This window comes from Haliotis rubra, unplaced genomic scaffold (genome assembly GCF_003918875.1).
Source record: "Haliotis rubra isolate DU_JTF1 unplaced genomic scaffold, ASM391887v1 Scf10, whole genome shotgun sequence".
NCBI lineage: Eukaryota > Metazoa > Mollusca > Gastropoda > Lepetellida > Haliotidae > Haliotis > Haliotis rubra.
In genome coordinates this window covers 2047182-2107035 of record NW_025764892.1, presented here as the reverse complement: position 1 = coordinate 2107035, position 59854 = coordinate 2047182, and the positions used below count along the sequence as shown (strand labels likewise).

General features: G+C 40.6%; 1 protein-coding gene and 1 long non-coding RNA gene across 4 annotated transcripts; both read right to left on the bottom strand.

The window, feature by feature from the left end:
• Nucleotides 1-4163: 4163 nt before the first annotated feature.
• LOC124257401 lies at nt 4164-5810 on the bottom strand. Its single transcript, XR_006893269.1, has 2 exons — nt 4708-5810; nt 4164-4676 (listed from the first exon to the last, which is right to left on the bottom strand). It is a non-coding gene; the product is annotated as an uncharacterized LOC124257401 (long non-coding RNA).
• A 5630-nt stretch (nt 5811-11440) lies between these two features.
• Nucleotides 11441-59610, bottom strand: LOC124257183 (TBC1 domain family member 2B-like). 3 transcript variants are annotated; one of them, XM_046691235.1, is made up of 20 exons: nt 59195-59610; nt 55826-55967; nt 52725-52935; nt 50074-50369; nt 48624-48751; nt 45051-45182; nt 43250-43267; nt 39044-39257; nt 37584-37690; nt 36017-36102; nt 23868-23979; nt 21873-21993; nt 19531-19676; nt 18018-18126; nt 17210-17341; nt 14512-14649; nt 13668-13844; nt 12904-13038; nt 12109-12186; nt 11441-11927 (listed from the first exon to the last, which is right to left on the bottom strand). In XM_046691235.1, the coding sequence occupies exons 1-20, from the start codon at nt 59593-59595 to the stop codon at nt 11820-11822; spliced, it is 2991 nt and encodes a 996-aa protein (XP_046547191.1). In that variant the 5' UTR covers nt 59596-59610; the 3' UTR covers nt 11441-11819. The 3 variants fall into 3 exon arrangements, with proteins under 3 accessions (XP_046547191.1, XP_046547256.1, XP_046547333.1); XM_046691300.1 differs by lacking the exon at nt 43250-43267 and adding an exon at nt 42659-42670; XM_046691377.1 differs by lacking the exon at nt 43250-43267 and having other exon boundaries at nt 11442-11927.
• Between the last annotated feature and the right edge of the window lie 244 nt (nt 59611-59854).

The window sequence follows — 59854 nt, the reverse complement described above, 5'->3', positions numbered from 1 at the left end:
ATAAAACTGTTCTGTAAAGAACGAATAAAGACCATACATACAGTTGTTGGAGTCTCAGACATTCTTCACAAATAGAAGTAATTCAGCTATGAACTCGGAACACGTGTGAATGCTTGAGTGACAGCAGAAGGAATGATGATACGGGCCTAGGTGCTTACCTGGTTGGCTGCGCATGCGTAGCAGGGAGGTAACTCCACGTGGTAGGGGCCGTATAATAGATAAAAAAGATGTTTATTTATTGTACAATATTTTTATTAAAACATTGATACAACTGTCACATGACATTTTCAGCCGCAGAAAATGCATATATGTACCCCAAGGACGATCTCTATGAAAAAGAATTAAAAAATAAACGAGACTTATCTGTAAGGTGAAGTTTGATATAAATTCCACTGACCTATGGAGTACTAGGGGAATTAAAGCAATAATATGATTCCTTGAAGCCAAGGGCCGGAGCGGAGGGCACTTACTCAGTCAGTGGAATTTATATCAAACTTCACCTTACAGGTAAGTCTCATTTAAATTTTAAATTCCACTTCCCTATTCCGGACTTTCGGGAATATTTAGAGCAGGAATCATATTATCCTCTCAAAAGAAAAGTTGTAATCTCACAGAATGCATTTATTCATACTATAAACCTGTATAGCAGAAAACACAACATATCAATACCAGTGTACAGTTACATTTCAAACTCAACTCAAGTATTAGTCAAACATGACTTTAAGATGGCTTTACCACATCTACCTGAACATATCAATACTAGTGTACATGTCAAACCAAACTGGGGGCAGTGGGGAAGCCTAGTGGTTAAAGCGTTCGCTCATCACGCTGAAGACCATGGGTTCGATTCCCCACATGGGTACAATATGTGAAGCCCATTTCTGGTGTCCCCCGCCATGATATTGCTGGAATATTGCCAATAGTGGCGTAAAACAAAACTCACTCACTCAAACCAAACCGAGTTTTAGTCAACACTTGACACGAAGATGGCATCACCAAAACTACCAGTTTGAGAAACAGGCTTGCAATAAAATGTAGCAAACACACAATTACTTTTCCAGCCTGCAGTTTGCAGAATAGTCTTAAGGCACTCTCTGTCTACATGCACTGCTTGTAGAAGCTGATCTTATGCTATGTGGTGCAGTCATATCAATACCAGCAGTTCTCATGACAGTCTTCACCCATGGGGATATCGTGTCTTTTGATGCTCTTCTGTGTGGCTTCCTTTGTCTTTCTTGAATACTGATTCGTAGTGTTCACAATGCAGTTGGAAGAGACTTTTTTCGTTCTTGAAAAAATGTAGCAAATGTACTCATTTTCTTCATGTTCACACATTTCAATTACTAATTTTTCAAAAAGGCTAGTAACTTCCCTGTCTACCTGTTCCCACTCATCCCCTTAAAAAGATGGGTGTAGGGACAAATATGTGTGTGGTAGGGACGTGAAGTCAATGTTAGCACCTTTAACACATGATAATGTCCAAGGGTCTGAAGTGATAGCCTGCCAATTCTTACAATGTAAGCCAGTCTTCCCTGCCTTATAGTTGTCAGGAGTGTTCAAGGTCAACACATTTAACTCCTTCCCAACAATATGGCTCTCCTGTTCATATTCACTGAAAAAAACACTCTGTCTGTAAGGGGCCTGTGTAGGGGTTGATCTTCCCTGTTCGGAGGTCCCAAGAGGATCCTCTTCCTTTCACTGGGTCGACTTTCTTGTGACCCCTGAAAGAACTATCATAGGGCTTATATCTGTTGCCAAAACCACCTCGAAAGGGCTACTTAAACCCACCTTTGTGTGCTGCTTTGTCACCATGTAACTTCCTGCTTAATTCTTCCAACTCACTAATGTCTTTAATGTTCTTTGAGAGGTCGTCCCCAAAGAGCTTTGTCGTGGTAGCTTTTCCACTGGCACACAACCTCCTGTATGGGCCTTGTAAGTCTGGTTTGAAGTTTTCACGCCGTTTCACATTCATGTCTGGGTAAACTCCCATAAGCAAGCGAAGGGATTCTTTAGTTATGGCCAAAAGCTCTTTTGGATCACCTTGTTTTGACATAACTGCGTTCATCAAAGTGTTCATAAATCCTCACAAGGGGAATGGCAGTTTTCACAAGCAAACCTTGTGTCTGTTGTAGTTTCAGATCATGACCTCTTGTGTGAGGCTTTGCCTAATTCCAAATTTCCTCATTGACACGAGGAACTACCAAGAGTTCTTTATTTCTCGGCCACTTATATTTGTCCATCAAAGAGTTCAATTTTTCCATGTTAGGGGTCTTTGCTAAGCCGTCATTGATGTATTTTGCTAGCCCACAGAGTATCTCGGCCTGTTTCATCTTCCTCATAAAAAAACTCATGTCAGCCATTAGATTGTCATTGTTGACATAGTCGTCATTAGCATGTTGCTCTGTGTCCTTAGGATCACTTGCATTCATGCAATTAGTCACAAGTAAGTCAATATCATCATCATCTTTGGTTTCACTGTTAACAGAGGCCATATTCTATAATATGGTATCTGCTGTCAAGTTCCTGTGATCTATCATGGGCGCCGCCATCTTAGAGACATTCGGAAGTGCTCGGCTGATTCCGTGAATCTCCACCTGAAGCCAGTCGACTGCTGATCAGATCCAGCACTGACCCAATATTCTCCATGGTCTGTGACTGCTCTGCCTGGCCCTCTGCAAGCCACTGTAGTGCTTATCTCCAGCTTTAGGTTGCTCAATCTTTTTTCTGTTTCCTCCTTTGGAAGAAACTATAGACTTTCCTCCTATGGAGGTCGTGTCTGTATGAGTGGGAATCTCCTTGAGATTGTCCGCATAGTCAAAAAGTCTGACTTTGCCAACTTCAAGTTCATTGACCTGTTCTTTGGTGACACTAGGTGCCAGCGCCATTTTGGCTGACCACAACTCTTGGCCATCTCGGTCAAAACAAAAACTGGGATAACAAGCTCACCTCAGAATCATGGTATAAACATCACCAATGTCGAAAAGTCACTCCAATCACAACACCTTTCAACCTCCGTTTCTCAAAAGGACTCCGAAAACTTGCAATGAGAACACAAACAAATTAACAGAGCTAATGAAAAAACTTATTAGACTTATTAACAACTCAAGCATAATGATGACACAGTGCATGCACACATCTCACGGAATTCCGAAAGTACGGAAATAAGGAAGTGGAATTATATATTTTGTTTGAAATGCAACATGTCTGGGGGTTTCTTGTATCCAAAGCAGTGGCTGCAATTCTTCTATTCATCACAGTTTATTGAACTGATAGTATATGTTGTTTGGATGGAAAATAAATTTGAGATATCACAAGCTGGATATAGCTTTTGTTCTGTAGCATTTCCAGATGACTCTTGGAACCAGCCAGGATATATGTAAAGGATAAAACACGACTGAGGTTTTGGTAGCAAATTTAAACCCTTGGAATCGGGAAAATCCCTCGGGCTGGAGGTTTACATTTGCTACCAAAACCGAGGAGGAGTGTCTTATCCGACACAAATATGTATTATGTTCAATTTGGTCAAATGTTTTGTGTACCTGTACTGAGCAGAACAATATTGATGGAACAGCCCCCAAATGATGGAACAACCGGTGTCAACTGGGATGCCACTGGAAGCCAACACCTTGCCTCGCACGCACAACCCGTGTCCTGCATGTGCGCTGCCCGAAGTACCCGTCTTGTGAGGAACACATGATTCATACTGACAAACAAATCTCATTCTTTGCAGCAATCCTTTGTAGCCTTGTGGATAAAACCGCCAAGCTAGTGAGTGAAGGGTTGCGGGTTCAAAACCAGTTATCGCCACTATTAACTGGAAGTTTTCAATAATGTGATATTTTACGATCAGTGATAGCAAGACAAAGTTGTATCAATCATAACCTAGGTTATGAAATGGTCGAAATGTAACCTGATATGAGGTTTTGAAACGTGTACTTCAAAACCTAGGTTTAGAAATGATCAGAGCAAAGTCACAGCAGAGGTGTACCTGATTCTGGAAGGATCCTACTTTACTACACACAAAATCGGAGATAGGTTTATAAACTGTAATTGTGACCACCCTGACGTCTGCAGGTGTGTGACCTGTTCTGTTTCAGTTCTACAAGCATAACATGGGAGACACCTAATGGCATTCAATGCATAACCAATGACACAGGACACACTTAAGTGTAAAGTCTTTATTGCACTCATTATAGGAAGTCTGCATTTACAGACAATTGTATCATCTAGATTCAGTCGAAACAATGTTAATTACCATGCTCTACTGAAACTTCCACAATAGAATCTGAAATTGAAAGTTCAGAGCACATTTGATCAATATCACTATAACATACTTTGGCATACATGCTACTTGGGATACCTGAAAAAACACACACTTTAGAATGAAATCAGAAATGAATACTTATGACATGGACCTTTTTATTACCATGGTCAAAATATTCAACATGAATGAAAAACAACTGCTTATATCCCATTACTATTGCAATAGACAAAGTTCATACACTGAGTATTTCCATCTATCTTTTAGTGACAGTCTGAAGTCACAACTATGAAGTAAACTTGTATATCAATATCAATAGAAAGAGTTGAGCAGTGTATTCTATACAGATAGATTGGTGAACACAATTCCATTCTTCGTTCTTCAGTGACCACAACAAATCCATTAACACAGGAACCTAATAAAACACAGAATTTACATGCAGGAACTTAATAAAACACACAAAGAACACAATATTTTCTCCATAATCTAGATAGTTCCATCTGCCTGGGACATTTTCCATGACTAACAATTGTCAAACAAGCTAACAAAATCCACTGAAACAAACATGATTTGCTGATGCCTTGGTAACTCTGAAACTGGTGGCTGTTTGTATTTCTTGTTTCATAAGATGAATATGACACTGAGTGATCTAAAATCTTCATAATTTAATGAGAAAAGGCAATATTGTTTGAACATACCTTTTTGTATTTTCTTAATGATTAAAACTAAATACATGGTAAGACAATAGATATATATTTAGGATAAGAATTTCCCTGTCAAGCTTATATCTTGGCACCACTTCTATACTAGTATTTAATTGTTTTGTAACATCAAACTTCCACTGCTCAGCATTATATTTTGTCACTATTTGCTCAAATAAAATGTTCACAGCAGTTACCCTGGCCATAGCTTCAATCTCATACTGTGCTTTTTTATGGAACACTTAACTAGAGTTTACCCATCATACTTGCAGGAATACAAATATAATAAACATCTATTTAAAAAATAGACTCAAAACAACACAAACTGCTAATTTTGAGCACACAAACATAAAAATATATAGGTACCGGTACGTGTATTTCACACAAAGAGCAAGATTCTAAAAAAATCAATTAGTCATTGTTTAATTAGTTAAGACATACAAAAATTTATTGTATTTTCAACAAACATACAAAAAGAAATCATCTCCATGTCTCTGTTGCCTATTCTACACAATTCAAAACTGTCAAAATATTACAAGGTCAAGTCAAGAACACTCCAACTCATATTATGACACAGGCAAATGGTGATACAAAACATTCAGATTTGCTTAAAGAGCACATTTGACATGAAAGCACACCTATGGAATGTGTGAATGTAACAGTGAATGAACCACAATAACAATAAGCACTTAAAACGTAACATCACACTCAAACACTCCCAAATGGCAAGTTTTGGTTTAAAATATGTAATGACATATACAGTTATTGCAGCTGGTAAACTCACAGCTAGGAGTATTGCATGTACTAACTACCCTAGAACATGTGGAAACTTAGTACCGGGAATTCCCGTATTTAAGCCCCAGGTTTATCTTACTCATAAACATTTTAACTTGAAACTAATCTGACAGGAGTGACTGACTGATATCTATGGCAGTGACACTATTCAGAGTCAAAGTCTCCGTTTGGAAAGGGACGTCACTCTAAACACCAAAGAATTAAATCCAAATTTAAACCCATGGGCTTAAATACGGGAAAAAATCCGTATTTCAGCCCATGGGCTAAATTTCGCGTTGGCCTAAATACCTGAATTTCCGGTACTGACATTTTCTATTGAAGCAAGAACAATATTTTTATATTTTATAGATTAATCCAGAAACAACAATCCTAGAAGCTGAAATAACATTACTTAAAATTTGTTCTCAAGATTGAAGTTAATTTTCTAAGAGAAATAACAATGAGACAAATTGATGTTATTCTTCAGCAAAATGTATTGGCATAACAAAAGGGAAAAAATGCATTGGTGTAACTTAAGTATAGCAACAGAATGAACAGTGAATTTCTACACAAGCATAAATACATAATGTATATACCGGCCAAAACTGAGGGTGAATAACTGTTGAAAAATTTCAATTCCACTAACATAACCACATGGCAAGACAGATTAACTAAAGTCATATAAAATAATCAGATGGTTTTATCAAATTCTTTTGTGTACTGGTATGTAATAAGAAAGATAAATCAATATATTGCCAATGCGGTTCCAGAAACTATCCTATAGTCTGTGAAATTTCTTCCAGCAAATATATATAAGGATTGGAGTGAAGTTGTTTTAAAAAAAACATTTACAAATTAAGGGTATGTGAGTAGATGTGTGGGTATACACATGTTAGTCTGCAATATAACAGTAATATTTTACCAGCCTGAATGTGCCAAGTCTGGACCAGACAAACCAGTTTTTCAGCATCAGCAAATAATCCATGCCATCAATATATGATGTCAATTAATTACTGGGGTCCCCGGTAAAAGGTCTCTATCCAGATTATTTTCATCACAACAGCCATTTTGACAACACAATCCCCATTCCAGCAAGGTATGCTGAGTCTCCTGCAAATCCTGCTCGTGATAATGTATTGCTTCATATTGCATGGGTGGGTAAGTGAGTTGGGTTTTACGCTGCTTTTAGCAATATTCCAGCAATATCACCAGAAAAGGGCTTCACACACTGTACCCATGTGGGGAATCGAACCACAGGTCTTCTGCATGACGAGCAAACGCTATACCCCCTGGGCTACCCCACCGCCCCCCATACTGCATGAGAAGCTGGACAAAGTTATCTTACTCAACTGTATTTTGCAGCACGGGGGATTCCGAGAAAAAGTAGTTTTCAATCCCTGTGAATATGAGTCATCCCAACTGAAGACACTGTGTGATCTGAACATTGTGTTCTGTATCCCAGTGACACCAATTGTTCTTCATGCTGTCAACCACTTGTTTGTCTGGCGGGGTGGTGCGGTAGCCTAGTGGTTAAAGCATTCGCTCGTCATGCCGAAGACCTGTGATTCGATTCCCCACATGGGTACATTGTGTGAAGCCCATTTCTGGTGTCCCCCCACCATGATATTGCTGGAATATTGCTAAAAGCAGCGTAAAACTAATCTTACTCACTCACTGTTTGTCTGGCCCAGAGATGATTGTTCACAGGCTGCTCAATATAGCTGAACTATTGTGGACTACACCATAAAACAACATTCACTCACTATATCCCTTTCATGTATGTCATAACAAACCATATTCTAAATGCAAAAAAGCAATGTGTAATACTGCTCTGACATCAATAAATAGCCCAATAACAATGAAACATTCGCCAATATGGCCAACATCTAACATCACATGAGTGTCCTCAATGAAGGATCAGTTCACATTTGACACACTGTACACTACGGAATAATTTACATATACAACAAAGTGTTACGTGCATGGAATTACAATAGTGAACTATATACATTATGGAAGTGATGTGATCAAATCTGATGACTGGAATAAGCAGGTTGACTGGCATTCTTCAGCTTTCATAGTCTATTATATAAGGGCATTTTAACAAGGAAGCTGAATGATAATAATGAAGCTCGTTAGTCAGCTCGTAAGGCACGGCTTGCTCCAGTTGGTACTTTTTTACAAGTGTTTTACCTTCAAGTCGAAGGACAGATAAAGGAGACATATACGATTAGGGAAAAATAAATTATCAGGGGGAATATGTTTCTGACAGGCCAAGGATAGTAAGTGGGGTGAATCTGACAGGCCAAGGATTGTAAGTGGGGTGAATCTGGGATTCAAACTAATGATCACTGGATCCAAAGGGACACAACTCCGCAAAGCAAATCATGGTGACATGATCCACTATGCCCTGTCCATCAGAAGCGCCCACTGGAATAGATGATCCCTGGTTACAAAGAACAAGTACCAGAAGTATGTTAACTTTTTATAATAAAGTCAACATAGCAGACATTTTGCAAAGCAAAAGCATGAGACAAGAAAAGGTGTATGTGTGTAAGAACATAAAAGAACGTAAAAACATTTTCAGTAGTATATCTGCAGATAGAACTTCAAAGATTCTGTGAATCAGAGTGCAATGCTCCTGTGTCAAATACAATACACCTGTGTTTACATACAATTGTGTGCAAATATAGAACACCTTTGAACGTGAAACTCAAAATACACCATACATGCGTTACATTCTCTAAACTAAGTGTCAAAATAAAATGCACTAGTGTTTACATACACGTCTGCCGAAACATAGTACACCTGTTTACATACACCTGTATAAAAATACAGAGCACCTGTGTGTGTTACCTGTATCAAAATACAGAGCACCTGTTTACATACACCTGTGCCAAAATAGAGAGCACCTGTTTACATACACATGTATCAACATACTCTGCATCTATGTGTACATACACCTGTGCCAAAACGCAGTGCACCTCTGTGTACATACGCTGGTATCAAAATAATGTGCACATATGTGTACATACACTTGTGTCAAAATACAATACACACATTTTCGTGAAGATTACACTTTGGAATACACACTCTGCATTGGGATTCATAACTAAACATGGCATGTTGTGATTTGTGTTCACACCCATAAGCGTTTAAGTCCTGGAATACAGATTTCTAAGGCCAAATGGAAGACCACTTATTATCACAGAACTGAAAGCAATAGACCTGATACAGGTAGCAAGAAGCACCGGGGTAAATTAACACACAATATGGCTCCTTCTGTCCACCGTGCCAGGTAAGTGATTACAATCACCTCTCCCATACAGGAGCGCCCACAGAAGCCAGAAACACCTGAACCTCCAAACAATCAATAACCTAAATATCAAATTCATATCATATTGCCTGTATGATAGACACATTAACTTAACAATTTCGTCAGGAAAATAGTTTTCTCTGTACAGACCGCTTCCAAACCCTCACAAACCTAAATATCATACATGATCATATTGTGCCTGCATGAAAGACCCATCAAAATAACAATGCCATAATGAAAATAGTGTTTTGTCTGTACATTCCGCTCCTATACTTTATAAACCTAAATGTCCAACATTTTTTCACATTTTGCATGTAGAAAGACCTATCAAATGAACAATGTCATTGAGAGTCTGCTCCCTAGAATCTAAACATCTTGCAAAATGGGCACACCCACATAGTCCCTTACAGGTGTCATCAAACATTCCAGGTAAGGTGTACATGTTAAGGACACAGACAGTTGACGCTAAAGACACTCCTTATCATGCCTAGGTGTTGGAATGTTTTCCACCAATCAGCAATCAAGATAGTTGATGCCAAAGCCACTTCTTATCAGACAATGAAAACCTTATTCACGATCATTTGAAACATCCCATTCTTGTCTCAATGGCTAAATAATGCAATGGTGTTCAGATGGGGATGGGTGGGGTGGGGATGTGAGTGGCCTGGGGTAAATTGAATGGACATAATAAGGTGTGGAGTTTTTGGACTGGGGTGTCTGGGTAGGGGTATTTGGTTTGGGGTGTTTGTGAAGGAATAAGGTTAGGATATATTCATGGAGGTGTTTGTTTGGTGTTTTTTGGTGGAGGTGTTGAGGTGAAAATGTTTTAATGGAAGTCAGTGTTTAAGAGGATTAGGAATTTCCATTACCCCACAGGGATAACACTGTCTGACACATAACACAAGACTAGAACACTGTCAGGGAGACATGAATCACAGAAAGGCATAGACAGAAAAAATGGCAGGAAATATCTTTCAGTATTTTGATTTTAGAATGTTAAAACATAGATTAACAAATGCCTTGTATCCTCGTAGTTTTAAAAGCAAAGCCATTATTATTTACCAGAAGAATAAAAATCCTCTCTGAGCCATGGTTCATAGGACAGACACAGGAATAGGCAGACTGTGGACAATAACATCTCGACAAGGTCCTCTTTCAACATGATTAACAAATAAATAACATGATCAAGACTGATTCAATCACATGCAGTGAGATAATGTCGGAGCAGGTCAAACATGATCTAATCCCAAGCAAGTCTCACGTAATCAAGTACATACCGATATGTATAGGCATTTAGATATTTTAGCACTTTTTCATCCTTTGATCACTAGCAACAAGTTAGGAATGTGTAACATTGATGTATGGAAACAACTTGATGAGTGTTGGAATGTGTTATTTACACAACAACTTTATGAAATATTTACATAGTTACAATAATGTTCAGTAGCTGAAGATAATCTCTCTGAACTGAAACCCTCTTGAGAATATTTAAATATGAAGCATGACTGGCATTTGTTCTCAGTCACAATGACGGTTACTCTCAATCCAACAAATGGAACAAGAATGTTACTATTCAGTTCAACCCTTTACGTCATTGTCAAAATATTTCACAGCACACCAGTCACAAATTATAAAGAATGTTTAGAATCACATGATCATATACAAAATGAGGTTTTGAAATATAAATCTAAGACTTTTACCTCTTTGGTGATATCTATGGATACAGTGCTGACAAACCTAGTAACACACTCGGGATGAACTGGAATTCAAACCCTTATTCAGAACTTCCTGGGGCATCCAAGGGAGACAACCATGCACAGGCAATCACTACACAAAAAGTAGGTCATAATCGATAAAAAAATATTCGGTTATCACAGAAGTCTAGCTATATCAACTGCTATTAATATATAATTTAATGTTCAATTGGATGGATTTACCTAGTCCGTAGCAGCTTACATATTTGTCTTGGAAAAACAAAGATTAAACGTTAATCCCAGCAGGATTTATCTTATCAAATAACATTCCCATGATTCTTAGTGAGTGTAGTATATACAGTAGTGGTGTTCCGATTAATTGAAATAATCGAAGATTGGTCGCAGTGACCAATCGACCAAGCAATCGATCACATTTTCTCATAATCGAACATAAACGATTTTGGAACTACTGTTTTAGTCTTTGAAAAACTTGACAATGGAACATATCTTAGAAGTTGTCAGGGCCTGAAAACATGTTTAATTCTTAGAAAACTCACTTCACTAACTGAAAAGCCATGACTGAATATTTCTCTAAGACTCAAGGAAGTTTATGTTCATGATATATTAGTCATCACTTTAAAGTAGCAAGTTGCATCATGTTATACATATCTGGAATAACAACCTGGATAGTAAAATCTGAAAAATGACGCTAACCAATTTTTTCGATGATTGTTCGTTGGTAATGAAGCAATCATCAATTGTGAGATTTCAACCAATTCCCAACACTAACATACAGTCACATATTTGGTGATGCTATGCATGGATTTGAATCACTAACTAAAAGTGAAATGTTTGTTTTTAAATTGATTATGGATCAATCAATTTTAGTCTTCTGATTGCAGAATGGATGCCTAATTCCAAAGACACCAACTTTAACATTTAAAGAATCAACTATACATAATATCAGCAAACTTTATCAAAACAATTCTGGCGAGTGTGAATTAGTTGTACAGGAAGACAGCCTGGGCTCCCCGCCAAGTATGTCAATGTGTTGTTCCCATGGCAACTGCCACTCATGCATCATCATCAAGGTCATCATCACTGTAGAAATCCATCGTCTCGCCAGGGACTCTCCCTGACTTGAAGTCGCGGCGGATTGCATCCAACTCGGCCAACTCAATCTAAAGAAGAAATCACATTAAAATGAAATGCCCAGTCAAATAACCAAGCACTGAAGCTGATTAATGTTTTTCAGCCTGGATACTATTTCTTGATTTGATTACTTCTTTTGTATTTTTGTTTGTTTTTGTTTGCTGTTTATGCCCAGTCATATGATATTGAAATGTACTGCGAGTTATCTACCTTGATTTGATTTAGATGGCCCTGCCTCTTGCTAGCAATGCTCCTCATTGGGAAGGGGTTCAGGTCATGGAAGGCTATCTGTAACCATGGAAACAAAGGTTAGGTCTTCATTTCTGGGAAAACAAACATTAACAAGGCTATGTGATCTTTGTTTGTTCCAGCATCATATCAACAAAGACATAATAACTGTTTAGTACAAATACATGATGTGAAATAACAGAATCCTGTGAACATGATGAATAGCGACAATAAAAACAACAAATCAACCCTTTGAACTTTGAATATCCTGTGTGTCACCAAAAGGAAGAGGAATGAGTGAACGAGCTGTAGAACAGGTGTTGTCGTGAAGTCCACTGTTGAGCTTGATTAGAGCAAGATTAGTGAGTGAGTGAGTGGTCATTCAGCCTCATGACCATATTGCAGTCCGATGTGGGCAGAAAACCCAAAGGTTGGAGATGTTTACCACCTTTATTGAAACACAGTTTACCAAGGATCTCAGACCTGTAAAGAGCACCAGAATTTCCTGTATATGAAGATCCTGAATATGGATCCAGACTCCACACACTGGACTGAAGCCTTAGAAAACTGGGCAAACTATTCTCATTAAAGGAATTCATAGATTGGTTGTTGATCCCATAACATCAGCTGATATTTGTTTACATTATATCACTGTAAGAAACTAGAAATTGCTCTTCTTGTCATGGAAGAACTATTTGCGTACTCCCTGGCAGGGTGATTGTAGAGGTGAATTTTTTACCAATTTATCAAATGTCCGGAATCAAGCTGGAATCATACCTTACAGATCCCTCTGGCGTCAGTCATCCGCTCACCTACAGTGCGCATGTACCTGTTAACCAGGAAGGATGTGTTCTGGGTCAACACTCCTTCCTCTGCGTACTTTAGGAAAGAAATTGCGAACCGAAACAGCACCTGAAAGGTCAAACATCCATGAAATTAGTGAAAAGTTATGTCACATGACACTCTATCCACTGACAAGACTCCATTACCTAATGGTAAACAATATAGGTAATATTGGACCACTACAAACAAAATAACGCATTTCCAACCAATCAGATAATAGTAACAGTCTAATGGTAAGTGTTGTGTCTAATCAGAACTCACCTCTAAGATGTCATGATTGCTGTCTTAAGGTGAAACATGGAGCTATTTTAAATGTTCACTGGAACTGAGCAAAACTAAAAACTGTTTCAAAATGCCAAAAACAAATTCCAACTAGAATTTAAGAGAAAAGTAATTCACTTTCTACATCGCCAACATAAGGAGTGATGCCATCCAGCGTTTGAAATTAATGTTGGTCCTTAGGACCGAAGCCGACTGAAAACCAATCGGACACACAGCTTTTGTTTTCTGTAGGTGCTAAGGCCGACAGCTTTTTCATCCCAGTATAATTTCCACATTAAGATATAGGCCCTACACATTCTGATCAGGACAGACAACTTTTTTTGTTTCTGGGTCCTTAAGGCCTGTATCTTTTCAGGGTTAAGGGCAAACACTGATGCCAGCAGTGGACTGTATACACAGAAAGTGAAGGGTCCTACCTTACTGCCTTCATACAAGAAGGAGTCCCAGACTCTAAGGAAAGTCTCCGTCGGCACACTGTCCACAAACACCGTGAGGAACCAGTTGAATGTGAACAGACTCAAGTCAACATCGTGGGTCTCAAAATGACTGTACAGCTTGGGCAACTTGTCCTGCACTAAGTCCTTCAACACACGCTGGAATATATACATTAAATACACATCACAGTCCGCAATGATCTCACTGGAATATACATGATGGTCGGTAATAACCACACTGGAAATAAACACACAGTTTGAATGTTAACTTCCATCACAGACAGCAATAAACCACCTCTATCAGAATAATGTAGTCTGGGACTCTAAACCAATAGTCGACAGCACTAACAATAATTGCAATAACGAATAATCGGCACATTTTGTAACACTGGTCCTATTGACAAGCATCGAATATTTGTAATGGCCTGTTATTCCACAGGGGCGGTGGGGTAGCCTAGTGGTTAAAGCGTTCGCTCGTCACACCGAAGACCCGGGTTCGATAACCCACATGGGTACAATGTGTGAAGCCCATTTCTGGTGTCCCCTGCCGTGATATTGCTGGAATATTGCTAAAAAGTGGCGTAAAACCATACTCACTCACTCACACACACACTGTTATTCCACAATACCAAGTGAGTATCAGCTGGAATAACATTTGTTTGTTTCATGCTGTACAATATTCTAGATTCATGATGGCAGCCTGTCAACAATCAAATCTTGACCAGACGATCCAGTGATCAAACAAATCACACATCCTGACCACCCCAGTCTCTCCCAATTAGCACGAGTTGCTGAAGGTTGTGTTGTGTGGTTGTAACAGCCTCACCTGGTCTGCCTGTGCTGCCGCCAGTGTGGTGGTGAAGTAGTCCGGGGGCATCAGGTGTTCCACTATCGTCACCAGACACCAGAACGCTTCCTCCTCAGCCAGGAACAGCAGTGCTATGGCAGCTAGTCGGTTCAATCCCTGCACAGAAACACCATCAATAGAAGGCAGAAGGTGACAGTTTGAGTGAGTGAGTATTGCTTAACGCTGCATCAGCGGTGACATTTGGACACAGTGTACAAAGTAAAGTCTACAAAACATCTGGAATGGATTCAATTAGGGCAGAAAACTTACAGATGCTTGCACATGGAAATAAACAGTTAGGTAGTCAGTAATTTCCAATATCATTGCCAAACAAAATATTATATTTATTCACAACAAACAACAAACATATCAGTGTATACAGATTACAGTATACAGATTTGCAAAAATGTGCAGAAATTGCAATGGCACCATGCCCAAGCCCTGTTCGTAGTAATGTCCCCATGACTCACCTGGCAGTAGCCAATCACCATGTTCTGGGCACTGAAGGCCTTAAAGATTGCCCCATGACTCACCTGGCAGTAGCCAATCACCATGTTCTGGGCACTGAAGGCCTTAAAGATTGCCCCATGACTCACCTGGCAGTAGCCAATCACCATGTTCTGGGCACTGAAGGCCTTAAAGATTGCCTCATGACTCACCTGGCAGTAGCCAATCACCATGTTCTGGGCACTGAAGGCCTTAAAGATTGCCCCATGACTCACCTGGCAGTAGCCAATCACCATGTTCTGGGCACTGAAGGCCTTAAAGATTGCCTCATGACTCACCTGGCAGTAGCCAATCACCATGTTCTGGGCACTGAAGGCCTTAAAGATTGCCCCATGACTCACCTGGCAGTAGCCAATCACCATGTTCTGGGCACTGAAGGCCTTAAAGATTGCCCCATGACTCACCTGGCAGTAGCCAATCACCATGTTCTGGGCACTGAAGGCCTTAAAGATTGCCCCATGACTCACCTGACAGTAGCCAATCACCATGTTCTGGGCACTGAAGGCCTTAAAGATTGCCCCATGACTCACCTGACAGTAGCCAATCACCATGTTCTGGGCACTGAAGGCCTTAAAGATTGCTTCATGACTCACCTGACAGTAGCCAATCACCATGTTCTGGGCACTGAAGGCCTTAAAGATTGCCCCATGACTCACCTGACAGTAGCCAATCACCATGTTCTGGGCACTGAAGGCCTTAAAGATTGCCCCATGACTCACCTGACAGTAGCCAATCACCATGTTCTGGGCACTGAAGGCCTTAAAGATTGCCTCATGACTCACTTGACAGTAGCCAATCACCATGTTCTGGGCACTGAAGGCCTTAAAGATTGCCCCATGACTCACCTGACAGTAGTCAATCACCATGTTCTGGGCACTGAAGGCCTTAAAGATTGCCCCATGACTCACCTGACAGTAGTCAATCACCATGTTCTGGGCACTGAAGGCCTTAAAGATTGCCTCATGACTCACCTGACAGTAGCCAATCACCATGTTCTGGGCACTGAAGGTCTTAAAGATTGCCCCATGACTCACCTGACAGTAGCCAATCACCATGTTCTGGGCACTGAAGGCCTTAAAGATTGCCTCATGACTCACCTGACAGTAGCCAATCACCATGTTCTGGGCACTGAAGGCCTTAAAGATTGCCCAATGACTCACCTAACAGTAGCCAATCACCATGTTCTGGGCACTGAAGGCCTTAAAGATTGCCCCATGACTCACCTGGCAGTAGCCAATCACCATGTTCTGGGCACCGAAGGCCTTAAAGATTGCCCAATGACTCACCTAACAGTAGCCAATCACCATGTTCTGGGCACTGAAGGCCTTAAAGATTGCCTCATGACTCACCTGACAGTAGCCAATCACCATGTTCTGGGCACCGAAGGCCTTAAAGATTGCCCAATGACTCACCTAACAGTAGCCAATCACCATGTTCTGGGCACTGAAGGCCTTAAAGATTGCCCCATGACTCACCTGGCAGTAGCCAATCACCATGTTCTGGGCACTGAAGGCCTTAAAGATTGCTTCATGACTCACCTGACAGTAGCCAATCACCATGTTCTGGGCACTGAAGGCCTTAAAGATTGCCCCATGACTCACCTGGCAGTAGCCAATCACCATGTTCTGGGCACTGAAGGCCTTAAAGATTGCCCCATGACTCACCTGACAGTAGCCAATCACCATGTTCTGGGCACTGAAGGCCTTAAAGATTGCCTCATGACTCACCTTGACAGTAGCCAATCACCATGTTCTGGGCACTGAAGGCCTTAAAGATTGCCCCATGACTCACCTGACAGTAGTCAATCACCATGTTCTGGGCACTGAAGGCCTTAAAGATTGCCCCATGACTCACCTGGACAGTAGTCAATCACCATGTTCTGGGCACTGAAGGCCTTAAAGATTGCCTCATGACTCACCTGACAGTAGCCAATCACCATGTTCTGGGCACTGAAGGTCTTAAAGATTGCCCCATGACTCACCTGACAGTAGCCAATCACCATGTTCTGGGCACTGAAGGCCTTAAAGATTGCCTCATGACTCACCTGACAGTAGCCAATCACCATGTTCTGGGCACCGAAGGCCTTAAAGATTGCCCAATGACTCACCTAACAGTAGCCAATCACCATGTTCTGGGCACTGAAGGCCTTAAAGATTGCCCCATGACTCACCTGGCAGTAGCCAATCACCATGTTCTGGGCACTGAAGGCCAGCAAGATTCTCCTTAATTTCTTGATGCCATCTGATTCAAGTCTTTCAAAGTGTCGATTGTTCGGCAGAGTTCTCAACAGGTCAAGTTCAATCTGAAAGAGGATGACATGTTGTTAACTAAGCTCAAATAAATCTGGACACTTGGCTCCATACTGCTCAATGGGAAATTATTTGAAGGAAAGAATTACTGGCATTCCCAAACAACCAAAATTAATGTTTCTTATTGTTCAAAGAATGTCTGCACATTTTTATCACAAAATAAAGATTTCAGAAAACAGCATCCCTACTCCAGGACCTTTGGGAAATTGATGTACTGTCTCATCAAATACACAAGAACACTTTTATAACGAACATGCTTATAACATACTGACAGATATAATAAACTGTATTTTTGGTTCAAGCCATTTGCTGTATATTTTAGTACTATAGCATACTGGGAGATAAATTGTGTTGTGAAATTTAAGGTCATCTAACAGTAAACACCTATTAGTAACAGTTACCCTATTATCAAGGTAGAACTTCTGAAAAAAGATATTTTCAATATCCATATGTATTCCTTAACTCAATTTGATAGTAAAAAGATGAGGGCCCCGATCCACAAATCGGTCCTAACGTTACGACTTGTCGTAACTCTATAGTTTATCATAGGATTACAAATGTCTTAGATCGGGACCCAGATCCCTCAAGTTCTCCACAAGGTAGTAGAATCAGAAGAATCTAAACATGTTGCATCACAGTATGTCAACCTGGTTGACGTGAGCTACACACCTGTTTGGCTGCAGGGTTGGACTTGGTGTCCTTGGCACGGACAACCAGACTCTTGTAGTATCCTGGACCCAGCTTCTGTCTCGACTGGCCTATATGCATGTTGATACACCTGCAGCATACATAGGGCATACTCTACACATCCTAGACTTGCACAATACACATGGCACTCTCAATACACCCTACACCTGCAGCATACACATGGCACTCTCAATACACCCTACACCTGCAGCATACACATGGCACTCTCAATACACCCTACACCTGCACGATACACATGGCACTCTCAATACACCCTACACCTGCAGCATACACATGGCACTCTCAATACACCCTACACCAGCAGTATGCATATGGCATACTCTACACATCGCATTGGTGGATCCAGGAATTTTGAAAGGAGGGGGTTCCATACACATGGCTCCGCCAACGTAATTTTTTTTCTCTCAATGTGATCTTAAGTCATTTTAAAAAGAGGGGGGTTCAAACCCCCAGTACACCTTACACCTGCAGTATACATATGGGAAACCCAATACACCTACACCTGCAGTATACATATGGGAAACCCAGTACACCCTACACCTGCAGTATACATATGGGAAACCCAGTACACCCTACACCTGCAGTACACATATGGGAGCACCAGTACATCCTACACCTGCAGTACACATATGGGAGCACCAGTACACCCTACACCTGCAGTACACATATGGGAGCACAGTACACCCTACACCTGCAGTATACATATGGGAAACCCAGTACACCCTCACACCTGCAGCACACATATGGGAGATCCAGTACACCCTACACCTGCAGTACACATATGGGAGATCCAGTACACCCTACACCTGCAGTACACATATGGGAAACCCAATACACCTACACCTGCAGTATACATATGGGAAACCCAGTACACCCTACACCTGCAGTATACATATGGGAAACCCAGTACACCCTACACCTGCAGCATACATATGGGAAACCCAGTACACCCTACACCTGCAGTATACATATGGGAAACCCAGTACACCCTACACCTGCAGCATACATATGGGAAACCCAGTACATCTTACACCTGCAGCATACATATGGGAAACCCAGTACACCCTACACCTGCAGCATACAGTGCCCATCCATCAGGGAACATCCTATACCTCCTACACCTTCTGGCTGATCACATCACCTTGCAGTGTAACACATTTCAAGAGATCCTTGTTGGTTGTGTGACTGACACTGATTGGGTGACTGGACCTCCTATATAATGCTATGAAGAACAGTACAACAAATTGGAGCACAATCAGACTGGATGCAAAATGTTGTTATGCCATCACTTCAAAATGAAATTTGACTTTGGTTTAATATTTCAGTGTCAATGCACCAAAGATTGTAATAGATCTGAGGATATTCATTTGAGAAGTGTTCACACACATACATATCATTGGAAAAGATTCCAACTTAAGTGAGCTCATGCTATCACTCATCCCAATATGGACAGACAAACACTGAATCAACTCACCCTTTCCACACCTGTTCTCTGTACTCGTGTGGTATGCCTGACCTGATGAGAGTCTTCAGCTCCAGGGACCTGTTTAGAGGTCGACCTGACTGATTCACCATGAAGTTCTCCCACTTGACCTGGTGCGATGATGCTTCATCAGCCACCTGGGACATTTACACATGTCAGTGAGTGAGGGAGTTGAGTTTTACGCCACTTTTAGCAATATTCCATCAATATCACGGCGGGGGACACCAGAAATGGGCTTCACACATTGTACCCATGTGGGGAATACATTTACACATGAGTGAGTTCAGTTTTACCTTAAGCTATATTCCATCAATAACATGAAATGGGGAACTGAACACAGGCATGCACCAGGGAAACTTTGGCCTAGGACAAACTTTCCCCGGGGAAACTTTTTAGCCTAGGCCAAACTTTCCCCCCCCCCCCAGGCTTAATCTTCCCCGGGGAATGTTTGTCCTAGGCCAAACTTTCCCCACCCTTCGATCAACTTTAAAGGCTACTTGTTTCCCATCCTTGTTCTTATATCAAAAGGGGGAGATTCTGGCCTAGCTAGGCTATTTCTTCCCCAACCTTGTTTTCATGTTTATGTGCGTCTTGAAAAAGTCAGAAACGAAAACAAGACATAGCTATTCACGTGAACACATTGATAAGATATTCATGTTGATGTCAAGTTCCATTAACAATTTACAGGTCATCTTCATCTTCATATATAACTTGTACATGGTTCCCATTTTCTTTCAATACCCTTCTATAAGGTGAGATTAAAAAGCAAAGCAAGAATAAAAGCAAAGATATTATATCATTACTAGTGATAAGAGAGCAAGCAACCTGTGTATATTACATCTTATTTACCCATCAAATGTGCGATTGAATGTTTACATCTTATGGTGGACAGATGAAGAACTAATACAATGTGACTTCATAGGAATGGCGACAGGAACAGGATGGATTTAGAGATATATGCATTCAAATCACTACACCCAAGTCAGAGGCAAAAGTGGACTATTTAGAAAACATGTGTACCAAAATATAAGTCAAGCCTACTGTTGGTTTGTAAGAGCAAGGGTGGGGAAGAAGTAGGCTGGCTAGGCCAGAATCACCCCTTTTTTTATGTAAGAGCAATGGTGGGGAAGAAGTAGCCTAGGTAGGCCAGAATCTCCCCCTTTTGATATAAAAACAAGGGTGGGGAAGAAGAAGCCTAGGTAGGCCAGAATCTCCCCCTTTTGATATAAAAACAAGGGTGGGGAAGAAGTAGCCTAGGTAGGCCAGAATCTCCCCCTTTTGATATGAGAACAAGGGTGGAGAAGAAGTAGCCTAGGTAGGCCAGATCTCCCTTTTGATATGAGAACAAGGGTGGAGAAGAAGTAGCCTAGGTAGGCCAGAATCTCCCCTTTTGATATGAGAACAAGGGTGGAGAAGAAGTAGCCTAGGTAGGCCAGAATCTCCCCCTTTTGATATGAGAACAAGGGTGGAGAAGAAGTAGCCTAGGTAGGCCAGATCTCCCCTTTGATATGAGAACGAGGGTGGAGAAGAAGTAGCCTAGGTAGGCCAGAATCTCCCCCTTTTGATATAAAAACAAGGGTGGGGAAGAAGTAGCCTAGCTAGGCCAGAATCTCCCCACTTTTCATAGAAAACAGAACAAAATATCCTAGTTTAAACAGGGGGGAAAGTTTGGCCTAGGGGGGGAAACTTTAGCCTAGCCCAAACTTTCCCCAGGGTAAGAATATCCTCGGACAAAACCTCCCCAGGGAAAGTTTTGCCTCGGCCTCTCCCTTGGGAAAGTTTAGACCGGGGAATAAATGGCCTGCTACACCGGCATGGGTATGAGCAGTCCAATCAAGGTCCCTTAATCCAATACACTCCTCTCGGTACACTTTATTATACAGATAAAGAGACTGACGAGTGTAAATGGCAGCCATGTTGGAAAATGATCATAACTGTCTAAACCGGCACCCTGTCTAAACCAGCATTATATTTCGGCCCCGTGGGGTGCTGGTTTAGACAGGTTTCACTGTAGTTGAATCTCTCTATGGAGGTGTGACAAACGTAACCATTAATATAGCCAAGTCAAATGAAACTCAAATGCCTGTTAAATATCCTTTTTGTTTCAAATTAAGTGATTTGACAAATTCTGATGCAATAGTAATCTTTTGTACATGATTTAATCTTCAATCAGTCTACTTAGTAAACTATTAGAATTAACAGTTGCAGACATTGATCAAGAAATTACAAATTGGTTTGTCTATACTATGGGCAATCATGATGCTGCTTGGATGGGTAGGTTGTTGTTGTTGTAGTAGTTGTTGTAGTTGTTGTAGTTGTAGTTGTTGTTATACCTTGATATTGTTGGCTAGTTCTGCTGACTGCCTCTGCAGCTGGTCTGCTCGGGCCAGGAGAATGTCTTCATCTTCCTCAAACAAACACTTCTGGAAACCGTAGCGGTCATACTCCTGTGTGCTGCAAACAGACACAAACATTTCAGAGTCAGTAATTTCAAAGATTATCTTTACAATGTATAGAACTCTTAAAGAACTGTTTTTTCTTAAGGAAATAAATAAACAAAACCAATACTGATGTTGGAAATATTTTCCGTTCTGAATTTCACATGAACATGTTAACCTTTCACATGTACATTACATGTAGCTAGTGTTGTGGAGGTGTGTCTATTATAATCCATGTTGGTGCTAGGACAGTGAGTGCTACCTGTCTGACTAGGGCATCTGTTTGTGATCCAAATGCAATGTACAGATATCAACCTGTTTGATGCCATGTGCAGGTTTTTGTCACCCACCTGTTTGATGCCATGTGCAGATGTTTGTTACCCACCTGTTTGATGCTATGTGCAGATGTTTGTCACCCACTTGTTTGATGTCATGTGCAGGTGTTTGTCACCCACCTGTTTGATGCCATGTGCAGGTGTTTGTCACCCACATGTTTGATGCTATGTGCAGGTGTTTGTCACCCACCTGTTTGATGCTATGTGCAGATGTTTGTCACCCACCTGTTTGATGCCATGTGCAGATGTTTGTCACCCACCTGTTTGATGCTATGTGCAGATGTTTGTCACCCACCTGTTTGATGGTATGTGCAGATGTTTGTCACCCACCTGTTTGATGGTATGTGCAGATGTTTGTCACCCACATGTTTGATGCCATGTGCAGGTGTTTGTCACCCACATGTTTGATGCTATGTGCAGATGTTTGTCACCCACCTGTTTGATGCTATGTGCAGATGTTTGTCACCCACCTGTTTGATGCCATGTGCAGGTGTTTGTCACCCACCTGTTTGATGCTATGTGCAGATGTTTGTCACCCACCTGTTTGATGCTATGTGCAGATGTTTGTCACCCACCTGTTTGATGCCATGTGCAGGTGTTTGTCACCCACCTGTTTGATGCTATGTGCAGATGTTTGTCACCCACCTGTTTGATGCTATGTGCAGATGTTTGTCACCCACCTGTTTGATGCCATGTGCAGATGTTTGTCACCCAACTGTTTGATGCCATGTACAGATGTTTGTCACCCACATGTTTGATGCCATGTGCAGGTGTTTGTCACCCACATGTTTGATGCTATGTGCAGGTGTTTGTCACCCACCTGTTTGATGCTATGTGCAGATGTTTGTCACCCACCTGTTTGATGCCATGTGCAGATGTTTGTCACCCACCTGTTTGATGCTATGTGCAGATGTTTGTCACCCACCTGTTTGATGCTATGTGCAGATGTTTGTCACCCACCTGTTTGATGCCATGTGCAGATGTTTGTCACCCAACTGTTTGATGCCATGTACAGATGTTTGTCACCCACATGTTTGATGCCATGTGCAGGTGTTTGTCACCCACATGTTTGATGCTATGTGCAGGTGTTTGTCACCCACCTGTTTGATGCTATGTGCAGATGTTTGTCACCCACCTGTTTGATGCCATGTGCAGATGTTTGTCACCCACCTGTTTGATGCTATGTGCAGATGTTTGTCACCCACCTGTTTGATGCCATGTGCAGATGTTTGTCACCCAACTGTTTGATGCCATGTACAGATGTTTGTCACCCACATGTTTGATGCCATGTGCAGGTGTTTGTCACCCACATGTTTGATGCTATGTGCAGGTGTTTGTCACCCACCTGTTTGATGCTATGTGCAGATGTTTGTCACCCACCTGTTTGATGCCATGTGCAGATGTTTGTCACCCACCTGTTTGATGCTATGTGCAGATGTTTGTCACCCACCTGTTTGATGCCATGTGCAGATGTTTGTCACCCACCTGTTTGATGCCATGTGCAGATGTTTGTCACCCACCTGTTTGATGCTATGTGCAGATGTTTGTCACCCACCTGTTTGATGCCATGTGCAGGTGCTTGTTGTCAGCATCCCCAGATTCAGCATCCATGGCTTCCTGCAGCAGCTGGTTGACAATCTCCTGTGACCGTGTGTTTTCACTGCCGCCTTCAGCACACAGAACAAAAAGAATGAAGACCGAAACAGTTCAGTAGTCAATACCAAAACTTGGTAGACTAAAACAAGTAATTCATGAGGGAGTTGGTAACTAAGTGGTTAATGTGTTCACTTGTTAAGCTGAAGAGTTGGGTTCAATTCTCCACATGGGTACAATGTGTGAAGCCCATTTCTGATGTCCAAAGATAAGACATGACACTATATTAAAATACATATAAAGTCATTGTAATCAATCAGTTATCTTTTGGTATCTTGCCATGTTTAAGCTTGCTCTTTATTGCATCCATCAATGACAAGATATTTATATAATTTGAAAGGTACTCACAAAAGTCAGTGAGTTATTTAATGGTCCTCAAACAAAAACATTTTCCTGACATTCTTACTATAGTCTGTTTGCAGTGAAAACGTACCAATGAATTTCACTTTAAACAAAAAAAAGTAATAATAGCGATTCGAAACTACGATCGCTTGTTAAACAACTTTTATCCTAAGTTGAATAAAATTCTGAGATTTTAATGTTCAATTGGCAAGGTAAAGTTATGAGGATTCACAATCTCAATTTCACTTTATTTGATTTACTTTTTTGTTTAAGGTGAAATTCATCTGTACGTTTTCACTGCAAACAGACTATAAAGGAAACAATAAAATATTGTACCCATGCCCTAAGTTCAATTGTCAATAAGTCGCAGAAATCTGTTAACACCATCAGTCACGACAAAGAAGGAAGTCCATTGTCTGTCATGTGACTGCTATGCATGTATTTTGGTTGTATCTGACATTTAATTATGACAGTTTGGTTCATGGTATCGGACTGGTTCTGGTTTCCAATGTTTGTTGACCATTGTGAGTGCCTGAATGTTGACTCATAGAATGTTGTCAGCAATATTCAAGCTATACATCTGCACGTACACAAGCACAAGCAAGATAAACAGGTGGTTGACAGCATCAGATTCATACCATCTGGATACAAGTAGTTAGTAATGAAATATTGTTTGTGCCACATCAGTTACTTTGCAGCTATTCACAGCAAAAAATGGATACACTATCAATCAATAAACCAGGTCACACATTTGAACTGTCTAATCTAATCATCTAGTCCACCGTTACGCCAAGCAAGTGGTCCTGGAGTTCAGGGACTAGATTTTCGAAGCTCTCTTAGCGCTACGATAGTCGTAACTGCCATACATTAACATTAACTTACGACGATCTTAGCTCTAAGAGAGCTTCAAAAATCTAGGCCCTGGGGTTCTGGTCTCTGGTCCGCAAAGCAATATTATGATTGAATATTGAATTCTATGAATAAGCATAGGTGTTAATAATCATCTTAGCGCTAAGATTGCTCTGTGTACGAGGCCAAGTTCAGATTCAGGACTTAACATATTCAGCCAAATACAGACTTACAGGGGAGACTTTCTGAATTTGTCCCAGTAGCTGACTTTGTTGGGTTCTGTTCCAGGTGACCACGAGTGATGTCGCCGAGGTCGGCGTAAGTGGGATGGGTGGAAGAGACTGATGGCATCATGATCAAAACACAGGAACTGTACAATGAATCTACGATGCATCTTGGCAGTTTGGGTCTACACAAACTAATCTTCAAAAACAATTCAGTCTCAGGTGACAACTCCAATAAAATCCAATATGGTTCAGTTCACAATGTCCTTACTCGATGTAGGGTCTACATCCACAATATCAATACTAATCTGTTGTACAGATGATTTATTATCTCTCGTGTTCCTTTTCAATGACAGTTGTAAGTGAAAGAATCATCATTCAGAAAGGTTCAGGTTATCCAGTAAGATCCAATGAAAGTCAAACTTACGATAATATACCATGATGACAACATGTTCAACACTGAAATCATGTTCTCATAATGAATTACAAGACTTCATCCAGCAGCTTTGTTTACAAACATCCTGTGACATAAATCCAATTCAGAAATATTACTATGTTGCTGGACACAAATAGAATCCAACCAGTGAACTTCAGGAAACAAGACAAAGATGTTGAACAAACAATTATCAAAGGTTCACAATGTTAACACCAAATTCAAGATGGCGACACAATTATAGTTCAGACGTCAATACTGTAATAAGACATCTTCAGATGTTGAACAACTGTAATCCTGGCTTCAACTAAACATTCCAAACACAACCAGAATATCCTTCAGGGATATTTGAGCATGCTGCCAAGGCAATGCCCAAATCAAAAGTATCACAAATCCAGCCAATTAAGAACACATCAAGCCAATCCTCCAGCCAGACAAACAGAATGACGTATAGATGCTCCACCAATATTGGTGTCTCCCTTCCATATAACCTACTAACCCAGCTGTGACCAAATCGATAACCATTCTAGGGAAATATGCCATGTGATACGTTTATTATACCATACTACTCTGGCATATATCAACTGTTCAACCATGGAATCAATCTATTGTATTGGTAATCAATGATGCAACAAAGCTACTGATGCTTGTCAACTGTTTGAAATGTACAACCTGTTACCTTCCACCTATACTATAACTGTAACAAGAGTATATATTTTTATTGGCTCGACACTGAAATATGCCTTTGCTATTTCAATCAATATGTTAATGTTGTGCATTCACTGTGAATATGATGCCAAGCAGTATGTATTAAACATGAATCCAATTATGTTTTTCTCTAAACAGATGATTTACTTTCAAAGTAAAAACATAAGCTTTTTTTATCCTAAGTATTTCCATAGATGATTATCTTCAAATATTTTGAAAGGTTCTTCATGCTTCACTCTCCTGATTTTGCGAGCCCAACAAAACTATGTTAAAACATAAGCATAAATAATATATTTTACCATATGTAGACATTGAAATATATTGACATGAAGTAAACCAGTATGGCTGACATGATTCATAATCACAATCCTGTTCACATTTCAAACTCTATATGTCAATATGGTAACAAAAGCCACAAAACTGTCAATTGCTGAGCTAGGACCAAAGGACCTAAATGATAATGCCAGAGACGTCCTCGGTGGTGATATCTCTCTGAGATAGTGATTAGCAAACACCATGTTAGGCGTAGGTGGATGCCCTGATTTCCATGGGGATTTGGATGCTGTTGAGTGGTCCAGTCCTGCTGCCTTATAGCCCAGAAAATGACAGTTCTTATCCATATTGATATGGTGGCACGAGAGACTTCTGTCTGATGTGGTAGGCTTATAACGGGATGAACAATCTTCTGAGCCGCATCTTCGCCTTTGTTTTGGAATCCACTCTGCTGGGCATAGAGATAAGTCCAACGTATCTTGAGATCCAAGAATTGAGGATAGCAGGGATGTGAAATAACCCGTCTGGCTGGACCTGGTAGTTCTTATCCCATCTTGATCCCATGCGCTTCGTCTTTGATTTTCATCAAACTGTATCCTCTCATAATCTAGAGCATGAATTTCAGATATTATTCTTGCCGCATAGTTTATAACAGGAAGACTGTTTTCTGTGAGAAATTCAAACGCTGTGGTTCGAATCCTCACTTGTGAGGTGTCGAAAACTACATTCAGATCCCAAGCTGGCGGAATTTCCGCTTTTGGTCCTCCAATCGAAAGCACTTAGTAAGGCCAGTAACTCTGGTGGTTAATTTAACAGCTCTCATAGTCACAGAACTAAGGGCGGCAAGATATGTTGACAATGTCGAGCCTTTTAAATGTTTGTTTTGCCGTAGTAACACACAAATAGTCTGCCACTTGAGGACGCTCGCTGTAAAACTGGTTGCATAATTTTCGAAACTTTTGCCACTTGTCATCGCATAAGTCAATCAGTAAGGCAAGCTTGGTAGAATATCCTCTCTTGTTTGAAACACATTTTAATACAGTCCATTAATACTGAAGTTTGAATACTTGGGCTTCTGTGCACCTGTTTGGTGTGAGGATGTATTAACAGGTTTGGCAGTTCTAGTGCGGGTTGATGTATCTTGTATTAAGGCGGAAAACCACGCCTGTCTGGTGAGTTGAGGCTCCCCATGGGTTGATTTTCTGTAATACTAGAGGGTATTATTGTGAAATGCTTAGATCCCATGCTTGTGGGTCTGGCACTGGTGACACGGTCGCCTGTAGATTGGTTGAACCTTGTGGCAATAGATTCACTCCTTGATTTTCATCTGTGCAAATATCTCTGTATTGAGCATCTTCTGTCGGGCGACGGTAGATGTGGCCGAGAGTGAATATTCTCCGGAATGTGGCATGCTTTGACATGTAGATTTAGATCTTGGATTAATTCAACAGTTGCAAAAGGTTCGGCTAGCTTCCCTTACATAAAAAACGCCACTCGTCGAAGTTGTCGGTATGTATCATCAGTTTCTGTAGAATGTTGCTCCAATGTCTTATGGCGCTGATTACAGCTTTCATCTCTAATGCTATGTGTGAGTTTGCTTTCTAGCTGAGTCCATAACCCTGATAAGCCGTCCGTTGGAGAGATGAGCTCCCCTAACCTTAACGCTCCTCACTTGAATTCTGAAACAAATCCCTTCTGCGAGACATTCGATTTCGGTCCACCATAATAGATGAGGTCTGAGATGTATCGGTAGACTGGAATGGTTGTAGGTCGCCGATGTGTATTGATCGAAGACCTGTAACGGATTTAACCACAATGACTGTCAAGGTCTTGGCTGATGTTAGAAGACCCAGTAAGCTCTGCCATTGCCTAAGTAGCTGTGACAGTAGAGCTGGTGGAATGATCTTGCTGGAAGCCAACGGTCTTCTTGGGACTATACGGTTGAGATTGGTGATAAATCGTGGATTCCTAGTTGCAGATTCTGGCGATGGTACTATATCCGACTTGTGTAAGTTTAATACTAACCATCCCAGCTGTAAGTTAGTAGCTTTAAGGATGTAGTTTAACTTAGTTTGAATGTTGTGGATCTTGATCTACTCTGTGTCCCGTCAAGCCGAGGAAGAACGTTCGTGAGCCCTTTGGACGCATGTAGATAGGATAACAATCGGTTTCATCCTCGAATAACCATGGGGCTACAACAATGGGAGTACTTTCCACTGGTAATGTAACCCCGCCTAGTTTAAACCTACAAGTATTTCCTGGATTCGAATTGGGATGTGCAGATAAGCATCTTGTAATACTGTGTAGTCCATGGGGCTTAATCATTCGTCAGAAGGCGTAGATGTATCATAGTGAACCTGGGTGGTCTGTTTAAGTAAGTCTTGTTGAAGAAGCTCATGTTGTAAATGAGTCTGTATTTCCCCGGAGTTCTTCTGGGTACCAGGAAAACTGGGGAGTAGAAACCTGGTTCGATGTTTCCTTGCTTCATTACTCTCTATGGCCCGCTTGGTTAGGAAGTAAAACCGCCTCTTAACTCTTTAGTAGTTGTTGTGCCTCTACCCTAACTTGTGAGGGTTGACTGTTAGTGGAGGCTTGGCCTGTAGTGGGATAACACGAACTTGCTGAAGAATGTTGAGACATAGGTGTCTTGGTATATTCCCCCAGTTTTCCCAGTGTAGTTGAAGACGCCCACCCACTTGTGACGGTTGTACTGGAACGGGTTAGTGGAAGACTCCAGTCACATCTAACCCGTCTTTCAGCCGCTTATAGTTGGGCGTGGAACCTCTGGTAACTCTGCCTCGCCCTGACCCTCCTCTATAGTTGCCATATGGGCTTACCTTAAAAGAATCTCTTCCCCTGAACTGGCAATCTTTCCGTCTCTAGCGTAGGCCTCGCGGAATTTTCAGATCTCCCTGAGTATCTTTTGTGAAGTCTGTCGGATGACACTGGCTAGGTCCATCGATTTAATCATCAGGACTTCTCTAGAATCCTTTGGTGACTTCTTTGGAGACTGTGTCTATTCCTCCACAAATATGGATGGGGAAGACCACGGGCTGTTTATAGTGGTTTTGCAAAGTCTCACCCCAGTTGCAGGAAGCTTTGACGACGAAGCTAAGGTCATTGCTGAGACAGACGGCCAGATGATTCTTAAAAAACTGCTGGTCCTTCTTTTGCATCAGTAGGGCCGAAGTAAATCATTCTGTTCTTCAGAGGTCGTGGAGGATAAGTATTTATTGTTCTTAGATCTAGGTACTTCGCCATGGTTTCTATCTGAACCAATTATCATCAATCTTGTAGTAGTTCTAGGCATCGCAGCTTATAGTTCTCATCGATGTTCTGGCGCTTTGAAGAAGGGGTTCCATATTGCGCGTGGAGAACTAAATCTGTATGCCTGGAACCTTTTTGTGGCTTTGTTAAATGCTGTAAGGTTCTTGAGGCACCGCTAATCGGGTCGATTGGGGTAGTGTAATAGCATCCAAGCGCTATCTTCTTTCATCAGGATAAGCTGCGATTGCCACTTGAAGGTGAGTCTAGATTATTGACTCCAATATCTTATCTCTGCATCTGAGAAAATAATTCCTCCATCATCTTCCATTCCATCATCATAGGATATAAGAGGTTGTTGCTCTTCTGATGTAGGGCTGTGTGGCTCTCTATCTCTATATCGCTTTGACGCCAGTGGAGCTAGTTGTAGGCTTATGCAGACCTGTGAGGTGATCGACGGGTGGATCGGCGCGAGGATCGCCTTGGTGATCTATATCGATAGGTTGACCTTCTTGGCGCATCTATGAGGGGAAATAGCTTCACTAAGCTCTGTGTAGTCCCTTGTTGATCTTTTTAGATGAAGACCATCTGTTCATGTCCTTCGCGAACGCCGGTCTCCTGGGGAACGATGATATGACCTTCGCCGGGTGGCGGTGGTCTGGCGGATCAGATTCCCCATTATCTGAGTATGACGTACCGGAAGAAGGTGATGATGTTCTCATTTTCGCTGGCTAGTTGTGTATCTGGGTCCTTCGCCGAGGTGGTCTGTGACTTCCTTCAAGGCTGCTTTGTCGGCAAGCTACGAAGATGGTGCCCCTGGGGTGCTGTTCACGCTGGAGCCTTCGCCGTTGCTCGGACCCTGGGATGGCTGCTTCTCCAGTCTATAGTGGCCTTCCATCATAATCATGATCTGATTCTATAAGATCGCTGGGATGATCTGCTAAAGTAGATGGTGCCCTTTCTGCTGTAAGTTAGCGTGAGCATCGCACATCAGTGTAGAGGCATCAGGCTGCTTTGTTGATCTCGCTGACGCCACTAGATGCTTATGTCGGCGATGATAGGCTGGTCATCAGAGGCCTAATTCTAAGCGCTGGAACGATCTCGCCTGGAGAAAGTATGACTTCAGATTTCCTTTGGCGCTGCCCTGGGAATGTGGCATGACTTTGACTGGATGTCTGGAGAGGTCGGGTTTTAGAGGTGACGGACTGCATCCCACGCCCCTCTTCCCATGGGGGTCTCATCACTGACAGCAGTTGACTGGATGGGCAATCTGGACGTTGACACCTAGTTTGCGACCTATCTGCAATTCAAGACGCGAAAGATGGTATTTATCAAAGGCAGAATTGGTTAAATTCTATGCAGTAATCAGTAACGTGAGTCAAACGCTAATTGTACAACTAGGGCATACCGCATGATCAGCGGAAAACGCAATTCAACAATAGTACAGTTTTTCATCAATGTAAAACTAGCTGGAACAATCAATGAACTCACGCGGAATAAACAGTAGAAATAATGACACTATTAATGGAAGGAGGATTAGCTATACCTTTATAGTAAACTGGTAAAAGGTGCGAAAAACCAAAGGATATAGTGTGTAAGGAGACACAGGCGCCTCACATCCTGTAGAAGGGTGGCGACACTCGTTCCCGCCACGGGCAGGGGAGGTAACCGGGTGAGTACCAATTAGTGATTTTACATTGCTCATATGGTGGGAACATACTGATGTCTTGTCAAGATCAATTCAAAGAATGTGGGAAAACTTAAAGGATTTTGTACAAAGATACTGAGAATACTTGTGTTAAAGAAGGATGCATCAGACCTCTATATAGGTACACATATTTATACATTGTTAAAGACATCATACTCCATAGTTTCAGTACCAGGAATTGCAGATCTTGCGATGGTACTAAGTGGAAGCACGTGTAAGTTTACTAACCATCCCAGCTGTATGTCGCTGCTGTGGATCAGTATCCCGTCGTCGAAATTCGGTTTAGATTATCATAAGTGAATAACCATGGGGCTGATGCATCTGATAGGTGAAGGTCACACCATCTTGTAGATCATTTATAGACAAGAAGCTCATGTTGTAAATGAGTCTGTATTTCTCCTTGGAGTTCTTCTTGGGTACTAGGAAAACTGGGGAGTAGAAACCTGGTTCGATGTTTCCTTGCTCTATTACTTCTATGGCCTGCTTGGTTAGGAGTAATGTAACCGCCTCTCTTAACTTTAGTAGTTGTTGTGCCTCTACCTCGAACTTGTGAGGGTTGACTGTTAGTGGAGGCTTGGCCTGTAGTGGGATCTGAAATCAGCGTTGAAGAAGAATGTTGGAGACATAGGTGTCTTGAAGTATTCCCCAGTTTTCCCAGTGTAGTTGAAGGCGTCCACCCACTTGTGGTCATTGACCCTCCTCTATATTGCCATATGGTGAAAAGAATCTCTTCCCCTGGAACTGGCAATCTTCCTGTCTCTAGCTCTTTGTAGGCCCGTGAATTTAGATCTCCCTGAGTATCTTTGTGAAGTCTGTCGAATGACACTGGCTAGCGTGTCCATCGATTTAATCATCAGGACTTCTCTAGAATCCTTGGTGACTTCTTTGGAGACTGTGTCTATTCCTCCGTGGATGGTAGGGGAAGACAGGGGGCTGTATATAGTGGAGCTGGATTCTCACCCCAGTTGCAGGAAGCTTTGGCTGACGAGCTAAAAGGTCGTGCTGAGACAGGCGTCAGATGATCTGTTAAAACTCCTTCTTTTGCATCAGTAGGGCCGAGTAAATCATTCTGTCAAGAGGTGGAGTGTTCAGAAATCTGGAGATAAGTCATTTATTGTTCTAGATCTATTTGGACTAGCCCGAAGAAGAACATACGCCTGTCATGGTTTCTATCTGGACCAATTTCCGATCATCAATCTTGTGTACTTGTTCTTGGCATCGGAGATCAGCTTATAGTTTCTCATCGATGTCTTGCTTTGAAGAAAGGTTCCATATTATCTGCGTGGAAACTGCTTGGCTGAGTTTAGCAGATGTAGCGTCTGAACCTTTGGGCTTTGTTAAATGCTGTATCTAGGTTCTGAGGTACTACCGCCCTGTCGAGGTGGTGGGTATTAGTGTAATAGCATCTCGTCATCTTCTTTCATCAGATAAGTCTAGCTTATTGCCACTCTTGGAAGGTGATGAAGAGATCTAGATTAATGACCATCCAATATCTTGTATCTGCATCTGAGAGTATTCCCTCCATCATCTTCCATTCCATCATCATAGATAAAGTTTGTTGCTCTTCTGATGTAGGGCTGTGTGGCTCTATCTCTATATCGTTTGGCAGCTTGTGGAGATCTAGTTGTAGAGCTTAGTGTGCAGACACTGTGAGTGTCGGCGTGGTAATTGTCCCGGCGAGGTGATAAATCTTGGTGATCTATATCGATAGGGTTGACCTTCTTGGCGATCTATGAGGGACTGATAGCCTTGTGAGAAGCTCTTGTGTAATCCCTTGCTGAGTCTTTTAGATATGAAGGCGATCTGGAGTTCAGGTGTCAGCCAGCGAGCGCCGGCTTAGAAGCTTCGTTATCGTCGGTCTGGGGAGCAATGACCTTCGATGAGGAAACTGCGTGTGGTCTGGTGATCCAGATTCCATAATACTGAGTTATCACAAGATGCTGTTTTATTGTTTTATAATCATGGCAAACCAAAAAGTCAAGCGCTGAAAGGCGTGGTACCCACTAGGGCATGCATGGCGGAGGTAGGAAGAAGGATACTAGCTTAATGTAGCAGCTATTTGTGCTTTAATAGTGCAGGAAGACCAGTGCATCCAGTTGGATATTAGTTGAGTCTCGGAAATTACATCTGATGAGTTCCTCAACAGAGTGTCACACCCAAAACCTGGGTTCAATTAGTGGAGACCACTGTGATATTTGTAGAATATTTTTAAAAGCAGCAACAAAAGATGACTCGCTCACTCTGGCCCATGATCTTCGATTAATACTTATGTATAATGGGAAGGGACTTGTGCACATAAAAAGAAGAGATGTGTGATGAATATTCTTCTTTGTAACATTTATGTATGTCTTATTCACATCATAATAACTTGAATAAGGTGAGTGGTCGAGTATGGTTTTACGCGGCTTTAAGCAATATTCCAGCAATCTCATGCAAGGGACACCAGTAATGGGCTTCACACGTTGTACCATTGTGGGGAATTGAACCCAAATCACTAAGCTACCCCACTGCCCCCCATAATCAGACGACTCTGACTATGCATTGTTCTTACTTATTTCACTTTTAACATGTAACTATCAGTGAAGTTTTATTGTGATTATTGTTGATCTCACTTATTCCAGATCCGTGAAGGTCCGGGTTAAAATGAGCCTTCAGGTAACCCATGCTTGTCGCAAGAGGTGACTAATGGGATCGGGTGGTCAGGCTCTCTGGCTTGGTTGACACATGTCATCGGTTCCCAATTATGCAGATCAATGCTCATGCTGTTGATCACTGGATTGTCTGGTCCAGACTGGACTATTTACAGACCTCCTCCATATAGCTGGAATATTGCTGAGTGCGGCATAAAACTAAACTCACTCACTCCAGCAATATGCCTAAGGTCTGTAAATAATGGAATCTAGATCTGGTATACAATGATTGATATTATCAGTAAAGTCACACAGTCACCTTATGTTGATACAAAATCAACAGGTCACCTACCCTGACCATCCAATCAGCCTACCAGGTTTTCCACAACACACAGAATGAGTGTTCAGTACACACAAATAAAGAGAATGGATGCAGAACTCCCCCTTCCCCCATCCCATTCCCATCATTATTAAGCATAATTTTATATTTTTATGTACAAGGTTGCTAACCACCCTAGTGCATGTGTACAAAACTGATGACCCACCTACCTCCCCAGAACAAAATGGATGAACACACACACACACAAACACACCCATCATCAGGCATGCAGACTAGTCCTGAGATGAACTCACCCATCAAAGTAGGTAGCGGTTCCAGGTAAACTGTCCCAGTGAGCTGTCTCTCACTGTTGCTATAATCCTAATTTCCCTATCAGTGTCACACATGTTCACCAATCTACCCAGTTCACAGTCTAAGTAAACTAAGACTGTATTATTCATTACACTGCTATACTGAGTCTAACAAACCCTAGTACAAGGTAGCGTCAGCTAACCTCTTGGTATAGCAATGTAACGTATAATACTGAGCCTAAGTTTAATTAGACTGATCCAGTTCACCAATCATTGTCAATCATTATATGATACCTCAGAACAATATTCATCAATTTTCAGAGATCACATTAATAATCAATTTAATTCAAATGATGATATATATAAAGGTAATGGAATTCTATCAGTCACAAATGCTATCATGGCAAATGCACAAGTACATGTGGAGTTTGTTCAAAATAAGCATGGTTGTGAAAATCCAGAACCAACGACCATGTAGAGGGTTGGCACAATAAGTTGAGAAAGATCATGGCCTCGCCTCATCCCAACCTGTACAAGATCATCAAGGTTTTCAAGATCAAGCAAGGCCACACAGAAGCAACAATCCTTAAACCTCAACATGATTGAAGTGAAAGTATCGCAACTTGGAAGATACCCAACATCTAGAAACCTGCCACCCCTTTTGTCCCAAATGTTGAGAGATCAAGAACCCTGTACAGGCTGCTGAGTGAGTGAGTGAGTGACTGAGTTTGGTTTTACGCCGCTTTTAGCAATATTCCAGCAATATCACGGCGGGGAACACCAGAAATGAGCTTCACACATTGTACCCATGTGGGGAATCGAACCCGGGTCTTCGGCGTGACGAGCGAACGCTTTAACCATCAGGCTACCCCACTGCCCCTACAGGCTGCTGAGAACCAGTTCTTACCCTGAATCCCCACTGGTTGGTAACCATGGTAACATCTGCCCTGTTCTCTAAGAAACACAACGTAAGGAACACTGTACACTCACCCATGACCGGAGTCTGGTTTTCCTTCAACAGGATAAGGTAGCGGCTTTTGGTCTTGTAGTAATCGGCTTCCAGTTTTGCATAGTTTCTAGAATATGAAACAGATCTTGGTCAACATATGACAATAGTGTACTTATATCAGAGAGCACATCAATGCTGCTTTCACTGCATGTAGTAAGAAAAGAATATTTTAAATTACCTCAACATAAACACTTACATGAGTATCCCTTCCACAATAAATTTCCACAAAATCATTAACAAAATAGAAGAGACAAAACCCTTTCCACATTCTTAAGAAATCTCTGCTACAAGCAGAGTCGAATGTACAATTGTGATTATATCATCAGCAGCTATTTGTTTCAGCAGTATTACAGCTGTATGATGTTGTTTGTATAAAAATCAGGTCTGGACCAGACAATACAGTGATTGCCACCATGCAGGAATAATTCAGGAATCTATGGTATAAGTCAAAACAGGGAATTGCATCGGACATCATTTTTGTCACTGTTGCATCAAATTCGAAATGTCCTCCACATGCCTACCATCAAACTTTTTGAAAAGAGGCCTTTACTGAGGCCTTCAATGTTATAACCTTGATCAAAATAACTTCGGAATGATGTTCTTTGAAACAAACGAGTAAAATACGTTTGAATCACCTGCATGAAGTTATTATATAATTCTAATCTATTACCCATTAAAAAAAACAGTGATACAATCATCCCAACATGCACAAAGTACACTGAGGTTCCGTGAAGAAACCTGATAAATATACTATTCACACTTTGCTAAGGATCAAATCACTGATTCAACAGAAAACTATGATATGGGGTATAATGTGGTTTACACATATCTATGCTTATTGTAAGCATATATCCTAGATTTCAGTATGTCACTGCATCTTGTGGATCCCATACTTGCTATTTTGACAGGTGGTGTGTACTTGTCAATGACTCGTTCTATGATTTGCAAAATGGTTGATTGGTGCCATGACAACCAGTTTTATGGTTACTCATGTATCAAGTGCATAGGGTTAGATTAAAGTGGCTGTTTGCCTAAAGAGGGGTTACCGTATCATTATATATCTAGTTTTAAATGGATACAATTTCAAATTATAAATCTATGTTTAAGTAAAGTTGGGAATTTTTGTGATCCTTAGCAAAGTGTGAGTAGTATAATAGCAGACTTGAGGAAGGAAAATACCACGACATTCCGGTGGTACATGATGAAAACTAGGGTAGCTGTTGCCATATTCTGGCGGAATTTAAAAATCCAGTCTGGATCATGCCAACCAGTGGTTGACAGCGCGTGGGGGTGGGGGTGCGGTGAGGCGAGGCGGGCGAAGCGAGGCGAGGCGAGGCGAGGCGAGGCGAGGCTAGGCTTCAGTCTGGGCTAGTACAAGCAGCCGCACATATACATACACACGCATGCACGTCGTCATATGAGCGAAATATTCTCAAGTACGACGTAAAACCCAATTTCACCTCACCTCCCCTATAATTTCAAAGTGGCTATAGTTGGTCAGATGTGCATGGGTACTTGGGACCGATTCTGTCCTAGAATGGTACTCACATAAGTAGCATCTTCTCTCGAGCCTCGTCATTTTGCCGCAGTTGATTCAACTCCAGTATTTCTTTGGTGAGGAATTTGTTCTGTAGCTCATATGCATGGCAAGAATCCTACTCAAGGAGAAGAACGTTCAGAATATTACCAGAACATTAGAATCCTTACCAGTTTCCATTTTTCTATAAAATAACTGACACTTCACTATAGCTCACCTTGATAGGAAGTCAACAGTTTAAAATCCAAACAAAGACAGGTGCTCACTGATATTCATTGTTTTCTGCATTTGATGAATAAACTAACACTCACAATTTAATGATTTGAACAATACAAAACAGCAACAAAAGAAGAAACACAGCCATGCCAAAGTTTAACTTTCTAAGCCAAATATGCTTTCAGAGAGAACTTAAGAGCATGGACAAAATTTAAAATATTGGAATAGATGGAACAACACAATCACATTTCATTACATTCAGAACAAGAGTAATGAACAGATTATTTTGGTGGAGGATCGAATTTGACCATCATGAAAAGTTTGGGGTGTCAATATTGGTTTGAAAAAGCATGTGCAATTTCTGCTTCATAGTCCACTTTGAGGAAATGCACAGCGAGAGAATTTAGAAGCTTGATCAGAGTGTCAAGGTCAAATCTATATGATCAGAAAGACACACGAACATATGTGTTGAGCTACACAAGCAACAACACAGCTATAACATTTCATTACATTTGAAACAAAACTTGGTAGGTAATGGGCCAAAAAAGGTTTATCAACATGGCTGCTGTGGTGGCCATTTTGAAAAATCCAAATGGAACATACTGGACAAATTTGAGTTTCATTGGTGGGATACAAGTATAAGATGTTTCTGTTAAACTGTGTAGGTACGACACAGGATGAGAGAAAACATACAAACTGGCCCAGATTTAAGCTCACTTGAGTCTGCATCATATGTGCTTAAAGTCTGTGATAAACACAAGAAATATGGGAAGCTGTGTAACTATTTGCTCCAAAAGTATTTGGGATGGAATTTTAACAAACAAGATAACACACAAACACTAAAAATTGTCATCACCCATTGAAAGAGTAAACATATTAAAGAAAACAATGTTAGATTTCATTTCATCTAATTACATCAACCAAGAGCTATCTTAAAACTTGTTGATGCACTATGCAGGCATTGCAAATAAAAGTCCATGACAAATCCATTTAAATAATCATAAGAAATCTCTATGTGAGTCTAAATACATGCAAAGGCATGTCAATTATTAACCTAATGATAAAAATAGGGAATTACATCAGACAAGATGATTGTCACATTAAAAGTAATGAGTGGAGGACCCACATATCAACGACAAACTGTTTTGAAAGCTTTACTGTTTACTACAAGCATGAATATTGTAACCTGATTGAACAACTTTTGAGCAACAGTAAATAATGCTCATAAAAACTAATGAAAAAAACATCACCTTACCTTTAATGTTTCTAACTCTTTGGTATTGGGAACTATCACAGGCGCTGTGGGCAACGTAGGACTAGGTTCGGGAGACACAGAGTTTTGTCCTTTGCCTTTTTCCAGTTCATATATTTGATTGGTGAGCTTCATGATGATCTGGGCTTTGACTTCCAACATGTCCTGGTACATGACGAGCTGTTCCCGCTGTGTCTTCAGCTCTGTTTCCTGAATCCTGTAATTCACAACATAGTCTGTGAATAAAACATTTCCAGAGATACTGATCAGATCAAAAAAATCTTTTAGTACAAAATCAATGGATGAAATCTTCAAAGAGGAAAAGGCAAAAGGACAAAACCTCTGACAAGGTCAGCTGACTGAAATAAGACAACATGGTCAATGGACAAAATTGTTTTGAAATGACATGACATGGTAAAACCCATCTTAGTGAATGAGTGAGTGAGTTTAGGTTAACGCCACACTCAGCAATAGTCCAGCTATATGGCGTCTGTAAATAATTGAGTCTGGACCAGACAATCCAGTGATCAACAGCATGAGCCTAAATCTACGCAATTGGGATACGATGGCATGTGTCAACCAAGTCAGCGAGCTTGACCACCCGATCCCGTTAGTCACTTCTTACGGCAAGCATGGGTTACTGAAGACCAATTCTAACCCAGATCTTCACAGGTTAAACCCATCTAAGAGGAACAGTTTCAAGGGAAAAACCAGAGGAGACAGGGTAAATGGTGTATATATTCTATTAGAACGGAAAAGGAGGGAATCCTTCTTGCATGCAATGGACAAAGGAAATCGTTCTTGGTAGACATGGTCATCAATTGGTCAATTCTTGGATGATATTCACAGTGTATAAAATATTCCAAAAAGACAAGGCATATTGACAAAACCCTCCATGTGTGGAAGGAAAATGTACAAAATCTTCCCTCAAGACATGACCGAAAATATTTCTAGGGAACAGATAGCACTATGATCGTTTTTTAATGAGGTTCATAACTTATCAAGATACATTTGTATAGAAGAAATGCAAATTTCTTTCTTTTATAAAGAAATGCCACTAATGATAGGCTTCATAAACAATTTGCAACATATATCATGTGAGGTGAGGTGAAATTTGGTTTTTCGTCGTGCTTGAGAATATTTCGCTCATATGACGACGTCCATGCGTATGTGTATGTGTGGCTGCTTGTACTAGCCCAGACTTAAGCTGGTTTTATAGTGCTAGTACACTGAGATACCATGCTGCAGTGAAGCATGAATACCCCACTCAGACACATTATACTGACTCCAAGCCGACCAATCCTTGTTGTACCCATTAATGCCGAGCGCCAGGCAGGGACCAACAAGTACCATATTTTAACGTCTTTTGGTATGATGCGCCGGGGATCGAACCCACGACCTTCCGCTCTCCAGGCGGACGCTCTAACCACTACACCACGGAGGCAGTTACACATATATCATGATATCTGTTATATGTAATGTTACAAATAACATTATTCGCATAAGGTGTTGTACTATGTCAGACACAGTTGTTGGCTCATGATGAAATTAATATGTCTTGATTCATACAATAATAGGGTATGTTTCATGAGATGGTGAGATGGTGACAAAACATTATGTATCCAAAGTGTAATTTATGAATAGTGTCTCTCAGTTTCATTGAACTTATAATTAGACAGTCTATGAATCGGTCATGATACTTAAAAACATGAGACAAATATAAGGACAAAACATGATACTGTGATACAAGCTCCAGGCACTGAACAAGGAAGTACACCATCTGCCACCGAGGGACTACAGATATCAACATGGACTGCTTGTGACAATATAATACACGCAATACCAGAAGAAACAGATACCAGCAACATATGTCCACCTTCAGCAGTACTGGATGTTTGCTAAGTGTGTTCAATGCCACATGACTGACTGACTGACTGAGTTTTGGTTTTACGCCGCTTTTAGCAATATTCCAGCAACATCACGGCGGGGACACCAGAAATTGGCTTCACACATTGTACCAATGTGGGGATTCGAACCTGGGTCCTCTGCGTGACGAGCAAACGCTTTAACCACTAGGCTACCCCACTGCCCCCAATGCCACATGAAGCAATATTCCAGCTATATGACGACAGTCAGTAAACCAGGTAATACACTGACTGACTCTACAAGCATTGATCTACCAAACTGGGATATGATGGCATGCATAAACCAAGTCAGCAGTTCGGGACCCATTCCCTTTCCAGCCTCTTACTACAAGACTGGGGCACTGAAGACCAATCTGAGTGAATGAGTGAGTTTAGTTTTACGCCGCTTTTAGCAATATTCCAGCAATATCATGGCGGGGGACACAAGAAATGGAATTCACACATTGTACCCATGTAGGGAATCGAACCCGGGTCTTCGACATGAAGAGCGAACGCTTTAACTACTAGGCTAGCATGCCGCCCTGAAGACCAATCATAACCTGGATCTCCAAGTGCCATCAAGCTAGATCACATATCAATACTTATGACAAGAGTCCAGTCCTGACACCTCAAACATGTCTACCTCAGAGCAGTCAGAAATCTATCTGCACATGTTAAATAAACTAGTAAATAAAACTGATGAACACAAATTTTATTTGTAAGCAGCAAAAACAACTACAGATTGAAAGGAAACATTATAAAATACTTGATTTCATATAAAAATATAAAGCTGTACTGAATAAGATTTACGATTGGTTGACTGATACAAATATCGAAATGTACTCACTTATTCAGCGATGATATCAAAATACTCCAGAGAACATGATGCATGCTTTCTTGACAAGATTGCTATTTCTATGTACCATCTAATTCTACTAGAGGTGAATTACAGGCTAACATGTCCATAAACAACTGAATTGCTAACAACCAAAACACAAAAATAAGTAGTTTATGAACTCATAAAAATATTAATAAAATATAAACAATTCACCAAAATAAATGACTTTTGATCCTTTTGACAGATACGAAATTCTCATGTCTGCACAGGAATACCACAAAAATAGAGAGGAACACAATACCCTTCACTGAAAAATGTTTACTTACTTAGTGACGTGCATCTGTAAACATGCCATTCAGCAATCAAATCATCAAGTGACGAACAATAGTTTTACTTTGAAACATCTTTATCATTCCGATGCAAATAAATATTATACACTGCATGCATGACATGCATCATGAGATAAAAACTCATATCATTCTACTCATTTAATCATGATCATGCATACAATTCATATATCATGTTCATGATATGTTTGATATATGTAACTCAATCACAGTATGCACGATTCATAACATCAAGGATTTATCCAGGAATTCAAAATTGGCAGTCAAATTATAAAACAGAAATTATTTTGTTAAAAACTGGTACATATTTTAAAAGTCAATTTTTAAAAAAAAGCAGAAGTTGTCAACAAATGGTTAGCATTGAATTTTAACTTTATATACTATATTATATTGTTGAGAATAAGCAATAAAGCATCTTTCTCTCCACTGTGCCAGTAATCAGTTACACGACTATAACAGCGTGAATGAGGACATGTTTAATTCCGATGTGGAATTTTTATTCACTGCCAACTATGAGCTGAATACCTACCTCTGTGTAGGTCTGGAAAAATCCAAGCATTGTATTACTGACATATGCAACTCAATAATGATACAGGCAATTCATCAGAATGTAGTGATATGGAACTCTTTCATGAAATAAACATGATTCTTTAGTGATATGTTAAACACATGCATGATAGCAACAATTCTTTCATGAAATATGCATTTCATGCATGACATGTGCAACTCATCAATGATATAAAGATGGGATAATAGGGAACATGTAAACTTATTACATAACATGTTTAATACATATAATTAATAAAAATCAAAGTTACTCAACATGTTGAGCAAAATGTACACCACTATATAGCTGGGCCTAGATTTTATGAAGCTCTCTTAAAGCTAAGATAGTCATAAGTTAATGTTAATGTATGGCACTTACGACTATCTTAGCACTAAGGGAGCTTCGAAAATCTAGGCCCTGAATAGTAGTTCTTGGTACATACAAGTTTGATGTCATACTCCTGATTCTCTTTGTGGAAGTTCCCTTTTTTCATCCATCTTTATTCATGACAAACTAACATGACACATGACAACCACAGGGATACACGTGGGCAACATGACAGGGAATGCTTACTTCACCATCTTGCCTTTCCTGAAAACAGCCGGACATTTACAGGAACTGCGTCATACAGTTTACACAGGAGATATCAACTAGTACAAAGTACTAGTATGTAGTATGTAGATTGAATCAATGTGGTGTATATAAAGACTATGTTAATATATGTATACTCTTGAACTGAATATGCTTCAATAGTTCCAGTCTCAGTGTATCTTTTGGTATAACATGTGATTATGTATTTGACGTTTAGATATTTGACATTTAAATGTATCTAGATTGAATCAATGTGGTGTATATAAAGACTATGTTAGTATATGTATACTCTTGAACTGAATAAAAATATTTGAAAAAACAACAACACTAGTACAAACAGCATGGATATTTGCATGAATACAGTTACTACGCAATTGGGGTTTGATGCTGTGTCTGACAGCAGTCCAGTCAACTCACTGCATGTCAGCTTTATGTTGAAGGAAACCCAAAAGGGTCTCAGAGGTTTACCAGTTTGATGAAACCTACGAGTTTGGTTATGGGGCTGACAAACCTATTATGCACATAATTAGGGAAAAACGGTTCGATCCACAATCATAGTAGTCCAGCTTGACGAAGGGAGGTAACTCTGTACAGCAAACAACAGTGCTTTAGACTCACCTAGCCCAACTCCATGATTGCAGTTTGTGACAATTCAAAATCAGTGAGTGAGTGAGAGCCACACTCAGCAATATTGCAGCTATATGGCGGCAGTCTGTAAATAATCAAGTCTGGACCACACAATCCAGTGATCAACAGCATGAGCATCGATCTATGCAGCTGGGATACGATGACATGTGTCAACCAACTCAGCAAGCCTGACCACCCAATCCCGTCAGACGTCTCTTACGACAAGCATGGGTTACTGAAGATCAATTCTAAACCTGGATCTTCACGGGTTCAAAATCAGTGGTAAATCATATCATATGAAGTGTTGAGAAGTATTCTGGTACTTGTTAACAGTGTCCTATGTATCAAACTACACATTTTTGAGAAACTTGCCAAAAGTTATTACCAGAGGACAAAGAAATCAGATTTCACCAAATCAGTCTGAATGATTGAGCAAGTGTGTGAGCTGGGTTGAATGCTACTTTGAACAGTTTATTAGTTATATCACATAGCATTCAGACGTTCATTGGTAATGTTGGCAAAACCATTGCCAACGCTTTGACAGACATGACGCAAACTGTATCTATGGTAACATAACACAAATGAAAAGAAACCAAACACAGCATGGCTGATAGAGACATGAAATAATGCTTAACTAGATATTCAACTTTACCACAGGCCACGAACAAACAAAGGGACATAACTCTCAAAAAGCTATGAGACTAGAGTCCATTGCTTAAACAAGTCTGTATCAGTCCCTTGACCATAGTATTTTCCCTTCCATCTAGATCTTCCTCTAATGCAAAAACAACAAGACAGTCTAGATATTCCTCTGGTTCAGGACTCCCATCTCACTTGGGTTCCTTTTCAATTCAAATGGAAAATAGAGTAATTTGTTTCCATCAAAATGATATATTACCAGAAATTTATTGTTAGTCTCTGCCTTGCCCTGCCAGGATCTGCTGTTTATTGGTTCAACCTGTTTCCCTGATTATGAGTCGTGTTCTGTCAGCACATCATACCTATCTTTATGAGTTTATTGTTATTAGAAACTTTATCATAGTAGAAAATAACATGCCAAAACACTGTTAATGTTGTAGAGCACACATTCTTGATAGTCATTATTCTGTCATTCTTGCATACAAATGAAATGCAGCTGCCTGGACGTTTGACTTACTTTGTATTTTGTTTGAGTTGTGAGCACTCCTCGTCCATGCTGGACATGCTGTGCCTCATCTCCACGATGTGCTTGTCTCTCTGACGCAGCATCGCATCCCGGTCCTCAAAAGACTTCGAGCCCACTTCTCTCCTAACAAAACAATGTAAAACAATTGAAAACTGTCTAACATAGGAGGTCTCAATCCAACACAAAAATATAATAATAATATAAATACCTGCACTACCCCTAATACAAATGGACAGTGTGTGTCAATTCCCTTAGTACACATAATGTTGATCTACCCCTAATGCTCCTACATGGTGTATATATTGCCCCAGTACACTTACATGTTGTATCTATTTCCCCAGTACACCAACATGGTGTATCTATTCCCCAATACACCTACATGGTGTATTTATTCCCCCAGTACACCAACATGGTGTATCTATTCCCCCAGTACACCTACATGGTGTATCTATTCCCCAGTACACCTACATGGTGTATCTATTCCCCAGTACACCTACATGGTGTATCTATTCCCCAGTACACCTACATGGTGTATCTATTCCCCAGTACACCAACATGGTGTATCTATTCCTCCAGTACACCAACATGGTGTATCTATTCCACCAGTACACCTACATGGTGTATCTATTCCCCCAGTACACCAACATGGTGTATCTATTCCACCAGTACACCAACATGGTGCATCTATTCCTCCAGTACACCAACATGGTGTATCTATTCCTCCAGTACACCAACGTGGTGTATCTATTCCCCAAGTACACCTACATGGTGTATCTATTCCCCAAGTACACCAATTCCCCAGTACACCTACATGGTGTATCTATTCCCCAGTACACCTACATGGTGTATCTATTCCCCAGTACACCTACATGGTGTATATATTCCCCAAGTACACCTACATGGTGTATCTATTTCCCAAGTACAACTACATGGTGTATCTATTCCCCCAATACACCAACATGGTGTATCTATTCCCCCAGTACATCTACATGGTGTATCTATTCCCCAGTACACCTACATGGTGTATCTATTCCCCAGTACACCTACATGGTGTATCTATTCCCCCAGTACACCAACATGGTATATCTATTCAACCAGTACACCTACATGGTGTAGGTATCTATTTCTCCAGTACACCTACATTGTGTATCTATTCCTCCAGTACACCTACACAGTGTATCTATCCCCCAGTACACCTAAATGGTGTATCTAATCCCCCAGTACACCTACATGGTGTATCTATTCCCCCAGTACACCAACATGGTGTATCTATTCCCCAGTAAACCAACATGGTGTATCTATTCCTCCAGCACACCAACATGGTGTATCTATTCCCCCAGCACACCAACATGGTGTATCTATTCCTCCAGTACACCAACATGGTGCATCTATTCCTCCAGTACACCAACATGGTGTATCTATTCAACCAGTACACCAACATGGTGTATCTATTCCCCCAGTACACCAACATGGTGTATCTATTCCTCCAGTACACCAACATGGTGTATCTGTTCCCCCAGTACACCAACATGGTGTATCTATTCCCCCAGCAAACCAACATGGTGTATCTATTCCTCCAGCACACCAACATGGTGTATCTATTCCCCCAGTACACCAACATGGTGTATCTATTCCCCAGTGCACCTACATGGTGTATCTATTCCTCCAGTACACCTACATGGTGTATCTATTCCCCCAGCACACCAACATGGTGTATCTATTCCCCCAGCACACCAACATGGTGTATCTATTCCTCCAGCACACCCACATGGTGTATCTACTCCTCCAGCACACCAACATGGTGTATCTATTCCCCCAGCACACCAACATGGTGTATCTATTCCTCCAGTACACCAACATGGTGTATCTATTCCCCCAGTACACCAACATCGTGTATCTATTCCTCCAGTACACCTACATGGTGTATCTATTCCCCCAATACACCTACATGGTGTATATATTCCCCCAGTACACCTACATGGTGTATCTATTTCCCAAGTACAACTACATGGTGTATCTATTCCCCCAATACACCTACATGGTGTATATATTCCCCCAGTACATCTACATGGTGTATCTATTCCCCAGTACATCTACATGGTGTATCTATTCCCAAGTACACCTTCATGGTGTATCTATTCCCCCAGTACACCAACATGGTATATCTATTTAACCAGTACACCTACATGGTGTAGGTATCTATTTCTCCAGTACACCTACATTGTGTATCTATTCCTCCAGTACACCTACACAGTGTATCTATCCCCCAGTACACCTAAATGGTGTATCTAATCCCCCAGTACACCTACATGGTGTATCTATTCTCCCAGTACACCAACATGGTGTATCTATTCCCCAGTACACCAACATGGTGTATCTATTCTCGAGTACACCAACATGGTGTATCTATTCCCCCAGCACACCAACATGGTGTATCTATTCCTCCAGTACACCAACATGGTGTATCTATTCCTCCAGTACACCAACATGGTGTATCTATTCAACCAGTACACCAACATGGTGTATCTATTCCCCCAGTACACCAACATGGTGTATCTATTCCTCCAGTACACCAACATGGTGTATCTATTCCCCAGTACACCAACATGGTGTATCTATTCCCCAGCAAACCAACATGGTGTATCTATTCCTCCAGCACACCAACATGGTGTATCTATTCCCCCAGTACACCAACATGGTGTATCTATTCCCCAGTGCACCTACATGGTGTATCTATTCCTCCAGTACATCAACATGGTGTATCTATTCCCCCAGCACACCAACATGGTGTATCTATTCCCCCAGCACACCAACATGGTGTATCTATTCCTCCAGCACACCAACATGGTGTATCTATTCCCCCAGCACACCAACATGGTGTATCTATTCCTCCAGTACACCAACATGGTGTATCTATTCCCCCAGTACACCAACATCGTGTATCTATTCCTCCAGTACACCAACATGGTGTATCTATTCCCCCAGTACACCAACATGGTGTATCTATTCCTCCAGCACACCAACATGGTGTATCTATTCAACCAGTACACCAACATGGTGTATCTATTCCTCCAGTACACCAACATGGTGTATCTATTCAACCAGTACACCAACATGGTGTATCTATTCCTCCAGTACACCAACATGGTGTATCTATTCAACCAGTACACCAACATGGTGTATCTATTCCTCTAGTACACCAACATGGTGTATCTATTCAACCAGTACACCAACATGGTGTATCTATTCAACCAGTACACCAACATGGTGTATCTATTCAACCAGTACACCAACATGGTGTATCTATTCCTCCAGTACACCAACATTGTGTATATATTCCCCCAGTACACCAACATGGTGTATCTATTCCTCCAGTACACAAACATGGTGTATCTATTCAACCAGTACACCAACATGGTGTATCTATTCCTCCAGTACACCAACATGGTGTATCTATTCCTCCAGTACACCTACATGGTGCATCTATTCCTCCAGTACACCAACATGGTGTATATATTCCTCCAGTACACCAACATGGTGTATCTATTCCCCCAGTACACCTACATGGTGTTGATCTCTGTCCTCTGTACATCCACCTGCTTCTGCAGGAGTTTAACAATCTCCCTGTGGGCCTGGAGCTCCTCCTCTGTTGCCTGCAGGTCGTCACGGGCCGTTATCAGGTCCTCATTTATCTGGAAAAACAGTGTTATAAATTCCTTGTTACCTGAACAGTAATTGAGGTTGTGTTTTCAGGGTTTGTTTACCTGAACAATCAGTGAGAGTGTGTTACCAGAGCCTCAGTTTTAGAACAGACTTTTCACGTTTTGAGTGTTAAATACTTCCATAAGCTGTTGCCTGGATTTATGTACAATATTTTATTATGTCTCAATACGTGCACATTTGGGGTCTTTTTGGCACCTGTGTTGTGTTTCAAACTTCAAGTCCAAGATTGATGAAAGTAAATATCTCTACACCTATGGAGTATCTTGACTGTCTCCATCATTCCCAAACATGAATGGGTGACTGAGTCAAGTCTGGTGCTGCTCTGAAGGGAACTGCAGTTAAATCAGAGGTGTCAGTTTAAAATGTGAGTGTGTGTGTGAGTTCAGTTTTACATCACAGTTGACAATATTCCAGCTATATTGCGGCGGTCTGTAAATAATCGAGGATGGAACACCCAATCCAGTGATCAACAGCATGAGCATCGATCTACGCAATTGGGTGAGTGAGTGAGTTTGGTTTTACACCACTTTTAGCAATATTCCAGCAATATCGCAGTGGGGGACACCAGAAATGGGTTTCACACATTGTACCCATGTGGGGAATCGACCCAGGTCTTCTGCATGACGAGCGAACGCTTTAACCACTAGGCTAACCCCACCACCCCTCTACGCAATCGGGATACGATGACATGTCAACCAAGTCTGAGAGTCTGACCACCCGATCCCATTAGTCGCCCCTTACGACAAGCACGGGTTACTGAACGCTAATTCTAACCCGGGTTTTCATGGGTTTCAGTTTAATATGAAAGAAAGGTAGAAGTGATGCAGATCTCACGCATCTTCTGCTACAAGTATCTTGCCGAAAAACCTCGATGCCTGGTGGATGAAGCATTCACTTGTCACACTGAAACCTCTGGTTGGATTGCCCACATGTGTGAAACCCATTTCTGGTGCCCCCAGTGATATTGCTGGAATATTGCTAAAAGCTGTGTAAAAGCTTACTCACTCACTCATCCCCCACCAAAGGGACACAATCCAGCAGACTGTGGTACCCTAGGATGGGCCACCTAACCTCGCAGATATATATGCATATTCATCTAACTCAAACAGTAAACTGGAATGTTTCACAGACATGAATAACCAGTGACATTGTTCACATTAACGGACCCCATAGAGGCTTCTGTGGCTTGGGCATGCACGCACGAGATTCAAGGGGCTATGCATTTTAGGAACACAAAGCGTTTTTTCCTATCGTGAACACTGAGTGTAACATGTTTAAGATGTGAACTTACATGTTTACAGCGAACACAGGTAGGGAAGACAACCTTATTCCGTTGATCCTTATAAACCCCTTCTGTCACAGTGTTGCTTCTCTTGGATGCCAGCTTCTTGAAGGTGGACATGAACTTCCCCTGGGGGTTCGACTTGGAGACTGGGGAGGTGGGAGACTGGAGGTCTGGGCAAGATTTGGAGGGGGCCGCTGTGCTGTTGGGGGACAAGAGAGTTTCAGTGGGAGGGACCTCACTCTCCACTAAGGTCCAGCCTTCTCGTGATGATCCCTGATCTGTGGATGGTGGGCCTTCAGTTTCTGGAACATTGTGTTACATTGTTACAATTTCAACAGCTCACAGCCAATTTCAAACTATGTTGGTGTTGTAATAACATATGCCAGGTATTCAACAAACGTTTACAGATAATAACATATTCAGTGTGCAAAATTTCGCTGGTCCTGTGGTCCCTGGCTAGTAAAAATACATCAGGACCACTAAATGATAAGTTTGCAGTTGTCCTGGTGGCAGCTGAATTTTGTATTGATAGTTAAGTAAATCTACGAACGTTATTTTGGACCAGTGAAGTACAGACAGGACCACTAATTATTGTCCATTCACTGGTACTGTGGCCTAGTGGGAAATGTTGAAAGATTTCTTTCCCTGCATATTACAATTAATAGTTCAAGCTCCGATAGCAAAATTGCAAACTCAAGCTAGAAAACATAAGTAGTATGTGCATTCACCCTCTGTTCCTCATTCATGTTCTGTTCCACAAAACTGTTGCTACATCTACTATTCAAAATACCAATTACCAATATTGACTAACTGTAATTATTATAACAATACATTACATTCATTCATTTATATATTGGCAGTAAGAGGGCACAAGAAGATTTGTTTACACAAATCTATTTATCACAGCATAATGCCACTAACTATCTTTGGGACTTTAACCTTGGATTATGGCTTAAAAGACTCAAACATGAAAACAGGTAGTATTGAGTACAGAAATCTCATACTGGTGTTGTATTTTAAAAGGTTACACCTACAATTCCAAATTACAATACCAATAACCAATATTGATTCACACTGATTACTATAACAAACATGTTTTTGGAAACAACAGTAAGTTTATCTACAACATTACATATTTTGTGAAACAATTCACCTATGTAATGACTGTAGGATGGCACAAGCTGGTTTGTTTATCTTTATTGGTTTATCAAAGCACTAATTTACTATTTGATTTAAAAGCAACAAAGTTGCTGTTTAACAAAAAATCTGATGACATGGCAAGAAACTCTCAACTGATTATAATTTCAATCCAAAACTACATATTTGTACAACTGATACCAACTAGAAAAGTGCTCTAATGCCCAATTCTAGAAGACCCCTGAAATTATTGCATACACAATGGACAATTTTTTATTGTTGCTTTACACTGCTCTCAGTCATATATACATGACAGCTATATGACAGGGGCCTGCAAATAATCAAACAGGATCAGGACAGTCCAGCAATATTGTGAATGAAGATCCAAGTCAGGATCAACAAATCACCAATCAACCAGGTCACCCACTCTGACCGCCAAGAGAAAGAGCGTGGTTAGTTGCTCATATTATCAAACTAGTGAGTGTGCCAAATAGTTTTCAAATTTTACTAGCCAGTTGGGCTAGCTATGCCTGAAAGTTACTAGCCCACAAAATAATTCACTAGCCCAAAATTTGAATGTAGACACGGCTTTCATGAGTGAGTTAGTTGGGTTTTACGCCGCTGTTAGCAAATGTTCCAGCAATATCACAGCAGGGGACACCCAAAATGGGCTTCACCAGTGTACGAAATAAGCCAAAACCCAGCCAGACATCAGGGCTATTAAATTCAAATTGTTACCAGCCCAAAATAGATTTAACCAGACCAAACACCAAGATATGGTGAATTTACTCAAATTTACGAAATTTGTTACCAGACCATCGGGATGGCCAACTGTAAATTTAGACGGTCCGTCAGAAATCTAGCCCGTCTCGGGCGGTTGGACGGGCCTTATTTCATACACTGGAAGGCTTCACATATTGTGCCCATGTGGGGAATCGAACACAGGTCTTTGGCGTGACGAGCGAACTCTTTAACCACTAGGCTACCCCACCGCCCCGGTTTCACCATGAAGCTGCTAATATGATGACTGACTGACTGCCTGAGTTTGGTTTTACGCCGCTTTAGCAATATTCCAGCAACATCACGGCGGGGGACACCAGAAATGGGCTTCATTCATTGTACCCATGTGGGGATTCGAACCCGGGTCTTCGGCGTGACGAGCCAATGCTTTAACCACTAGGCTACCCCACCGCCCCACTAATATGATGAACATTAATCAGGCCATAATCGTGCATGATTTAAAAGTGTATTATAACTAAGCAAGTCGGAGAGAGTGATGTATTTACAAAACAACTCCATAAAATTCACTACTTAGTCTGGTCAGTGACTGTTGAGATTTACTGGGCCGACTTGATTTTTAATAACCACGGGCTAGCAGGCCAGTGGCTATTTCACAGATGGTATCAAACACTGTTTTGATTTGCTCAGTCTTATTTACACACCTCTGGGATATAGTGGGACACTGCTAAGAGCAACTCTAACAAGAAAACAATCAGTCTTAAGAATAATCAATTATAGACCTTTGGTTCCCTGTCCTGAGATTTTTAAGTTGGACCTGAAATTAATCATTGCATTACGGATGTCCCTCTTCAGATTCCATTGAGGTATTTTGTTCCCAGTGAAACTCTGCTCTACTTGGATGTTGTCCATGGGAGCCTCGATGGTGACTCTGCCACCCCCATCCTCGTCTCCAGCATCATCACCAAGCAGGCCACTGATCTGAAGTCTCTTCTGGGAAACAAAGGTTTCATATTTCAGTTTTTCAAACCTTCTGCCACTTTGTTTACTGGCAGTGTAAAAGTAACTAATATAGCCAGTAAATTACCAGATTTTTTTCAATACATATACATGTGTCAAGATGCTATCAAATACATAAAGTGGAAATTCTCACAAAAAGTGGAAAGTCTACAAAAAGTGGAAATTCCACAAAAGGTGAAAATTCTACAAAAAGTAAATATTCTACAAAAGGTGGAAATTCTACAAAAACTTAAAATTTTACAAAAAATGGAAATTCTAGATGATTGACAGAGTTCAAAATTAGGCATGAAAGTTAAAGGCTCACATAAAAACTAAAATGTTTAGGGGGCCCTAGATTCAATTATTACAGACCTCAGAGCACAGGAACACCCTTAAATTCCATCACATGTTAATGTGAGCCACCATTTTGGTCAACATTGTCCATGACACAGGGAGTGTAAGAAATAATAATCTCAAAAGAACAAATTAACAGAAGACATTAACATAGCAGATATACAAGCAGAGAAAAGATCATGATTATGTACACTAGTGGTGTTCCGATTAATTGAAATAATCGAAGATTATCGAAGCAATCGATCACATTTTGGAACTACTGTTTTACTCTTTGAAACACTTGACAATGGAACATATCTTAGAAGTCGTCAGGGCCTGAAAACATGTTTAATTCTTAGAAAACTCACTTCACTTACTAAAAAGTCATGACTGAATATTTCTTTAAGACTCCAGGAAGTTTATGTTCATGATATATTAGTCATCACTTTAAAGTAGCAAGTTGCATCATGTTATACTTTTCTGCAATAACAACCTGGATAGGAAAATCTGAAAAATGACGCTAACCAATTTTTTTCGATGATTGTTCGTTGGTAATGAAGCAATCATCAATTGTGAGATTTCAACCAATTCCCAAAACTAATGTACACAATGCCAACCCTTTTCACAGCATATTCATTTAAGCATCTAAAGATTGGAAGTCCTTTCGCTTGCTTTAAACAAAGAGTAGAGAGCTCTATACACTAAAATACACCTATTATGGAACACACAGAAATGGCTCAGTATTATGAGACTGAAATATTATAAGATGTGCGTTTCAGAAAGAAGCCAAAGAAATAAATCACTGGAACATCATTTTATCCATACATACACAGGGCTCGATTTAGTGCTTTGTTACTTGCACTGGTGCAACCCAATATTACAAAATACAACCTAGCTATGAGTCTATCTTGCACAAGTTGCAAGTGAATTGTTGAAAATTGTAAACCAATAGTGAGTGCTTTCCGCAACCTGATTGGTTAATTACCCTTGTTGAATATTGTTCGACATACCTGAAATTGATGGCCTAATAACCATGACAAATGATGAAAACATCTCCAAGAATGCCAAGTTGCCACACACATACACAAATCATTGCCTTCACGCAACAGCCGTCATTCTGCTATCTCATGCCGGAATCGAGTTGAAAGTTTAAAATCATACTGCACCGAATCCAGCAGTGTACAGAAGAGGTCGTACTCGGCCATTTTGCAGGGGTCTGATCGCCAACGCGTCGATTCTCGTGCCGTTGCCACTGTTTCATCATCTTGGCCCTTTTCACACTTGCAAAGTTCTTCAATTGTATCCATGATGGGAATGTTTCAGGGTATACACAATTCTACCATAAATGTCAGCTTCGTTAATCGACAGTAGGCCTAACTTTACACGATCTAATCCTTGTGGTCATTCTTGATTGGACCAGTCTACGTAAGATTACATGAGGTGGAGAAGGTAGCATAAATCGAATTCTTTCATTGTCATTGCAATTCCAGTGGTATTGCATTAATTGAGATTGTAATGTTACTCATCAAGTTTAATTTTAAAAATGACTGAATACATTTTGTTTTGTGTATTATATTGACAGTTATTCATTTCGAACATGACGTAACCTATCTCCCCCATTAGATAATAGCGTAACCCTTCTTTGTCGCTTCTCGATCTGGGGCTTACAGCTTAACTTGACCACGAGAGGCTAACCGCATTGCATTACACATGATCGCTACATTCAAAGAACTCCTTGGAAAAAGGCTTCTCACTACAAATTGGTTTACAATATCGATAAATAGTTTGGTTTGTTCAATTTCGGGATTCATTGGAATTCAACATAGGCAAATTTAAGCGTTTAAAACCTCCGGCTAACGCCGTCGGTTTTAAACTAAATTTTGCCTATGTTGAATTCCAATGAAACCCGGAAATTGAACAAACCAAACTATTTATCTTCTAAATAAAACAACAACAAATCTAACATATGCATAAATATGCCAGCCCATTTTTCTTCTAAACTTTGAATAGCTATGGCAATGAAACATTGCTATTCATAAACACTTCTCGGCTATGACAGCTCTTGTAAACAGGGATCAGCTGTGTCTCAGTGTTGCTATGGTTTCATGGGCACTACATCACTGATTAAGGTTTATGTGCACCGAAACATTTTAACACACTACGTTGCTACTGGAATATGGCTGGTGCAACTAGGTCTTTATCTTAGGTTGCACCTGGTGCAAGTAGGTTAACATCTCTTAAATCGAGCCCTGATACAATGTCAACAGAGCTACAAAACTTGATAAAAAAAGACCTATTACATGTAAATAACATCCAGTAAGTGCTATTTTAAATTTACATGTAATTGGTTACCCGACCAATATTCATTGCCATGGTTATTGAAATACAGCGAATACATATGTTTAAAACAAACATGTTCATGGCGAAGTGATAGATATAACAATGTGATTTGGGGGGTCCAAACCACTTACTATATATATTAGTTAAAATGGGCATAACAAATGTGCATAATATAACCCTTTCAGTTGGTTACAACACAAGTTTACTGTACCTTGACTGTCCACTGAACCCGCTCTGATGATACGGTGGTTCGCTTCTGGCTGTACTCTCGTCTCTTCCTCTGCAGTTCCTGCAGCCAGTACAACATCATGTGCCGCTCCTGAGCATCCAGGTAGTGGATCTTACCTTCAGACCTGAACACAAACACGTGGAATAAACACCTAGCTGTTTACATACTCATCTAACTACATAACAAACAGTAAAACTACAAAAATGGGGAAGCTAGTGCTATAACGTTTTATATGAGCCCATTTCTGGTGTTCAACCACCATGATATTGCTGGAATATTGCTAAAAGCAGTGTAAAACTCTCACTCACTCTTTTCAGCATGGTTCATGTTCTGTCATTTCTGATCAAGTTAAAGATATTATGGTGATAATAATTATTTAAACTCTTCATGTGCAAGAACTTTCAATCAGTTTTTATTGGACATTAGACATGTTGGAAAATTAACTTAAAACTTACCCAAAAACCCTGACAACATTGTCATATTCTTTAGCCACCTGTGTTTAGTCAAGTTAACCAAGAATATAATGCAATCAAAAACACCTTATATGAAGCACACTTACAGATTTATGTATGGGTGAAGAGAGTTTTAAGTGTCTGAAAATAGCTTGCTGAACTTCGCCCATCTTCAGCAAATTATGGGAGTTTGCAACTTCTAAATAACTAATTCCAGTATTATATTTCGTAATTTTCCAATATCTTTACCATTACTAATATTCTGCCACAAATCAATTCCTCTTTCAACAAAATATTTTAATTTCTAAAATATCTTTACTCTTTCAACAAAATATTTTAATTTCTCAAATATCTTTACTCTTTCAACAAAATATTTTAATTTCTAAAATATCTTTACAACAAACGTCACAATTTGCAGCAGAGATAAGCATGCTGTTGTCAAAGCAAGTCGCAGGAACATTCACTCACATGCATTCATCTTTATACCAAATAATCAACTGTTACTGATGGTAACTGCTGTCACTTCCTGCTGATAGTCTTCGCTATTGAACAGGTCACCTGTTTTTTTCCATTTTCTGCATAGTCTACAGTTAAGAAGAATTAAAAGATGAATTGACTCTACTCAGCTCATACATGTTCATGTGATGCCATCAATCCTGCCATTGACAGATCCCAATTCTTTTCTGGCTTTCCCATTTGAAAGTTCATGAATAAATATAACATTTCAACATTCCCAAACCATTCCAGTTTATAAGGTGGCAATGTACTTCAATATACTTAGATATCCTTTGTTGATTATTAGTATAAGCTATGGATCTTTTCTGTGGCAACTGCCTCCATGGTGTAGTCGTTAGAGCATCCACCCAGAGAGCGGAAGGTCGCAGGTTCGATCCCCAATCGCGTCATACCAAAAGACGTCAAAATATGGTACTTGTTGGTCCCTGCCTGGCGCTCGGCATTAATGGGTACAACAAGGACTGGTCGGCTCGGAGTCAGTATAATGTGTCTGAGTGGGGTATTCATGCTTCACTGCAGCATGGTATTTCAGTGTGCTAGCACTATAAAACCAGCTTAAGTCTGGGCTAGTACAAGCAGCCGCACATACACATACACACGCATGCACGTCGTCATATGAGCAAAATATTCTCAAGCACGACGAAACAATTCACCTCGACGAAAAACCCAATTTCACCTCACCTCACCTTTTTAACAAGCACAGTGTCCCCTTATTCCTATCATATACTAACAAATCAATTTTGGGGTTATTTTTCATAGTATTCAGTTGGACACACTTGGATGCAATAAACTAGTCAATGAAAAAGAAACACATCAGCTGAGAGTTGCTTCTGTTGAGTAAACCATGTAAACTGACAGTCGTCACAAAGGTGAATCACAGCATTCAAACATCATGTTAGCTGTCAGCTTACTCAATTCTTCTGAAGCATACCAATCTTTCAGTACATAATTACCAAAAGAACCTTAACATGTTATGAACCCATCATTTCCTCCATAAATTCACATGTACAGAGAATTTTGGCACCTTAGACTGGACCTACCCTGCCTTACATGCAAGTAGACTGACTGACTGAGTTTGGTTTTATGCCACTGTTAGCAATATTCCAGCTATATCACGGCAGGGGACACCAGAAATGGGCTTCACTCATTGTACCCATGTGGGGATTCGAACCCGGGTCTTTGGCGTGACGAGCAAACGCTTTAACCACTAGACTACCCCACCACCCCACATGCAAGTAGAAATCATTAGAGCATGCATGATTATGATTCTTGCTATGATGGACATGTTGGATGACGATGAGAAAAATATAATGTACAGCTACATGTCATTCAGAGCAAGCAAATAAACATTAGTGTATTTTCATTAAATCAGCACAAACTCCAGCAAATTGACTGATTTGGTAAGTTTTGTTTTAATTGGACAACAAAACACTATTTTTTCTGTAAACAAAAATATGTTGAATGTAGTTGATGATATTTACCCACATAACAATGTTATCACTAATTAGATGTCGACTGACGATCAGACCGTGGAACTCATGCTGAGGCAATATTGATGTTTAATCAAGATTTCTATTAAAGGCAAATAATACTGAAGCAAAATCAAATTCAACCCACTCGAGGCAAAATAAATTAGAAAATATGTGTGTTTTCCTGACTGATGAGTTACAAAATACCAATTGCCAGCTTTATTAGAAGGCAGTTTTTAATCAAAGATTAGATTACAATATATATACATCTATATGTCTACGTCATTGGAAGCAAACCTCTCTCCTACCTAGTATTTCCTGGTGCCAACCATGTACCTCTAGACTGTCATATCATCTCATGCAGTCCAATTTTTTTTTTTTATCAATCATATGTTTAGATGAATACACATATTCAGATATACATGCACCATGAAATGTTCAATTTTCATTGAAAATAACCTAGCTAAAATGTGAAAAACTATTCCATCAGCAGAGCTGAGTAAGTTCAGGGGTTATCAGCTACTGTTTACCAAAAATGCTACAGTACCATCAACATATACTGTCCTTTAAAATAACTTTCATTACAACCAACATACTTTGTGTAATACTACATTCACAAATTACTTTCACATGAAACTGTGTACCACAGCCTAAATGCAGCTCCCCCTATTTTATCAGTGTGAGAGAATCATCCTCACATGACTTGACAGGTACATCAAGGAAATATTTACATTCTTAGATCAGATCTCTTAAAAAATATATATAATTTAACAACTACATGTATATGCTATATGTCATAAAGTGTACTAGTCATGAAATATGTCTCAAATGAATATTTGTTCATTTTTCATAGAACTATAGAGAAATAGTTCAACATAATTAACTTAAAAGATATGGTTGTTGAGACTCCGTACCTGATTTCAAATAAACCGGGCTTATCTGTGACATTTGGGTCAAATGTAAAGTATGCATTCGAAATGTCAATCTCTCCCAGCGGCAGCAAGTCTTGGGGGTTGCGATAATAGTACAGTTTGCACGTGTCATCGCCAAAAACAAACCAAAACAGTCTGCTAGTTTTCACGAAGCCCAGTGCACCAACTTTGGCCAGCCATCCGCTAAGGCGAGTTTCTTCCGGGTAAGAAGATTCGCTGTCTTTACGTTGGATCTCTGCAGACTCGGTTTTATTACTTGGTGGAAGAATTTGGTCCTCCTGTGAACTGACATCGTCGCTGTTACTTTTTTCTGTTGATGAATTAATTGATGACGGGTCACCAGAAAGTTTAGTGTCTTGGGGCACTCCCCCTACACCCGCCATATTGGCTTAGTTCCCTTGTTTACTTCCGTTCAAAGGGCTCTCGAAAACAACACGGTTATGTCCCTTACATATTACTACCTTTAATGTGTTAGACGAGACCTTCAAATTCTGTCCCGTCGCTATTAAGAGAGAGAGAGAGAGAGAGAGAGAGAGAGAGAGAGAGAGAGAGAGAGAGAGAGAGAGAGAGAGAGAGAGAGAGAGAGAGAGAGAGAGAGAGAGAGAGAGAGAGAGAGAGAGAGAGAGAGAGAGAGAGAGAGAG

Coding starts and splice junctions, on each gene's coding strand:
- LOC124257183 (XM_046691235.1), bottom strand. CDS start 59,595: ATGGCGGGTGTAGGGGGAGTGCCCCAAGACACTAAACTTTCTGGTGAC. Junction 19,677..21,872: donor AACTAGCCAACAATATCAAG/GTATAACAACAA, acceptor TAAATGTCCCAG/GTGGCTGATGAAGCATCATC. Junction 13,845..14,511: donor CGGCAGCACAGGCAGACCAG/GTGAGGCTGTTA, acceptor TATATATTCCAG/CGTGTGTTGAAGGACTTAGT.